At 42.7% G+C, this 72,089-nt stretch overlaps 1 non-coding gene and 2 pseudogenes across 1 annotated transcript; all 3 read right to left on the bottom strand.

Moving 5' to 3' along the window:
* Positions 1–25,874: 25,874 nt before the first annotated feature.
* On the bottom strand, positions 25,875–26,829 carry LOC122341149 (annotated as a pseudogene).
* Positions 26,830–42,916: 16,087 nt separating this feature from the next.
* LOC122341166 lies at positions 42,917–43,080 on the bottom strand. Its single transcript, XR_006250436.1, has one exon. It is a non-coding gene; the product is annotated as a U1 spliceosomal RNA (small nuclear RNA).
* A 133-nt stretch (positions 43,081–43,213) lies between these two features.
* On the bottom strand, positions 43,214–43,386 carry LOC122341167 (annotated as a pseudogene).
* Between the last annotated feature and the right edge of the window lie 28,703 nt (positions 43,387–72,089).

Raw genomic sequence — 72,089 nt, 5'->3', positions numbered from 1 at the left:
ACCCGACCAATTTTGCCTGGATGTCTGGGGTTAGGTTTCGAATGCTTAAAAATTCAACCAGGGTGGCGGGGATCGAGTGAAAAAGTCGTCTGAGAAGTCGCACCTAACTCTGCCAATATCGGCTGGATGAAGCGCCTGGATGTCTGGACTTAGGTTTTGAACGCTTAAAAATTTGTTCCATGGTTACCATGGTCGAGTGGGAAAGTGTCTGAGAAGTCGCACTTAACCCGGCCAATATCGCCTGGATGAAACGCTTGGATGTCTGGACTTAGGCTTTGATTGCTTAAAAATTTTTTTCAGGTTTACCATGGTCGAATGGGAAACCGTCCAAGAAATCAAACTTAACTCTGCGAAGTTCTGCTCGATGAAGTGCCAGGATGTTAGGGGATAGGTTTTGAATGCTGAAAAATTCAACCAGGGTGGCGGGGATCGAGTGAAAAAGTTGTCCAAGAAGTAGCACCTAACTCTGCCAATATCGGCTGGATGAAGCGCCTGGATGTCTGCGGTTAGGTTTTGAATGCCTAAAAATTTGTTCCAGGGTGGCGGGGGTCGAGTGAAAAAGTCGTCCGAGAAGTCGCTCCTTACTCTGCCAATATCGGCTAGATGAAGCGTCTGGATGTCAGAGAAGTCGCACTTAACCCAGCCAATATCTCCTGGATGAAGCCGCCTGGATGTTTGGGCTTAAGTTTTGAATGCTTAAAAATTTGTTCCAGGTTTACCATGGTCGAGTGGGAAACCGTCCAAGTTCAGCTGGATGAAGCGCCTACATGTTTGGGGATAGGTTTTGAATGCTTAAAATTTTATCCAGGGTGACCATGTTTGAGTGGGAAATCGCCCAAGAAGTCGAGGTTAACCCAGCCAAGTTCGGCTAGACGAAGCACCTAGATGTTTGGGCTTAGGTACTGAATCAAATCAAGCCCAGTAATGTGTTACTGTTATGGGGTTAGTCTGTGAGCCTGGATGTTTGGACTGTTTTGTTTTTAAGGTTTAAAAATTTCCTCCACGGTGGTGTGGGTCGAGTGGGAAAGAGTCCAGGAAATAACACCTATCACGGCCAAGATCGGCTAGATGAAGCGCCTGGATGTTTGCACTTAGGTTTTGAAAGCTTACAAATTTCTTCCAGGGTTACCATGGTCGAGAGGGAAAGTCTCAGAGAAGTCGCACTTAACCCGGGCAAGATCGGTTGGATGAAGCTCCTGGATGTTTGGAGTTAGGTATTGAACATGTAAAGATTTCCTCCAGGGTGGTGGAGGTAGAGTGGAAAAGTGTCCGAGAAGTCGCACTTAACCCGGCCAATATCGCCTGGATGAAGCGCCTGGATGTCTGGGGTTAGGTTTTGAATGTTTAAAAATTTGTCCGAAAAGTCGCACCTAACTTGGCCAATATCGGCTGGATGAAAATAATCTTTCTTCCAGGGTTACCATGGTCGAGTGGGAAAGCCGACTTCTCTAAGAAATCGCACTTAAAACGGCCAACATCGGCTGGATGAAGCTCTTGGATGTTTTGATTTAGGTTTTGAACATTTAAAAATTTCCTCCAGGGTGGTGGGGGTCGAGTGGGAAAGAGTCCAGGAAGTAGCACCTAACACGGCCAACATCGGCTAGATGAAGCGCCTGGATGTCTGGGGTTAGGTTTTGAATGCTTAAAAATTTCCTCCAGGGTGGTGGGGATCGAGTGGGAAAGCCTCCGATAAGTCGCACTTAACCTGGCCAAGATTGGTTGGACGAAACTCATGGATGTTTGGAGTTAGGTATTGAACGTGTAAAGATTTCCTCCAGGGTGGTGGGGGTCGAGTGGAAAAGCGTCCGAGAAGTTGCACTTAACCCGGCCAATATCGACTGGATGAAGCGCCTGGATTTCTGGATTTAGGTTTTGAATGCTTAAAAATTTCCTCCAGGGTGGCGGGGATCGAGTGAAAAACTCTTCAGAGAAGTCGCACCTAATTCGGCCAATGTCGGCTGGATGAAGCACCTGGATTTCTGGATTTAGGTTTTGAATGCTTAAAAATTTTCTCCAGGGTTACCATGGTCGAGTGGAAAAGCGTCCGAGAAATCACACTTAACCCGGCCAATATCGCCTGGATGAAGCTCCTGGATGTGTGGGGTTAGGTTTTGAATGCTTAAAAATTTCATCCAGGGTGGTGGGGATCGAGTGAAAAAGTCGTCCGAGAAGTCGCACCTAACTTGGCCAATATCGACTAGATTAAGCGCCTGGATTTCTGGACTTAGGTTTTGAATGCTTAAAAATTTCCTCCAGGGTTACCATGGTCGAGTGCGAAAGCGTCCAAGAAGTCAAACTTAACCCGGCCAACATCGGCTGGATGAACCGCCTGGATGTCTGGACTTAGGTTTTAAACGCTTAAAAATTTATTACAGGGTTACCGTGGTCGAGTGGGAAAGCCTCCGAGAAGTAACACCTATTACGTCCAATATCGGCTGGATGAAGCGCCTGAATGTCTGTACTTAGGTTTTGAATGCTTAAAAATTTGATCCACTGTGGGGAGATCGAGTGAAAAAGTCGTCCGAGAAGTAGCACCTATCACGGCTAAGATCAGCTAGATGAAATGCCTGGATGTCTGGACTTAGGTTTAAAACGCTTAAAAACTTCATCCAGGGTTACCATGGTCGAGTTGTAAAGCGTCCAAGAAAGTCTCACTTAACCCGGCCAATATCACCTGGATGAAGCGCCTGGATGTGCAGACTTAAAAATTTCCTCCAGAGTTACCATGGTCGTGTGGGAAAGTGTCCGAGAAGTCGCAACTAACTCGGCCAATATCGCCTGGATGAAGCGCCTGGATGTCTGGACTGTGGTTTTGAATGCTTAAAAATTTGTTCTAGTTTTACCATGGTCGAGTAAGAAACCGTCCAAGTAGTCGCGCTTAACCCAGGCCAATATCGGCTGGATGAAGCGCCTGGATGTCTGAACTTTGGTTTTGAATGCTTAAAAATTTCCTCCAGGGTGGTGGGGGTTGAGTGGGAAAGAATCAAGGAAGTAGCACCTATCACGGCCAAGATCGGCTAGAAGAAGCCCCTGGATGTCTGGACTTAGGTTTTGAACGCTTAAAAATTTCTTATAAGTGTTACCATGGTTGAGTGGAAAAGCGTCCGAGAAGTCGCACTTAACCCGGCCAATATCGCCTGGATGAAAGGTCTGGATGTCTGGGGTTAGGTCTTGAATGCTTAAAAATTTAATCCAGTGTTTGGGGATTGAATGAAAAAGTCGTCTGAGAAGTCGCACCTAACTCGGCCAATATCGGCAGGACGAAGCGCTTGGATGTCTGGACTTAGGTTTTAAACGTTTAAAAATTTCCTCCAGGGTGTTGGGGGTTTATTGTGAAAGAGTCCAGGAAGTAGCACCTATCACGGCCAAGATCGGCTAGATGAAGCGCCTGGATGTCTGGACTTAGGTTTTGAACGCTTAAAAATTTGTTCCAGGTTTACCATGGTCGAGTGGGAAACCATCCAAGAAGTCGAACTTAACCCGGCCAAGTTCGGCTGGATGAAGCGCCTGGATGTTTGGGGATAGGCTTTGAATGCTTAAAAATTTCATCCAGGGTGGCGGGGGTGGAGTGAAAAAGTCGTCCAAGAAGTCCCACCTAACTCGGCCAATATCGGCTGGATGAAGCGTCTGGAGGTATGGACTTAGGTTTAAAACGCTTAAAAAAATTCTTCCAGGATTACCAAATTGTCCAAGAAATCGCACCTAACTCGGCCAATAGCCCCTGGATGAAGCGCCTGAATGAAGCGTCTGGATGTCTGGACTGTGGTTTTTTATGCTTAAAAAGTTGTTCCAGTTTTGAGTGGGAAACCGTCCAAGTAGTCGCACTTAACCCGGCCAATATCGGCTGGATGAAGTGCCTGGATGTCTGAACTTTGGTTTTAAATGCTTAAAAATTTGTTCCAGGTTTACCATGGTCAAGTGGGAAAAAGTCCATGTTGTCGCACCTAACTCGGACAATATCGGCTGGATGAAGCGCTTGGATGTCTGGGGTTAGGTTTTAAATGCTTATAAAATTCTTCCAGGGTTACCATGGACGAGTGGGAAAGTGTCCGAGAAGATGCACTTAACCTGGACAATAGCAACTGGATGAACCGCCTGGAGGTATGGACTTAGATTTTAAACGCTTAAAAATTTCATCCAGGGTGGCGGGGGTGGAGTGAAAAAGTCGTCCGAGAAGTCCCACCTAACTCGTCCAATATCGGCTGGATGAAGCGTCTGGAGGTATGGACTTAGATTTTAAACGCTTAAAAATTTCCTCCAGGGTTACCATGATAGAGTGGGAAAGTGTCCAAGAAGTCGCACCTAACTCGGCCAATATCAGCTGGAGGAAGCGTCTGGAAGTCTGGATTTAGGTTTTAAACGCTTAAAAATTTGATCCAGTGTGGGGGGATCGAGCGAAAAAGTCGTCCAAGAAGTCGCACCTAACTCGGCCAATATCGGCTGGATGAAGCGCCAGGATTTCTGGACTTAGGTTTAAAACGCTTAAAAAAATTCTTCCAGGATTACCAAATTGTCCAAGAAATCGCACCTAAGTCGGCCAATAGCCCCTGGATGAAGCGCCTGAATGAAGCGTCTGGATGTCTGGACTGTGGTTTTTTATGCTTAAAAAGTTGTTCCAATTTTACCATGGTTGAGTGGGAAACCGTCCAAGTAGTCGCACTTTACCCGGCCAATATCGGCTGGATGAAGTGCCTGGATGTCTGAACTTTGGTTTTAAATGCTTCAAAATTTGTTCCAGGTTTACCATGGTCAAGTGGGAAAAAGTCCAAGTAGTCGCACCTAACTCGGCCAATATCGGCTGGATTAAGCGTTTGGATGTTTGGGGTTAGGTTTTGAATGCTTAAAAATTTCCTCCAGGGTGGCGGGGATCGAGTGAAAACGTTGTACGAGAAGTCGCACATAACTCGGCCAATATTGACTGGATAAATCGCCTGTATGTCTGGACTTAGGTTTTAAACGCTTAAAAATTTCCTCCAGGGTTACCATGGTCGAGTGGGAAAGTGTCCAAGAAGTCGAACTTAACCCTGGCAAGTTTAGCTGGATGAAGCGCCTGGATGTGAGGACTTAAAAATTTCCTCCAGGGTTACCACTGTCGAGTGGGAAAGTGTCCGAGAAGTCGCACTTAACCCAGCCAATTTCGCCTGGATGAAGCGCCTGGATGTGAGGACTTAAAAAGTTCCTCCAGGGTTACCATGGTCGCGTGGGAAAGTGTCCGAGAAGTCGCACTTAACCCAGCCAATATCGTCTGGATGTGAAGACTTAAAAATTTCCTCCAGGGTTACCATGGTCGAGTGGGAAAGCATCCGAGAAGTCGCACTTAACCCAGCTAAGATCATGCCCATAAAAGTGTTCTAGTAATGGGGTTAGTCTTTGAGCCTGGATGTCTGGACTTAGGTTTTCAACGTTTAAAAATTTCCTCCAGGGTGGTGGGGGTCAAGTGGGAAAGAGTCCAGGAAGTAGCACCTATCACGGCCAAGATCGGCAAGATGAAGCGCCTGGATGTCTGGACTTAGGTTTTGAACGCTTACAAATTTCCTCCAGGTTTATCATGATCGAGTGGGAAAGTGTCCAAGAAGTCGCACCTAACTCGGGCAATATCGGCTGGATGAAGCATCTGGAAGTCTGGACTTAGGTTTTGAACGCTTAAAAATTTCCTCCAGGGTTACAATGGTCGAGTGGGAAAGCGTCCGAGAAATCGCACCTATCCCGGCTATGTTCAGCGGGATGAAGCGCCTGAATGTTAGGACTAAGGTTTTGAACGTTTAAAAATTTCCTCCAGGGTGGCATGGTCGAGTTGTAAAGCGTCCAAGAAGTAGCACCTATCAAGGCCAATATCGCCTGGATGAAGTGCCTGGATGAAGCGCCTGGATGAAGCGCCTGGATGTCTGGACTGTGGTTTTTGAATGCTTAAAAATTTTTTCCAGGTTTACCATGGTCGAGAGAGAAAAAGTCCAAGTTGTCGCACCTAACTCGGACAATATCAGCTGGATGAAGCGCTTGGATGTCTGGGGTTAGGTTTTAAATGCTTATAAAATTCTTCCAGGGTTACCATGGTCGAGTGGGAAAGTGTCCGAGAAGATGCACTTAACCTGGCCAATAGCGCCTGGATGAACTGCCTGGATGTGTGGCGATAAGTTTTGAATGCTTAAAAATTTCATCCAAGATGGCGGGGATGTTGTGGATTCCCCGGATTAAAGAAGACTCCGAGCATTAGGTTTTGATAGCAAAAATTCAGACTTTTATTGATCAATACCAGCCGAGTCTGTCTAAGGTCCACACAGAACCACTCTATAGACAGCACTCCCGCTCACCACTATTCAGGGGTTTTTATATGGTCATCACACTACCACGTCACAGTAATAAATGGTGGCCTCCTGAATAACCCTTGTTAAATGAGGATCACAGGTGTAAGACAACAGATGTAAAATGCCAAAAACAGATGGGTTCTAAATAGTGGGGTTCTTAGCTTATGTCTGACTGCAGTTATAATGGTAACTGAATTATATAAGATTTACTTTATATTTTGATTAACAAAAACTTCTTCATATTTCCCCCTTTGAGACGTTTACGTCTCATTTTACTCTTGAGTGACATTTCATGATTCAGTCTGTTCTGTTAACGCTATCTAGTAACCAAAAAAATAGTCCCTATGTTACATTACAACAAGTCTAAGTCATGCCATTTCACTCAAGAAGGTGTTAGGGCCAAACCTCTTCCCTCGGTCTCTTTGGCTAGAAGGAAGTAAAAGACCATAACACCTTGATTTTACTTTATGGTCAATGTACAGGGGTTGTATACTTGGTTTTATTATGTCTATGGTTATCCTAATTATGGAACACATCTAGGTTGATAAGAATAGATCAACCAAAGCATGAGTAAACATAAACAAATATGAATAGGTAAGTAAGAAGGGTACCTCCTAAATGCTGATCAGAAACATCATAAAACAACATCATAAACCAAAAATATAAAACATGCATAATAGTTTTTTGTCATTCCCTTATTCCTCATCTGAGCTATTGGAAGTTTCTTCTGCTAGATGCAAGTTCAGGGTTGTTTTGTAAAGTAGGTCTAGGTAATGCTCATTTTGATTTGAGTATATTTTTCCTCTAGGTCTCAATACTCCCATTTGATTGACTGTGGACTTGATAATTAAGGATTTTAATAGAGGGAACACACAACAAAGTAGTACCCCTCCCATAGTACTTGCCATTGCGAGTTGTAGTCCTATTTTTGCTAACCGTTCTCCCCATGATCCTAAATTCAAATTAAACCAGTCCCACATTTTCTCATCTTTTCCAGCATTCTTTTTCATTTCTATCTGTAGTTCTTTGAGCTTGGTCATGGCTGTTGTAAATGTCCCTTCTGGTGAGGTGTTGTTAGGTATGTAAGTACAACATTGATTACCAAATAATACACATACTCCCCCTTTGTCAGCTAACATCCAGTTAAGAGCTAGTCTATTTTGCCATGTCATTTTACTTGTTGCATCTAACTGTTCCCCTAAAGAGATTAATGCCTCGTTTGTGTAATTAATGAACCTTTGTTGATTGTAATATATATAATTTATCCATTCTGTATTTTTGTTCTGTGTAATCCAGATGAATATGGATTCAAGACCTGATTTAACTTCATTCCTAGCTTTAAATTGCTCGGGTAAACCTCTTGGTTGGCCTACAGCATCTATATATACTCTAGGATCTGGTTTATAACTTCTCTTAGCTCTGGAGTTAGCTGCGTTATTTTTCCCGGAAAGGGATTCAGGATTCCATTCTGTAATATGGATTTCTTGTATCAACCGTACTCTAGTACATTTTCCTGTCCATCCTAGGGGTAATGAAGGTAAAAGTTTCCTATTTCCACAAATCCAGAAAAAGTCTGCTAGTGCTGCAGTTTGATCCTTGTGTCTGTCTGCTTCGGGAAATGATACAGTTTGATTTTCACATGTTTTAGCTGGATATATTTTCCTTCCTCTCCTGATTCCTGATGCCCGGAAGGTTGGAAGTTCCATAGGATCATCAGCCTCTCGATAGATTTTGGCATCAATGTTCCATGTGACGCTGCACCTCCCTTTGAATTGTCCCACACTTATACTTCCTGTCGGTTTGGCAAAGCACTCATATTCTTTACTATAGTCTATGGTGTACCAGGTTGGAATTTCTATTTGGTCCTTTTGAATTCTCATGTTCTCTGTTAGATCCAGACTTCTACATTTGGCTCTCAGTCTTGGTATGTGTTTGAAAAGAAGTTTGTGGTTGGCATTACTTAGGGAGCTTAAACATTCAGCGGGGCAGAAGGGTCGGAAGTCTCTTCCCAAATGGCAATAATCTCTTTTGAATTTTGCACAATGTTCGTAGTTGTATGGATTTGGAACGGCTATTACTTGGCTTCCAGGTGTTTTGGTACATACTAGGCAGTCTTTCTTATTTAATTCTGCTGTTGTGAAGGTGGCCCATTCATACCACTGATTGCTTTGTGCAAGTTCCCACAGAACATCTAGCTTGGTGTCATCCTCGTACATATTGTCCTTGTCCTCGCTGTTCCTGCGTCGCTTTCCATGTTGTCCTGCTTCAACTGAGTCGCTGCTGGTTTTGGTGGAGGGCTGAAAAGTTGATGGTAGGGAAGTGAGGTTGTGCGGCAGCGAGTTGCTCTGTGCTTGACTTGTGGGGGCTGGAGTTGTGATGTTGTCTGTGGCTTGAACTTGTGACAGACATGTGCTGATCAGGCATGTGGTCAACAATATTATCGCCATTGTCTTGCTGAGCTCTCTCTGTTGCATGTTCTTTATTATTCTGTATCGTGGCTGGTCTTTCTTTGGGAACTCTTGTGCAGTGATTCAGATGGTACCAAGTGCTGCTTCCCTCTACTTGAACAGCAGTTGGTGTTGCTGCTGTGACGTTATACGGCCCTTCCCTTCTTGGCTCGTTCCATTTCCTTCTGAATACTCTCAGATAGACCTGATCTCCTGGGGTGATGGGACAGCTGGTTTCCGTCTGCTCCGACAGCTCCTTTCTTTTTTCCTGCGCACAAATAGCTTTATGGATAGCCGTTAGTTCTTTCATATACGATTTTAACTCCATTTGTAGTTGTTCTAGTGGGGGTCCTTTGTATGGACCTCTGTTACATGGTGCAGGTGTCATGCGTCCAGTAAGCATTTGGTGAGGTGTTAGATGTGTGTTTCGGTTAGTTTGCATGCGGTAACTCATCAGTGCAAGAGGCAAAGCATCAACCCAATTTAATTTAGTGCTTGCACATATTTTGTTAATTTTGGATTTGAGAAGACCATTTACTTTTTCAACTTGTCCCTGGTACTGAGGATGGTAAACACAGCCTAGTCTTTTAATTTTCCTAATGATTTTCATGATTTTCCTTATGACTTCCCCCTTTGCACCATGGTCAAAACCATGTGCATCTAGGATGAGAATATTTAGAACTGATGTGGGTGCAATAATTTTTGTACCAAAGGAAATCAAACGTCCTAGGTATTCTACTTCTGGTAAGCAATATTGCAGTTTGGTTTTGGATACTTTGTGACCTCCTTGAGCTAATTTTGTCAGTACTTTGATGGAATCTCTATGACATTGATCTAGAGATGTTGAGCAGATGATCACATCATCCATGTACTGTAAACAGGTGCTCTCTAGCATAAGGTCTTCTAGATCGGTCTTGAGAACCTGATTAAATATGTGTGGTTACAATTTATATCCCAGTGGGAGTCTCGCATAGGTGTATTGTTTACCTGCATACGTAAATGCAAACAGATACCTACTTTCCTCGGCTACAGGAATACTGAAAAAGGCAGAGCAAAGGTCAATTACTGTAAAGTACTTGGCTCTAGGGGGGATGTTTGTTAGCAATGTATGAGGGTTGGGAACATCTGTTGGCCAATCTTCTGTTATAGCATTGATTGCTCTCAGATCATGTACAAGACGCCATTTGACTTTGTTTGCTTTGAGTATAGGATAGATGGGTGTGTTGCAGTAACTGTTTGTTTCTACTAACACTTTTGCTTTAACAAGTCCCTCAACTGTGGTTTTTATGCCTAATTCAGCCTCTTGACTCAATGGGTATTGTATTTTCCGAGGAAGGCGTGCATTTGGTTTTAGCCTCACTTGTACTGGACTGGCTGACCTTACTAACCCTACGTCTGTCTCATGCTGGGACCATAGCTCTCAGCGGCACCTGGTTTATTGCTCCCTGCAAAAGTTCAGCCGTAGTGCTTTCTGAGTCTGGTGTTGCCATTACTTGCTCGGATTGCTTTTGTCTGATAATCACCTCCTGTGGAATGCCTAATATTGAAGTCCCACATAGAATTTTTATGTAGTTTTGGTCAGTGGAATGAAAAATTAACGGATTTATTGTCGGTTCCCATTTACTTTGCGTAGCTTGTTTCATCATCTGTCCTAAATGCTTGGTTTCCCATTTTTTCCCTACATATAAAGGTATATGCGGTACTGAATCATTCACATCAAACCATTTGTTTATGAATTCGTTTTCTGTTATTTTTAAGGCTGCTCCTTGTTCACCTATTATTATGTATTGTGAGATCATTTCGATTTGTTGTTCTTTTGTTTCTTCCTGCCATTTTTCTTCTAAAATTTTGTTTCTTGTTGGGTCATATTTCATTATGCAATGAAATCCTGTCTTGGGTATTCGTAACTCGGGGGTCTGTGCTTCAATGAATTTACCCCATTCGTTAATGATCTGCTTTACATCCTCTTCTATCTGCCCTATCCAATATACATTTGCTTCAGCTTCGGAAATCATCATTTGAGCTCCCTGCATATCTACATACACTCCGTCAGTGGAGCACCAAATTTGCAATCCTAACTTACACAATGCATCCCTTCCTAATAGGTTAATAGGCGTTTGATCTGATATCAGAATAGGCATGGTTACACTTTTGTCTTTTGTTCGTAGGCAAATTGGAGCTGTCATAGGGATTAACTGTACTTGTCCCGAGAATCCTACTGTCTTTACAAATTTTCCAGACATGGGGAGGTGTGAGGCATAATTTGATTTTACACATGTATAGACTGCTCCTGTGTCTATCATCATTGGAATTGTTTTGCCTTCTACTTCTATTTGCAATATGGGTTCTTGATTTGCATTGGTTGTTAAAACTGGTAGTAGACTCTCCCCTATAAGATTCTCTGGGCACCCCTAATAATTTGGATTTCTCCATGGGCCTGCAACATTTTGATAGCGTGTCTGGTTCCCTGCCCACCTTCTAAACTCGGGGTCTGCTGTCCATGGGTTGGGACAATCTCTTCTTATATGTCCTGGCTGTCCACATTTCCAGCACAGTCCTGGAGGAAGATTAACAGCTCTGTTTCCTCCTTTTGGAGGTTGCAGTTGTTTTCTTTTCCACTCAGGGGGTCCTGGCTGGGCATAGACATTAACAATGGGTGTAGGTGTCGGGGTTGTATTTGGAGGGGTCAATGTGGGCACAGCTGGGTGTGAAGCTTTAATGGGAGCCATTAAACTCATTTGGTTGGACTCCTCAGTTTTCACCACTGCTTGAGTCTTTTTCTTGTTTTTAGCTGTTAGTTCCTCAAGTTGCAACTGGGTCAGCTTTCGTGGAATCTCTTTCTCTTGCTCTTTGAGCCTCAGTTAATTTTCCCATATTGTTCGACCGCATGAGTCACATGATCACAAAACTCTTTGTGTGATTTGGAGGTCAAACCGACTACATCCTCCAGCTTGCTTTTTACAGTTAGTGGCATGGCCTCTATTACAGAGTTTCTGAACAATGTAGACATAAGAGGGTCACCTTCTGGATTCCCTTCAGTTTCTTGTCTCCATCTTTTCAACTGTCTCTGTACATAGGTGATGGGATTTTCAGTTTCCCCCAACTGGTCTCCCCTCAATGCTTTCGGGTCGACCCTAGTGGGGTACTCAGCTCGTAGTGCCTGCCACATGTCGGGACGGTGTGCATCAAACTCAATGCCGTCCATGTTATGAGTGTCCCCTGCTCCCTCGAGGCCCGCTGCCTGTAAGATTTCTTCCATCTTTATTCCTCCTATAGTTTTTGCTAGGAGTGCTTTGACATCCCCCACGGCCAAAAGTTTGCCTGCTGTCTCTTCCTCAAACACCCTAATCCATTTTCCAGCTCCCTCGTGCATGTCAGGTAACCGGGTGATCAGACACTCTACATCTTGTGTTGCCCATGGAATATATTGAGCTCTTGTACCCTTAATTAAAATTGGAAGCTGTTTGTTCTGTGATCTTAATCGTCCTTTATGGAGTGTTTCCCTGTTCTCATCAGATGCAAACTCTCTTAACCTCATTTCTGTATCTTTGAATTTTTGTGTTATTTCTTCTTCTAGCCCGCTTCCCTCATTGAGATCCTCATTTTCCCTTTCTGACTGAGCTTTTTGTTCATATGGTATTTTCATTTTGTCTAAGGCTGTCTGTATTTCTCCGTAACAGTCTAAATAATCGCTTTCTTGTGGCTTTTTAATTTGTTTGGTTTTGGGTCTTACATCAGGTCCTGTCGGCTTCTCTTGTTCTAAATCAATTTCCCCTTCCATCCCAAGCTCGCCTAACACTTGAACTTTTCCCTTGAGTAATGGAAATTGTCCTTCAGCGTTTCCATACGGAGGGGGATCTACTAACCTCTTTTCTTTTTCCTTTATTTCTTGGTTTGCGTCTTTCAGAATTTTTCTAGCCTGTTTTAGAGTTTTTAGTAAATCTTCGCCTTCTTTTTTAAATAATTTTAAAACTTCTTGCTCTTTTTGTCTTTTTTCTCTCTTTTTCCGGTTCCGGAATATGCCTTTAGTTTTGTAATTTTTTTACCAATGTTTCCATTTCCTCACACAATGTCACCTCAAATGTTCCCTCTTCAGGCCATTTAGTACTCAAATTTTTTGTTCTCTTTTGCCACTTTCTGCAGAGCTTATGTATCAGTTCCTTAAGCAGAGGATGCTTTGCTCCCAATGTTTCTGCGGGAGTTGTCATAACTTCGCTATAAGTCAACCTGTATAACCTGTAAGAATAGTTTTTCCCTTCAATAGCTCTTAGAGTAAGAACTCTTAAGTATTTTTACAATAAACGTCTACTGTACCTGTAAACCAAACAACAATATTCACCACTTTTATCAGCAATAGATCGTATGTATCTTCAATAAGTTCACAACTTACTATACCAGATATGTTTTATCACCGTACTATATAGTCACCAGAATCTATTCAAGCGATATTTAACTTTAGTCAATAACTTTAATTATGCGGTATACATTTATCCATTCATGAACCCACACTCCCTTTATTTACAGGGCTCATACATTCATCCCAACTGTGTCCCTTTATTCTATAGGGCTCATTTATTTTAACACTTACCAGCTATGTCCCTTTATGTACAGGGCTCATTCGTTTAATCACTTATCATAAGTCCCTTTATATATAGGGCTCATTTATATCATCCAAACAAGACAAAACTACGAAAGGTTCATACATTCATGCTTCAGTCACACCGTACACATTCAGTTGAGCTCACACAACTAGTACCTACTTTACATAGAACAATTTCTGAACACTAAAACACAAAACAAATATTTCATAGATACTCCTCCTCACTCCAGTGAAATTATCTAACAACCATGTACTCTGCCTCACTTGTTACACTTCTGCTACCCAAGCGAAGACAATCTTTTTCCCAACTTTATACCTCACATGTGGTCCTTCAGACAGTCATTCAACTAACACTCATTCTAGCCCACACGTAGACCTCAATTCTTTTCTTCCACTCCCTATCTAGATTTTTCAACATGTAACCTTCAGCAATCTATCCTTCAAATTAATAATAAACACATAAGACAAACAGAGCTAGCCCAAAATAACAAACCCCTGTGGGAATTTTCCACCTCAATTAATGTCTGGTATTGGCATGATCCAGCTTTAAACAGTTTTAACCTTCTTTTCGGCTCGTTATACCTTACTTTATTGTCACTTTATGTAATCACGGGTCCTTTATCCTTTTTGAATTTTTCTATTGTCGTTTTTGTATTACTTTCTGCGTTTTACTTGAGTTTGAAATGTAATTAATTTGTCCAATACCCACAAAAATTGGGAATTTTAATTGCCAAGGAGGAATTTACACTGAATTCAGGAATTTGACACCTCTCTTGGACTCACCCACAGCAGCGCTTTAATCCACCTGCAGGATTTTTCCTTTTATCTACAAACTAACATATATTCTATCTGCATTCACTGTTCTCCTCAAGTCCAAACCAACAGAAAATACAGATTACTGCATGCATTTAGTGTTTTTGAAATCAAAACCCAATTTTCTTTCAATTATAAGAATCTTTTCTTCACTTGGTTCGATTATTTTTAGAAGAACATAAGGTGTCTCACCACGAGTAGGTTCTGGCGAGCAACACAACCTAACTATGAAGCAAAAACTGCTTACCTTTGGCCAAGTTGTTGTGTTGTCCGTCCAAAACTCGCTCGCAGTTGTCCACCCTGTTGTCCTTTCCTATCCTGTTCGTGACGCCAATTGTTGTGGATTCCCCGGATTAAAGAAGACTCCGAGCATTAGGTTTTGATAGCAAAAATTCAGACTTTTATTGATCAATACCAGCCGAGTCTGTCTAAGGTCCACACAGAACCACTCTATAGACAGCACTCCCGCTCACCACTATTCAGGGGTTTTTATATGGTCATCACACTACCACGTCACAGTAATAAATGGTGGCCTCCTGAATAACCCTTGTTAAATGAGGATCACAGGTGTAAGACAACAGATGGAAAAAGCCAAAAACAGATGGGTTCTAAATAGTGGGGTTCTTAGCTTATGTCTGACTGCAGTTATAATGGTAACTGAATTATATAAGATTTACTTTATATTTTGATTAACAAAAACTTCTTCAGGGATAGAGGAAAAACGTCGTCTGGGAAGTTGCACTTAACCCAGCCAATATCGCCTGGATGAAGCGCCTAAATGTGAGGACTTAAAAATTTCCTCCAGAGTTACCATGGTCGCGTGGGAAAGTGTCCGAGAAGTCGCACTTAACCCAGCCAATATCGCCTGGATGAAGCGCCTAAATGTGAGAACTTAAAAATTTCTTCCAGGGTTACCATGGTCGAGTGGGAAAGCATCCGAGAAGTCGCACTTAACCCAGCTAAGATCATGCCCATAAAAGTGTTTTAGTAATGGGGTTAGTCTTTGAGCCTGGATGTCTGGACTTAGGTTTAAAATGCTTAAAAAATTCTCCCAGGGTTACCATGGTCGAGTTGTAAAGCGTCCAAGAAAGTCTCACTTAACCCGGCCAATATCGCATGGATGAAGCGCCTGGATGTCTGGACTGTGGTTTTTGAATGCTTAAAAATTTGTTCTAGGTTTACCATGGTCGAGAGAGAAAAAGTCCAAGTTGTCACACCTAACTCGGCCAATATCGGCTGGATGAAGCGCTTGGATGTCTTTGGGTTAGGTTTTAAATGCTTATAAATTTCTTTCAGGGTTACCATGGTCGAGTGGGAAAGTGTCCGAGAAGTTGCACTTAACCTGGCCAATAGCGCCTGGATGTGTGGCGATAAGATTTGAATGCTTAAAAATTTCATCCAAGATGGCGGGGATAGAGGGAAAACGTCGTCCGAGAAGTCCCTCCTAACTCGGCCAATATCGACTGGACGAATCACCTGGATGTCTGGACTGTGGTTTTTGAATGCTTAAAAATTTGTTCTAGGTTTACCATGGTCGAGAGAGAAAAAGTCCAAGTTGTCGCACCTAACTCAGCCAATATCGGCTGGATGAAGCGATTGGATGTCTTTGGGTTAGGTTTTAAATGCTTATAAATTTCTTTCAGGGTTACCATGGTCGAGTGGGAAAGTGTCCGAGAAGTTGCACTTAACCTGGCCAATAGCGCCTGGATGAAGCGCCTGGATGAAGCGCCTGGATGTGTGGCAATAAGTTTTGAATGCTTAAAAATTTCATCCAAGATGGCGGGGATAGAGGGAAAACGTCGTCCGAGAAGTCCCACCTAACTCGGCCAATATCGACTGTACGAATCGCCTGGATGTCTGGACTTAGGTTTTAAACGCTTAAATATTTCCTCCAGGGTTACCATGGTCGAGTGGGAAAGTGTCCGAGAAGACGCACTTAACCAGGCCAATATCGCCTGGATGTGTGGACTTAAAAATTTCTTCCAGGGTTACCATGGTCAAGTGGGAAAGCGTCTGAGAAGTCGCACTTAACCCTGCCAATATCGCCTGGATGAAGCACCTGGATGTTTGGACTTAGGTTTTGAATGCTTAAAAATTTCCTTCAGATTTACCATGGTTGAGTGGGAAACCGCCCAACAAGTCGAGTTTAACCCGGCCAAGTTCGGCTGGATGAAACGCCTGGATGTTTGGGCTTAGGTACTGAATCAAATCAAGCCCGGTAATGTGTTACTGTTATGGGATAAGTCTGTGAGCCTGGATGTCTGGACTTAGGTTTTAAACGCTTAAATATTTCCTCCAGGGTTACCATGGTCGAGTGGGAAAGTGTCCGAGAAGACGCACTTAACCCGGCCAATATCGCCTGGATGAAGCGCCTGGATATGTGGACTGTGGTTTTGAATGTTTAAAAATTTCCTCCAGGGTTACCATGGTCGAGTGGGAAAGTGTCCAAGTAGTCGCACTTAACCCGGCCAATATTGGCTGGATGAAGCGCCTGGATGTCTGGACTTTGGTTTTGAATGCTTAAAAATTTCCTCCAGGGTTACCATGGTTGAGTGGGAAAGCGTCCGAAAAGATGCATTTAACCCAGGCCAATATCGCCTGGATGAAGCGCCAGGATGTCAGGGGTTAGGTTTTGAATGCTTAAAAATTTGATCCAGTGTGGGGTGATCGAGTGAAAAAGTCGTCCGAGAAGTCACACCTTACTCGGCCAATATCGGCTGGATGAAGCGCCTGGATGTCTGAACTTAGGTTTTAAACGCTTAAAAATTTCCTCCAGGGTTACCATGGTCGAGTGGGAAAGTGTCAGAGAAGTCGCACTTAACCTGGCCAATATCGTCTGGAGGAAGCGCCTGAATGTTTGGACTTAGGTTTTGAATGCTTAAAGGTTTGTTACAGGTTTACCATAGTCGAGTGGGAAACCGTCCAAGAAGTCGAACTTAACTTGGGCAAGTTCAGCTGGATGAAGAGCCTGGATGTTTGGGGATAGGTTTTGAATGCTTCAAAATTTCATCCAGGGTGGTGCGGGTCGAGTGAAAAAGTTGTTCAAGAAGTTGCACCTAACTCTGCCAATATCGGCTGGAAGAAGCGCCTGGATATCTGGACTTATGTTTTAAATGCTTAAAAATTTCCTCCAGGGTTACCATGGTCGAGTGGGAAAGCGTCCGAGAAATCGCACCTATCCCGGCTATGTTCGCCTGGATGAAGCGCCTGAATGTTAGGACTAAGGTTTTGAACGTTTAAAAATTTCCTCCAGGGTGGCAGGGGTCGAGTGGGAAAGAGTCCAAGAAGTAGCACCTATCACGGCCAAGCTCGGCTAGATGAAGCGCCTGGATGTTTGGACGTAGATTATGAATGCTTAAAAATTTCCTTAAGGATGGCGGGGATTGAGTGGCAAAGCGCCCGAGAAGTCGAACTTAACCCTGCTAAGATCGGCAGGATGAAGCACCTGGATGTTTGGACTTAGGTTTTGAACGCTTAAAATTTTTTTCAAGTGTTACAATGGTCGAATGGGAAAGCGTTCTAGAAGTCGAACTTAACCCGGCCAAGATCGGCTGGATCTCTGGACTTATGTTTTGATCGAAATTTCCTGCATGGTGGCGGGGGTCGAGTGGGAAAGCATCCAAGAAGTAGCATCTATTACGTCCAAGATTGGCTGGATGAAGCGCCTGGATGTCTGGACGTAGGTTTTGAACGATTAAAAATTTCTTACAGGGTTACCGTGGTTGAGTGGTAAAGTGCCTGAGAAGTCGAATCTATCCCGGGCTTGATCGGCTGGATGAAGCGCCTGATTGTAAAGCATTCATCCAGGGTCTTTTTTGAATAAAATCATGTCCAAAAAAGTGTTATTGTGATGGGGTTAGTCTGTGACACCAGGCCCTGTGTAAAACTGTCACCCCGGGCCTTTATAGAATAAAATCATGCCCCATAAAGTGTTACTGTGTAGCGTTAGTTTAAAGCGTCCGGGAAGTCGCACTTAATTCGGCCAAGATCGGCTGGATGAAGCACCTGGATGTTTAGACTTAGGTTTTGAACGCAAATTTTTTCCTCCAGGGTAGCGGGGGTTGAGTGGCAAAACGTCAGAGAAGTCGCATTTAACCCGGCCGAGATGGGCTGAAATATGCGCCTGGTTGATTTTCGTTTCGAAAATTGCACCAAGTCCCCAATCGGGGAAAGGTCCGACTTCCATACCCTGAGGCTCCGAGTCGGGCCGGCCAAGAGGTCTCCTCCCGGTCACGATTCAAATTTTCACGTGACCCCGGTGGTAAGTTCGAATTCGGGGAAAGGTCCGACTTCCATACCCTCCGAGGCTCCGAGTCGGGCCGGCCAAGAGGCCTCTTCCAGGGGCACAAATCAAATTTTACCGCGACCCCGGAAGTTGTCGTTTACCCAGGAGCAACTTTTACGTCAACCTAAATATTTTTTCTTTTTGTCTAAAAACTTTGAAATTTGTGCCCTGCGCATAGCTGCTTTAACAGGGCAAGTCTGTGAGCATGGGCCTCATGGAAAACATTCATCCAGGGTCTTTTTTGAATAAAATCACGCTCAAATAAGTATTATCGTAATGGGATTAGTATGTGAGCCAATGCCAATGCAACCTCCAGCGGCAGCAGACCCTGACCTTCCTGCAGAGACCAAAGATCCGTTACATCCAGAGCTGAATGCAGATTCACAACAGATTCACCTTCAACTCACCACTTTCAGCTTCTCAGGTGTCCCGCTTTTGCAAACGTACTTGAAAGCAACCTCTTAACAGATAAACCGCAGGAAATCACGCCTTCACTGATATTGCCAACTCTAAAAGCTGTTTGAATGAGGCAAGGAAGGAAACGTCTTACTGGCAGTCTGTCGGACCTGCGTATCCCAGCATGCACCGAGCCGAATCCACCTCGGCCCAGCAATGGGCCCTTGACATACGCTTCTGAAACGCACAAGAACATGTATAAACAGAACATTTTCTATTAATAACTGAGTCATGACATGTTGGAGGTGGACGGCCCTTCATTCTCCCGGCCGCTGCTCTGCCGCTTCCACAGAAACAGCCAGATCAGAAGGCAGAGGCTCAATGTATCCTGGTAGCTCTTGGCTCAGGGGCTGCTCTGGGTCACGATCACCAGAGCCTCGTCTCCCATCCTCCTGAGCAGCCGTCTGAGAGATACCAGCGCTCCTGGATCTGGAGCGGCCCGAGGCTGAAATATTACACACTTACAATACTTCATACTGTTTTATTAACAGTAATTAATCAAAATTTCACAATACAAGACACAACTGCAGAAATAAGCTTAGTTATAGAACAAATAACAGTTTAAAACTCTTCTCCAAGAAAATCCGCTGATCTCCGTCTGAAATAAAAGTCTTCTTATCGGGAATCCGCTGATGAGCTTCAGAAAGCAACAAGGTCTGATCAGAAAATACTCAAATGTCTCCTCGTCTCACAACCAACAGATAGCGATGGGTTCGAGTGTTTATATATTCAGGCAGAACTCATAACACACGTCGCTATAGCAACTAAGACGGGAATCACACCGGTGCTTACGTCAGTTCCGCATCGCTCGTTCATCTCAGCACGAGTTGAATATTTTATTTATTTAATATTGAATAATTTAATTTTTATAATAGATTTAATTTTAATTATTTAACTATTTTAAAAACAGCTTTTAATGACAAAGGAGTTTAATTTGCAAGATTTCATACAACAGTTCAATAAACAACGCTGATATTAAATGACTTACATTGTATGACTGCAACACTTTTTCATCATTTTGCTCTGCTTCGTCAAAGAAAATTGTTTTAAATGAATTTTGTTTATGCATGAATGTGCGTTTTTAAATGAACGAGTCAATGATTCAGTTAGACACTCATTAAGAACAGACTCCTGAATGAATCAGTCTTTTGAACGAATCATTTGAACGTATGATTCGCTGTTTTAGTTTCAATTGTAAAATACTATTTCAGATTTCAGTTATTTTAATACTTCTTATTCATCTATATATATATATATATAGGCCATCATATGGCCATCGTATTAACTACACTGCAAAAAAAACTGCTGTTCTTATTTCGATTTGTTGTCATTTTTCCAGCCAAAATATAAAAAAATTCTTAAATTAGAGGGATTTTCAAGCAAAATCTTTCACTTAATTTTGACTCACTTTTTCTTAAAATGAAGCAATAATTTTGATTTCTAGATATTTTTTTTCCGGAAACATGACAAAAATGTATGTAAGAAAAGCATATGTTGCAGTTCGGCAACAAAAACAAAATGAAAAGAAAGGGAAGGGAAGGACTAAAAAGGAAGTCTAGCTATTCTTGTCTGGTGACCATCTGTTAAAATGAGCATAAATTGTATTATTATTTGGTAAGCTATTGTCACTTTTAATTAGGGGTGTAAGCTATTTTGTCTGTCATTACAAATGTCCCTATAGTGAAGTTTGCTGATATGATCAAACCAGTGTGCATTAAAAAATAAATAAAAGAAAACCTAGATGCGCCCGTCGACAGATCACCAGATCCTGATGCACACACACACACGCACACACTAAGTCATTTACACTATCTGACACAGCTGCGTTTAAAATTGAACTGGAGGTTAAGTGCTGGGCGTCCGGTCAGAGGAGAACTGACCCCAACTGAGTCTGGTTTCTCCCAAGGTTTTTTTTTTCTCCATTCTGTATGCATGGGGTTTTGTTTCCTTGCCGCTGTCGCCTCTGGCTTGCTTGGTTGGGGACACTTAACTTCTAGTGACTATCGTTGAATTGACTACAGAGACCGTCTCTGCATTTAATAAGAAATTGGTCACTCTCGTCATTATACATCCCTGTCATTATACTGTACAGTGCTTTGATGCAACCTGTGTTGTTAAAAGCGCTATATAAATAAAAATGATTGATTGATTGATAAACTGAGCTGCATTAAAACACAATGGAGCTCAGCAAGAGTTTTCTGCTTGTAATTATGGAAATTGCTTGATTTATTGACTTGTCTCTAAGGATCCTCGCTCTTACAATACTAAACACAATGAAAATGAATTGACTTTGAAAGACACAGACCTTGTTTATGTCTGTGTTGTGGTTTGTGGTGGTGACCCCAGAGACCTTTTGTATGCTGCCATCTAGTGGTCGTTTTATGTTGTTGACATTTTTGCGGTTAATATTCATTTTAGTAGAGTTTCATAATGCATTGTTGGAAATTAGGACAAACTAATATAGAGCTAATACATTTATTTATTTATTTAAAAGTATTTGCCCTAAAACAACATATATTGACGTTTGTATTTCATATTAAAATCAGTCTACAGTAAAATGTACTACAGATTCACTCAGAAACTCTATTTAATGTAAGGACTTGTGGATGTAGCTTCGAAATAATTCTATTAAAATACATCGGGTATTTATTTTATTATCCTATAGGCTTTCTAAATTTCTAAATCATTAACATTCCATTTTAAAATTACCAATATCATAAATTCATTAACATGAACCTATAACACGCATATATTCTTTATTCTCACATTTACTGAACTTCTAGAACATAGAAGGATACTCAATTTTATTTTATCGGTGTTTCCGTGTGAACTGAATTAGAGCCAAATCACATTTATTAGTGTTTTGAATATCCGTTTATGAAACTCGAAGACGCAACATACATTTTTATTTAATTTTTCCCTTATTCAAAACTTTGTGGTGCTTCTTACATGGCTGAATAAATTCAAATGTAATATAGGTTGTGATTAAAAAACATCTGCAGTATAAAGGAAACACAAATTAGGGCTTAGCGTCTTTCCATTAACATCAAAGAGTAAACGCGCAAGTGTTTTGGGGTCAGTATTTAAGAAAAATAATTAGAAAAAGGTATTGCAGCATAAAAGCAAACTTCAAGGCAGGGCAGCTGGGCAGAGGGCAGCTGTCCACAGCCCCACAAAGCTGCCTGGAATAATTGAAGCGGTGGGCAGAGCTGTCGGGACTCAGACTGTGGTTGTAAACCGCTCTTTGGATAACATCTTGGGGAAGCTCGAGGCTTTGCATCGAAAAATGGATCAATTCGGGGACCAGAAGGGACAATAGAGTAGTTGGCGTAAATTACTTACGACTACTCGCACCAAGCCTAAACAAATTCCATTCCTATCTGGTTTCGACTCCCTCTACCATGCACTGGCATCGGCCAAGGCCACTGCTGGAAAAACAACTCCCCCGGTAGATCACGGCAGTGAAGACGCTCTCGCACTCCTCACCCCCACCTTTCCGCCTGCCTGGCAGACGGGTCTGGATCAAGCACTGCATTGACGGCTGCCAGAGAAGGATGACTGCTCGCCAGTGGAGGATCCCAATAACCCAGAGACTTTACCTTGTCTTACATGTTGTCAAAGTGTCTAAACTATGTGCTTCTATTGCTGAGATGTTTTTTTTCCCGTTACCACACTGTGGTCCCTTAGGAGCACAGTCTGGGTTTGGCTTTTTTTTCTCGCCTCACCTCTCCTCATGTAAATGCTGTACTTCCTTATTTCTGTCATCCCATCATGTGTACCCCCATCTTGTATCTGTATGTGGATGGGATGATGGCCCAAAGCATTTCACTACATGTCGTACTACGTATGTCTGTGAATGTGACGAATACATTTTGAATTTGATTTGATTTGACTAAAGGTAAGTCCTATAGAATACAGGTAAGGTTTGTTGAATGAAGGTAAGTGATTTAGAAAAGAGGTAAGTCCTGTAGAATACATGTAAGGCTTGTTGACTAAAGGTAAGTGTTTTAGAGTACAAGTAAGGTTAGTTGACTAAAAGTAAGTCCTGTAGAATACAGTTAAAGTTTGTTGAATAAAGGTAAGTGTTTTAGAGTACAGGTACAGTTTGTTTACTAAAGATAACTCCTGCAGAATAAAGGTAAGTCTTGTAGAGTACAGGTAAGGTTTCTTGACTAAAAGTAAATGTTTTAGCTTAAAGATTAGGTCTGTTGACTAAAGGTAAGTCCTGCAGAATACAGGTAGGGTTTGTTAAATGAGGGTAAGTGTTTTGGAATGCAGGTACAGTTTGTTGAGTAAAGGTAAGTTTTTTTAGAGTACAAGTAAGGTTAGTTGAATAAAGGTAAGTCCTGCAGAATACAGGTAAGGTTTGTTGAGTAAAGGTAAGTCCAGTAGAATACAGGTAAGGTTTGTTGAATGAATGTAAGTGACTTAGAAAACAGGTAAGTCCTGTAGAATACAGGTAAGGTTTGTTGATTAAAGGTAAGTCCAGTAGAATACAGGTAAGGTTTGTTGAATGAATGTAAGTGATTTAGAAAACAGGTAAATCCTGTAGAATACAGGTAAGGTTTGTTGACTAAAAGCAAGTCTTGCAGAATAAAGGTAAGGTTTGTTGAATAAAGGTAAGTCCTGCAGAATACAGGTACGGTTTGTTGAATAAAAGTAGGTGTTTTGGAGTGCAGGAAGGGTTTATTGACTAAAGGTAATTGTTTTAGAGTCCAGGTAGAGTTGTTGAGAGGTAGTCCTGTAGAATACAGGTAAGGTTTGTTAAACACAGGTAAGCGTTTTAGAGTACAGATTAGGTCTGTTGAGTAAAGGTAAGTGTTGTACAGTACAGGTAAGTCCTGTAGAGTACAGGTAAGGTTTGTTAAATACAGGCAAGTGTTTTAGAGTAGAGGTACGGTTTGTTGACTAAAGGCAAGTCTTGCAGAATACAGGTAAGTTTTGTTGAATAAAGGTAAGTGTTGTAGAGTACAGTTAATGTTTGTTGAGTACAGGTTAGTGTTGAAGAGTGCAGGTAAGTTCTGTAGAGTACAGGTAAAGTCCTGCACCACTTATTGCAGTAAACAGTAACGTGGCAAAAAAAATATTTTTTAATGTGTCTAAAAGCAGTCTAAAGAGATATATAAAGACAGAAGTAAATGCATGTAAACACAAATGTAAATGTATCTTTATATTTTTATTATTAAATTTAGTATGTATTCATTATTATAATGCAAATCGTAATGTTAAAGCATACAATGATGTTCTAGGGAATTGTGGATACAGATTTATGGACAGGACTCTAACATGACAATGCCTCTGTGTATAAAGCAAGTTTAAATAAGAAATGATTGATTGAGTCAGTGTGGAAGAACTTGACTGTTCTTCATAAAGCCTAATCCCAGCTGAACACTTCTGGTGTCAGTTTAAATAACACAGCTGTAACGTAGTAACAAACACAACACGACTGGTGTCTGATTCAGAAGCAAGTCCACAAGAGCACAAGAACAATGTCAGAGCTGTAGCCCAAGACTGATGATACACAGGGCAATTGAGAATAGGTAACAGATCTTTATCTGGATCGTTTAGATCAGTCTGTGAGCCTCATTGATTCAGGACAGGTCCAGCTCCAGTCTACAGCCATGATCCCCGGCCATATCAGTGTCATTTTCCAGCAATAAAACCAACAACTGAAAATAAACAATGCAAAAATATTTTGGAATAAAGAGTGATTTTTTTTCACAATACACAAGTCTTCAGTGTTGTAAGGGTCCCCCTTTTCCTGCAGAACGGAGTCCAGAGGCCCTGGTCGAAGGTCAATGCGTGTTCGGTCTTTTCTGTGCATCTCGTTAAAAATCACTACTATTTATTAATCTTTTGGTTTTTTCAATTATAGTACTGACCTTATACATAATTTTATCTGACTCCAATCTTTCGTGATTTTATACATATTTATTAAAATGTAACTGCTGATCCCTCTAGTTGTGATTAAATTTGGATCATTAATTAACTATAATATTTCCTAGTTTCGACTTATCGTTCGTTAGGAGTCTAGGTCGCTTAGAGACCTTGTTTGGCCAGAACAGACTCACGACACATCTGGGCTAGTCCAGGTCTTAGTCAGAGACAATATTATAAGTTAACCGAGATTAACATTTATTTTGCCAGGCAAGAATAGATTCCAAATTGGTATAATTGATAAACATTTGCAAAACTGATCAGCAGTACAAAAATAACACAAAACAAAATAAAACAAACTTAAAAGGTCATTATACCTGGTCTTTAAAAAGTACATAGTGTGGGGTATGCGAACACACACCACACTAGGGGCCGATCTGGCTACAGAAGCGCGCCTTGTTGTGTTTTGTCACTTTCCTTATATACTCAAAGACCAGACAAAGAGATCCCAAATGTAATTGTAAAAACCTTTTGGTGTGCTCCAGGGTCACACCTGGCTGGAACACTTTCAGAGACCCAAAAGGAGTCTTTTTGAAGTCCTTTTGTTCCTTTGGATATCCCTTCTCAGATTAATCTTATTGCATTTACAGTGTTGTTTGCATATTTTAAGGTTTCCTCAGATTGATTGATTTCCTTGATTTGAGACATTTACACAATAACAATGTCAGTTTCACACTTGAGTTTATTCTGCTTGAACTTTCATGGTATTCACAAGTTGGTCCAAGTATCTGTAAACAAAAACGTTTTTTTTAAAAACCACATTTATATTATTTTACTTTTTAACTCTAATCTAAAATTGAAACAATGAGGTCAATGCAATTGCAGTCTCATAGTTATGTTGGGCATATCCTACATTCACTCTTTGGTCTGCTATGTTTTAAAATCCAAATCACGTTCTCTCGTGTTCATAAGAGTGTGTAACACCCTTCCACACAGTGATCAGAAAGTATGGGTAAAACTCACAAAACTTTCTCAGGGATTTGACGTAGAGGGCAATTTAATAAATGTTCCTAAAGCAGTCAGTAGTAGTGTTAAAACAGTCAGGTGCTGTAGATGGGGTGACTTTGTGACTGATCTCCTGAAGCAGTTCTTTCACAGCCTTCTCCAGATCCACCTGTTCATTGGCCTTGTCCTCCAGCAGCTTCCGATCTTCATCATAGTTCTTCTCAAGATCTGAAAAACACAGACATATTGCTCTTTTAAGCGAGAACATTTAAAAAGTTAATGTTTTGTGATGGTTCTCTTCTAATGCTTTAATTAGAGATGCGTTACTGACATACTTTTTAGCAGCTGGAGTTTGTCGCTGGCCTGTAGCAGCAGAGTTTTGGCTTCCTGTTGGAGTTTCTCTGCTCTTTTGTTGGCCTCTGCCACTCCTTCTGCTTTCTGTGTGATCGCCTCCTCGACACTACTGTACTTGTCCTTCAGCTCTGAATCCAGATCCTGCATAAACAGTCATGTATAGTATAGGTTACAAACCCACAAGACTTCTTAGCAGAGATGACGTATCATATCCAGGTGATTCATGCACCTTTTTGAGCTGCTCAGCAAGTGCCTTGATGCTGTCCGCCTCTTTCTCTGTGCTGTTGGCGCTGGTGGAGGTGTTGAGTGCCTTTTCTTTCAGCAAAGCTACTTCGCTTTCCAACTTCAGCAGCCTTCGAGTGGTGTTACTCAGTTTTAGCTCCAAGTCCAACGCATTTTAAACAAAAGAGTCACAAATTGCTTCAAAGATCAATTCCAAATTACTAATGACTAAAGAATGGCTAAAACGGACCCCTTTGGAACAAATGGCTAGAAATGTAGACTTACGGAGACCAGCAGGTTTTGCATTCCCTTGATGTCAGCGCTGGCCTGTTTCAGAGCCTCGGTCACTGAACTCTGGGCGCGCTCAGCCTGCTGCAAGGCCTCCTTCACCATCTCAGCGGTGTCTTTCACATCTGTCGCCTCCTTTCTGTGAAAACCAGACAATATACAAACATTTACATTCATTTCCAGCTATTATTGTCATTTGACTGCACAGATACTACATTTTACTTTACTGACACTCTATTCTCCTGTTTGATACTCTTAAGTGCTTTGACACAATCTGTATTGTTAAAAGCGCTATATAAATACAGGTAACAATGAACCGCTCAGTAGGTGGCAATGCTACCACATTCCACAGATATGGTACATTTTAGTGAAGTGCTTCTCAACCAGAATCCCGCTCAAAACTGCTCATTCCAAAAAAAATTTATTTTTTCTTCACGTCAGATTTTTCTACTAAATGTTTTTGCTTTCGACAATTATTTGTACGACAAAGAAGTCTTGTACTACGCCTTAATTAAAAATGCTATAAACACATAATTTCTATTTTCCTCTGATACTTTTTGTTCCAGTCAATTTTCACATTTTAATGATTTAGAAAACATTATTTCATGCCTATTTTTGTTTATAAATACCTGAAGGCAAATACATATCTATAAATAGATGTACTTCCGACAGCCGCAGATTCTCTTTCTCTCTCTTTCTGTCCTTCTTTTATTCCTTTCTTTACTCTTTCTTTCTTCAGGGAAACTGACGGAATTAAACTGACCGTACTTAAAGAGCGAGATATATGTTGCCATATAATATTCTCCATAAACTCTTGCACCATGACTTCCTCACAACACTGACACATGCATCAAAAACAGAATTGTGATAAACTCCAAAACAATTGCCTGATATTAACACAAAAATATCAGAATTCAGAGGAATTTAGTAATTTCTTCAGCTCTGGAATGGGATTCCTGCTGTAAAGGGTTTTAACAAGTGGGTTTAATGAGGGTTTAGCAAGTCAGGGATAAGGTTACCTTTCTGACCTTCTTTGTGAGGCCAGCACATTTATTAATTGAAGTGTTTTAAAAGAAACCTTAACACTTCAGGAGTTACACAGTTTACTGCTCAATGAGCAAATAATGTCAGATCATTTCAAACCTGCTGTTTTTTTCTATTTGTATTTCATACACACTCAGAAATAAAGGCTATGAAACAAAAGCTGTCACTGGGCGATACATTTTTAAAAAAATACACTTTTGTACCTATTAGGTTGTCACACGTGTGGACTCTTTTGTTGTTGTTTTGTCTTCTCCCATGTGTTCAGTGTCACCTCCTTTCTATTAATTGTCTAATTGTCTTCAGCTGTGTCTTGTTAATTTAGTCAATTCCTGTGTGTATTTAAGTTCCAGTTTGCTTCTGTTTAATCGTCAGTTCTCGTCTTTAATGTGTGTGGTCTTTTTGTCCTGCCTGCTTGCAACTATATTGCTATTTTGTTCGTTTTTAGAAGATTAAAACTGTTTTAGTTCATTTTACTCATTGAGTGCTCCTTCTCGCAAACCACACCGTGACATAGGTTCAAATATGTACCTTTAAGAACTAATATGTACCTTTCAAGCTACCAAAATGGACCCTTTAGGTACAAACATGTCCCTTTTAAAAATCTACCGCCCCAGTGACAGCTTTTGTACTTTTATTTCTAAGAGTGTATTTGCACTAAAAGGTATAATATACAGTATTATCATAATTCACTGTGTTCCTGTCATAATCCTTAGAAATAGCAGAATGTACCGCTTAAAGTGTAACATAACAAACAATACACACATTAACCCTCTGTCCACTAAAAGACACTGCAATCATCTGCAAACGTACAGGCTTTATTCAAATATATTTACACTAAATGTATAATTGAAGTTACATTTCATTATATGACAAAATTAATTTATAAAACCACAAGCAAGGTTTTAGACAGCACAGACTCCTACTAAAAATCTATTACATCTAAACATGAATAAATATGAATTATATGTACAATTTAGTGTCTAGTGCCTCGGTCTGTTCCTCTTATTTACACAATGTCCCATTTCTCCCTTTTCTCTACTCTCATTCTGAAAAACGCGCTTTAGCTAAAAAACCCCAATCTCTATCTGATCTCAGGCTCTGGTTTCTGCTGGTGCTGTGTGTTCAGCTCCTCCAAGATCCACACAGAGCCCCTCACGGACTGAAGGTGACCAGGAAGCAGTTCTCCGCACTTCCTGTGTCACTCCTGCTCTCCCTATACAAACAGTCGAAAGCATTGATCTAGACTGATCCCAACGACACAATCCAGCCGTGACTCTGCTGTGATTCAGAAAGTGTGTGTCACTGGCCTTACACCTGTTCAGTTTAACCAGGGGTGGCTCTCAATGTCCTCTAAACTGGGCCGGTCTGATGCTGATGCACTGAGACACCAGCGAATCAGCTGACGGCACTCTGTTACACACAACACAGTCTTCAGCAACACAAAAGCACACGCTTCACCTGGATCTGGACGTGACGTCTGTCTCTTGCCTGTAGACAGCTCTCTAGGGAAGCGCAGTCTGCTTCTGGAGGTGACCTTCCATGCTCCTCTGAAGGGGAAACAGCCGCACAGGATGCTGTAGAGCGTCACCCCGACCGACCAAACCGTAGCCGGTCCTGCGTGATAGCGGTGCTGCCGAAACCACTCAGAAGGGGCGTATTCAAAAGTGCCTGAGAGACACAACAAGACCACAAACGTCCGATCAAAATCTTCCCTTTGCTGTTCACAAACACATCACTGCAGTGAGATCAAAGCAACCTGCAAAGTGTCGGTAGGCTGAGTCTTGCAGCAGATCTCCACAGCCAAAGTCCAGCAACTTGATGTTGTGTGACTCAGTGGAGATCGTCTCGGGTTACTTGACTGTAACCCTGTTCCCTGAAAAAGCGAGAACGAGATGCTGCGCTGAATGCGCTAATGAGAACGTCTTTTGTTCGACCGGTTGTTGAAGCACGTGTGTCAAACACGCCAAAGTTTGGCTTATATAACCTCTGTCAGGTGACGTCACCTGATCATGAACACCTGGAGGTTATAAATAGATGTGACGCGGAAACATCCTCAGGTCAAATTTTTGTCTGAAAGGACGTCCAGTCACGCCCACAGTGCGGCATTGAGGCGCAGCATCTCGTTCCCGCTTTTTCAGGGAACAGGGTTACAGTCAAGTAACCCGAGACGTTCCCTATCAAAAGCTACTCGATGCTGCGCTGAATGCGCTAATGGGAACGAGAATACCAACGCCGCCGCACTAGGAGTGTCTGGACCCCCAGCGTTGTGTAGTGTGTGCGCGCAACACTGAAGAGGTCTCAGACATTACTCTGGGATGTCGACTCAAGGACATGCGAACCCGGAGTAGCATGGACATCCAAACTATAAAATCTAACAAATGTGTGCGGAGAGGACCAACCTGCCGCATCACAGACTTGCTGCAAGGGCGCGCCTCTTGCTAAAGCCATCGACGATGCAACCCCTCTGGTTGAATGAGCTCTAACTCCTAGAGGCGAAGTTTGACCACGCGCCTCATAGGCTAGGGCAATAGCATCTCTCACCCAGTGTGACATAGTCTGTCTAGTGGCAGCCGCCCCCCGGTTGCGGCCACCATAGCATACGAAAAGCTGCTCTGACTTACGCCACTGGCTAGTGCGGTGGACGTAGATCTGGAGAGCACGTACTGGACACAGTAAGGGAAGTTTCTCCTGCTCCGGTGTCATGAATGGCGGAGGGCAGAAGGCTTCAAGGATGACCGGATTTACAGTCGAGAATGGAACTTTCGGAAGATAACTAGGGTGAGGATGCAAAATAGCTTTTACCAGCCCAGGGGCAAAATCTAGGCAGGATGGCGAGACTGACAGAGCCTGCAAATCCCCAATTCTCTTCAGAGAAGTAATAGCTGTTAGAAAAACCATTTTTAGGGTCAGAAACCTGACAGGCGCTGACTCTAGTGGTTCGAAAGGGGTGTCCACCAAGCCCTCAAGCACTATAGCTAGATCCCATGAAGGAACAGTCGCCCTAGTGGGCGGCCTCAACCTCTTAGCTCCTCGAATGAAGCGAACAACTAGAGGGTGTTTCCCTACGGAAGCCCCTTCAATCAGAGCATGGCAAGCCGAAATGGCGGCCACGTAAGTTCTGAGAGTATTAGGACGTGTGCCTGAGGACATTTTCTCTTGCAGAAACTCTAGCACTGAAACAATCTGGCAGTGAACTGGGAAGATGCGCCATTTCATGGCATATGTTCTTCTAGTGGAGGGAGCCCTAGCGCTAAGAATAGTCTCTATTACATTGGCTGAAAGGCCAGCATCACTTGGGGCACCTCTCAGGGGCCAGACGTGAAGATTCCAGAGCTCGGGACGGGGATGAAATATTGTCCCCTGTGCCTGAGAGAGAAGGTCCCTCCTCACCGGAATCGCCCACGGCGAGCCGTCGAGGAGAGATATTAGATCTGAGAACCATATTCTGGTTGGCCAACGGGGCGCTATGAGTAAGAGGCGAGACCCCTGTTGACGGACCTTGGCTAGGACTCCGGGGAGCAGAGCAATCGGAGGAAATGCGTAAAGACGCATTCTGGGCCACACATGGGCCATCGCGTCCAGACCCAGGGGAGCTGGATGAGTCAGAGAGAAGTAGAGGGGACATTGTGCTGTCTCCTGTGAAGCAAAGAGGTCCACCTCTGCTTCGTAAGACCTTTCCCAGATTTGACTGACTACTTCGGGGTGGAGTTTCCATTCCCCATGTGTCACAGCTTGTCTGGACAGCAAGTCTGCTCCCCTGTTCATGTGACCGGGAATATAAATCGCCCTGAGGACAGGAACTTGTCCTGCGCCCAAAGCAGAACCTGCTGCGCTAGCTCGTTCAAGCGGCGCGACCGCAGTCCGTCCTGGCGATTTATGTAAGAGACTACTGCCGTGTTGTCCACCCGCACTAAGACATGGTAGCCTCTCAACTGCTGGAGGAAGTATTTCAGGGCCAGAAATACAGCCTTCATTTCGAGGCAATTGATGTGCCATTCGAGAAGATGACCTCTCCAGATCCCTTGGGCTGGGCGGCCATCTAAGACCGCTCCCCAACCCGTGAGGGATGCGTCTGTCGTTAGCATCTTGCGACGACAACACGGACCTAGAGTGGGACCCAAGGTCAGAAACCGGGTCTGAACCACATAGATAGGTGCGAAGCCCTCGACGCGTAACCCTTATTTGCCTCTGGGGATTGGCCCTTGGATGAAATCCCCTGGCTCTGAGCCACAACTGAAACGATCTCATGTGCAGGAGGCCCAAAGGTATCACTGTGGAAGCAGCTGCCATGAGACCTAGAACTCTCTGAAAGTGATGAAGAGTGACTTTCTGGCCTAGCTTGATGCTCTTTAGGGTGTTCAGAATAGATTCGAGGCGTGCAGGAGACAGCTGTGCCTGCATCGTGGTCGAATCCCATACGACCCCCAAATATGTTGTCCTCTGAACAGGGGAGAGAACGCTTTTCTTGGCGTTGAGTCTCAACCCCAGCGATCCGAGATGAGCTAGGACGACATCCCGATGTCGAAGCGCAAGCTCTTGAGACTGAGCCAGAATCAGCCAGTCGTCTATGTAATTTAGAATGCGGATGCCCTAGAGTCGTAAAGGAGCCAGAGCTGCATCCATGCATTTTGTGTATGTGCGGGGTGACAATGCTAGGCCGAAAGGAAGAACCCGATACTGGTAAGCTTCGCCCCCGAAAGCGAACCTCAGGAACTTCCTGTGTTGTGGCAATATTTCTATGTGAGAATATGTCCTTTAGATCGATTGTCACAAACCAATCGCCGGTTGGATTTGAGAAACAATCATTTTTATTGTTAACATCTTGAACTTGTATGTTCTGAGGTGATGGTTCAATCCTCGAAGATCTAAAATTGGACGCAGCCCCCCATCTTTCTTGGGAACGAGAAAATACCGGCTGTAATAGCCTGACTGTCTGTCTGGTAGAGGAACACGTTCTATGGCCCCTTTGTCCAGCAGAGTTTGCAACTCCTGTATCAACAAATGCGCTCGTTCCGGTTTCACGGAAGTGAAAATCACGCCGTTGAAACGCGGAGGACGATATGCGAACTGAATCCTGTATCCTCTTTCTATGGTCTTTTGGACCCATGGGGAGATATTTGGCAGAAGCTTCCACGCTGCCAGCTTCTCTGAAAGGGGCACTAATTTTTACACTTCGTTTGGTTGGGGGGTTGTTAGATGTTCGGCGTCCTGAAACGTGGCAGGAGGCGACCGAACATCCAACGTTTCGTTGGAAACCGTTGCTCCCAGAAACACCAGTGGCGGCGGAGATTGAACAATGGCTTCCTGAGGGTGCCGGGAAGGAGGAATTTTTCGCGCCCCTCCCCGGGGGGAGGCACCCCCACGGTGCTGAGTGCACCAGCATCAGGGCTTCTTTTTTTGCGGTGATTATGCTCCGCAGGTCCGGTCTCCTTGAGGCGGACTGTGAAGCGCGGCGAGCCGCACCCCAGTCTCTACGAGGGGGTGCTCGGCTCGCCACACTGTCCTTCTGTGCGTCACGCCTCAAAGGAACCGGACCCGGTCCCGACTCTTGAGCACGGCGGGGAAGAAACCTCACAAACGCTTCCTCATAGCGTTTCGCCTCCCGAAACCTAGTGGCGACGGCATTAACTGAGTCGCCAAATAGGCCGGAAGGCGAGACAGGGGCATCAAGGAGGATGCTGCGGTCTTTGTTCTTGATGCCCGTGAGGTTGAGCCACAGATGTCTCTCCGTGGACACCATAGCAGCCATAAAACGGCCGATGGCACGGGCCGTCTGCTTGGTCGCACGGAGAGACAGATCTGTGGCTCGGCGCAGCTCTAAAAACGCCTCTTCATCGATGGACCCGCCTGTGCTCAAGTCCTTCAGCAGGTCAGCCTGGTACGTCTGCAGGACCGCCATGGTGTGCAGGGAAGCACCAGCCTGACCCGCTGCCTGAAAAGCTTTCCCCACCAGCGAAGATGTCATACGGCACGGCTTGGTGGGGAGGGTCGTTTTTTTTAGGGACGATGAAGTTCCAGGGGAGAGGTAGCCCGCAAGCGTCTCTTCCACCTGGGGCATCATCGAGTAGCCCCGTGCCTTAGCATCCACGATAGTCGAATAAATCGACGTCGATGGCACGAAGACACGGGACGAATAAGGCTTACTCCACGAGCGCACCAACTCCTCGTGGAGATCGCGTCAATAGAGGGGAGAGACCGTCGCTGAGGCCCTCCCCAGCCACCCGACAGAAATCTGTCGTCTAGTTTCAAGCGCTTGGGGTTCTCTCGCTCCTGGGGCCAGTCTAGATGTAATCTTTCGACTGCATGAGTTACCACCTCGAGTAGCTCCTCATACGATTTATTGTCGCGGGAGGAGCGCTCTGTGGTGGCACTTTCTGCTTCCCAGAAGCAAGAGATGAAGTCTCCTCGGTCCGTTCAGAAGAAGCGCCGGGCGCGATAGAAACGGACGCGAGGGCTTCGCGATCCGGCGAGAAAGGGGCTGGTCCATCTCACGCGCGCTCAGCCGATCGGCACGCGATCCACTCGATCTTCCTTTAAAAAGCGCAGGCGAGCGCGAAGCACCTTGATGGAAAACAGATCACAGTGCTGCGCACTCGCCCCTCGAGCCCGAGGATCGCGTGCTTTCCCCAAGCACTCGAAACAAAAGTTATGACGATCGTCCTCGGAGAGCTGCCTCTGGCACGGAGGCAAGCATCTCCCTTCCTGATGCGTCATATTATTTTTTTCTTTTCTTTTATATATATTTTATATATACTTTTTATTTAGTTATTTATTTATTTATTTATTTTTCTTCTTCTTCCTCACACACACTCACACACAATGCGGTCCTTGAAGACAAAAGACCTGAGGATGTTTCCGCGTCACATCTATTTATAACCTCCAGGTGTTCATGATCAGGTGACGTCACCTGACCGAGGTTATATAAGCCAAACTTTGGCGTGTTTGACACACGTGCTTCAACAACCGGTCGAACAAAAGACGTTCTCATTAGCGCATTCAGCGCAGCATCGAGAGTAGCTTTTGATAGGGAACAGCAGGTTCTCCGGTTTGACGTCCCGGTGCAGGAGTCCGCGGCTCTCGCAGTGTTTCAGCGCCGTGATCAGCTGCAGCAGGACTTTCTTTGGGCAGGCAGGAGCCGAATTGACCAGGGTCATCAACGCCACCTCCAGCGGCAGCAGACCCTGACCTTCCTGCAGAGACCAAAGATCCGTTACATCCAGAGCTGAATGCAGATTCACAACAGATTCACCTTCAACTCACCACTTTCAGCTTCTCAGGCGTCCCGCTTTTGCAAACGTACTTGATGGCAACCTGTGAACAGATAAACCGCAGGAAATCACGCATTCACTGATATCGCCAGATCTAAAAGCTGTTTGAATGAGGCAAGGAAGGAAACGTCTTACTGGCAGTCTGTCGGACCTGCGTATCCCAGCATGCACCGAGCCGAATCCACCTCGGCCCAGCAATGGGCCCTTGGCATACGCTTCTGAAATGCACAAGAACATGTATAAACAGAACATTTTCTATTAATAACTGAGTCATGACATCTTTGATAATCCTGACCTCTGCGGGAGCGTTTGGCTGGTCTTGTGTTGGAGGTGGACGGCCCTTCATCCTCCCGGCCGCCGCTCTGCCGCTTCCTCTTCCTGTGAGGCTGATCTGTGGACACAGAAACAGCCAGGTCAGAAGGCAGAGGCTCAATGTATCCTGGTAGCTCTTGGCTCAGGGGCTGCTCTGGGTCACAATCACCAGAGCCTCGTCTCCCATCCTCCTGAGCAGCCGTCTGAGAGATACCAGCGCTCCTGGATCTGGAGCGGCCCGAGGCTGAAATATTACACACTTACAATACTTCATACTGTTTTATTAACAGTCAATAATCAAAACATATTTAGCACAGTTTATCTGTCACGTGGAACAAGACACGCATCACTTAACTTCAATATAACAGGTTGAACAAGCTGTCAAACAATGCACATACCAATAATAAATATCCTAAAATAATCAATTAAAAAACATACCTCGTCTTTCGTCCGAGTGAGCCATTGACGACCTCCTCCAAACTCCTCAAAATAGGGAGAAAAAAAGAAAATTAAATGAAATACAATAACAATACAAGACACAACTGCAGAAATAAGCTTAGTTATAAAACAAATAACAGTTTAAAACTCTTCTCCAAGAAAATCCGCTGATCTCCGTCTGAAATAAAAGTCTTCTTCTTAATTTTAATTATTTAACTATTTTAAAAACAGCTTTTAATGACAATTAAATGAGTTTAATTTGCAAGATTTCATACAACAGTTCAATAAACGACGCTGATATTAAATGACTTACATTGTATGACTGCAACACTTTTTCATGATTTTGCTCTGCTTCGTCAAAGAAAATAGTTTTAAATGAGTTTTGTTTATGCATGAATGTGCGTTTTTAAACGAACGAGTCAATGATTCAGTTAGACACTCATTAAGAACAGACTCCCGAATGAATCAGTCTTTTGAACGAATCATTTGAACGTATGATTCGCTGTTTTAGTTTCAATTGTAAAATACTATTTCAGATTTCAGTTATTTTAATACTTCTTATTCATCTATATATATATATATATATATATATATATATATATATATATAGGCCATCATAAAATATGCTACTGTATGAACTACACTGCAAAAAAACTGCTGTTCTTATTTCGATTTGTTTGCATTTTTCCAGCCAAAATATAAAAAAATTCTTAAATTAGAGGGATTTTCAAGCAAAATCTCTCACTTAATTTTGACTCACTTTTTCTTAAAATGAAGCAATAATTTTGATTTCTAGATATTTTTTTCCGGAAACATGACAAAAATGTATGTAAGAAAAGCATGTGTTGCAGTTCGGCAACAAAAACAAAATGAAAAGAAAGGGAAGGACTAAAAAGGAAGTCTAGCTATTCTTGTCTGGTGACCATCTGTTAAAAATGAGCATAAATTGTATTATTATTTGGTAAGCTATTGTCACTTTTAATATGGGGTGTAAGCTATTTTGTCTGTCATTACAAATGTCCCTATAGTGAAGTTTGCTGATATGATCAAACCAGTGTGCATTAAAAAATAAATAAAATAAACTGAGCTGCATTAAAACACAATGGAGCTCAGCAAGAGTTTTCTGCTTGTAATTATGGAAATTGCTTGATTTATTGACTTGTCTCTAAGGATCCTCGCTCTTACAATACTAAACACAATGAAAATGAATTGACTTTGAAAGACACAGACCTTGTTTATGTCTGTGTTGTGGTTTGTGATGGTGACCCCAGAGACCTTTTGTACGCTGCCATCTAGTGGTCGTTTTATGTTGTTGACATTTTTGCGGTTAATATTCATTTTAGTAGAGTTTCATAATGTATTGTTGGAAATTAGGACAAACTAATATAGAGCTAATACATTTATTTATTTAAAAGTATTTGCCCTAAAACAACATATATTGACGTTTGTATTTCATATTAAAATCAGTCTACAGTAAAATGTACTACAGATTCACTCAGAAACTCTATTTGTTGTAAGGACTTGTGGATGTAGCTTCGAAATAATTCTATTAAAATACATCGGGTATTTATTTTATTATCCTATAGGCTTTCTAAATTTCTAAATCATTAACATTCCATTTTAAAATGACCAATATCATAAATTCATTAACATGAACCTATAACACGCATATATTCTTTATTCTCACATTTACTGAACTTCTAGAACATAGAAGGATACTCAATTTTATTTTATTGGTGTTTCCGTGTGAACTGAATTAGTGTAATGATTTGGTCTGTTGACTAAAGGTAAGTCCTGCAGAATACAGGTACAGTTTGTTGAGTAAAGGTAAGTTTTTTTAGAGTACAAGTAAGGTTAGTTGAATGAAGATAAGTCCTCTAGAATACAGGTCACGTATGTTGACTAAAGGTAAGAGATTTAGAGTACAGGTACAGTTTGTTAAATAAAGGTAAGTCCTGTAGAATACATATGGACTTAGGAAGTCTGGACGTAGGCTTTGAATGTTTAAAAATTTCCTCCAGGGTGGCGAGGGTCGAGTGGGAAAGCGTCCGAGAAATCACACTTAACTTAATTTTACCGCGACCCCAGAGGTGGTCGTTTACCCAGAAGCAACTTTTACGTCAACTTTAATTATTTTTTTTGTCTAAAAACTTTTTAGAAAAAATTTGTGCCTTGCGCGTCGCTGCTTTAACGGGGCGAGTCTGTGAGCACGGGCCTCGTGGAAAATGTTCATCCACTGTCTTTTTTGAATAAAATCATGCCCTATAAAGCATTACTGTGTTGGGTTAGTCTGTGAACGTAGACCTTGTAGAAAACTGTCATCCAGGGCCTTTATTGAATAAAATCATGGCCATAAAAGTGTTATTGTAATGGGGTTAGTCTGTGACACCAGGCCTTATAGAAAACTGTCATCCAGGGCCTTTTTTGAATAAAATCATGCCCAAATAAGTGTTATTGTAATGGGGTTAGTCTGTGACTCCAAGCCCTGTGGAAAACTGTCACCCGGGGCCTTTATAGATTAAAATCATGCCCAATAAAACGCTATTGTGTTGGGTTAGTCTGTGAATCCAGGCCTTATAGAAAACTGTCTTCCAGGGTCTTTTTTAATAAAATCATGCCTGATAAAGCGTTAGTGTGTCGGGTTAGTCTGTGAGCTCAGGCCTTATAGAAAACTGTTATCCAGGGTCTTTTTTGAATAAAATCATGCCCAATAAAGTGTTATTGTGATGAGGTTAGTCTGTGACCCCAGGCCCTGTGGAAAACTGTCACCCAGGGCCTTTATAGAATAAAATCATGCCCAATAAAGCGTTATTGTAATGGGGTTAGTCTGTGAACCCAGGCCTTATAGAAAACTGTCATCCAGGGTCTGTTTTGTATAAACTAATGCCCAATAAAGCGTTACTGTGTTGGGTTAGTCTGTGAAGGCAGACCGTGTAGAAAACTGTCATCCAGGGTCTTTATTAAAAAAAATCATGCCCATAAAAGTGTTATTGTAAAGGGGTTAGTCTGTGAGCGCAGGCCTTATAGAAAACTGTCATCCAGGGCCTTTATTAAATAAAATCATGCCCATAAAAGTGTGACTGTGTTGGGCTAGTCTGTGAACACAGGCCTTATAGAAAACTGTCATCCAGGGTCTTTTTTGAATAAAATCATGCCCATAAAAGTGTTATTGTAATGGGGTTAGTCTGTGAACCCAGGCCTTATAGAAAACTGTCATCCTGGGCCTTTATAAAATAAAATCACGCCCAAAAAAGTGTTATTGTAATGGGGTTAGTCTGTGACTCCAGGCCCTGTGTAAAACTGTCACCCAGGGCTTTTATAGAATAAAATCATGCCGAGTAAAGTGTTATTGTGATGGGCTTAGTCTGTGAGTCCATGTCCTTTGTAAAACGTTCATCCAGGGTCTTTTTTGAATAAATTCACGCCCAAATAAGTGTTATTGTGATGGGGTTAGTCTGTGAGCCATTGCCCTGTGTAAAATTGAAATCCAGACACGGGGGGTTCATAAATGTGTGTGTCCGAGAAGTCGCATGTAACCCGGACTTCATGGGCTGTAACGATAATACAATATCGCCTGGATGTGTGGACTTAAAAATTTGCTCCAAGGTAACCATGGTCAAGTGGGAAAGTGTCTGAGAAGTCGCACCTAACTCGGCCAATAACGGCTGGACGAAGCGCCTGGATGTCTGGACTTAGGTTTTGAATGCTTAAAAACTTCCTCCAGGCTTACCATGGTCGAGTGGGAAAGCAGCCGAAAAATCGCACTTAACCCGGCCAATATCGCCTGGGTGAAGCACCTGGATGTATGGGGTTACGTTTTGAATGCTTAAAAATTTCATCCAGGGTTACCATGGTCGAGTGAAAAAGTCGTCCGAGAAGTCGCACATAACTTGGCTAATATCGGCTGGATGAAGCGCCTGGATGTCTGGACTTAGGTTTTGAATGCTTAAAAATTTCATCCAGGGTGGCGGGGATCGAGTGAAAAAGTAGTCCGAGAAGTCCCACCTAACTTGGCTAATATTGGCTGGATGAATCGCCTGGATGTCTGGACTTAGATTTTAAACGCTTAAAAATTTCCTCCAGGGTTACCATGGTCGAGTGGGAAAGCGTCCAAGAAAGTCGCACTTAACCCGGCCAATATCACCTGGATGAAGCGCTTGGATAGGTGGACTTAGGTTTTAAACGCTTAAAAATTTCCTCCAGGGTTACCATGGTCGAGTGGGAAAGCCTCCGAGAAGTCGCACTTAACCCTGCCAAGATCACGCCCATAAAAGTGTTATAGTAATGGGGTGAGTCTGTGGGCCCAGGACTTTACATAATAATATCATGCCCAGTGATTTGTCACTGTTATGGGGTTAGTCTGTGAGCCTGGATGTCTGGGTTTAGGTTTTAAATGCTTACAAATGTCTTCCGGGGTTACCATGGTCGAGTGGGAAAGCCTTCGAGAAGTTGCACTCAACCTGGCCAAGATCGGTTGGATGAAGCTCCTGGATGTTTGGAGTTAGGTATTGAACGTTTAAAGATTTCCTCCAGGGTGGTGGGGGTCGAGTGGGAAAGAGTCCAGGAAGTAGCATCTATCACGGCCAAGATCGGCTGGATGAAGCGCCTGGATGTCTGGACTTAGGTTTTAAACGCTTAAAAAAATTTGCCAGGATTACCATGGTGGAATGGTAAAGTGTCCAAGACAGTCGCACTTCACCCGGCCAATATCGCCTGGATGAAGCGCCTGGATGTCTGGACTTAGGTTTTAAACGCTTAAAAATTTCATCCAGGGTGGTGGGTATCGAGTGAAAAAGTCGTCCGAGAAGTCACACCTAACTTGGCCAATATCGGCTGGATGAAGCGCCTGGATTTCTGGACATAGGTTTTGAATGCTTTAAAATTTCGTCCAGGGTTACCATGGTCAAGTGGGAAAGTGTCCGAGAAGACCCAAAGCCTGGATGAAGCGCCTGGATGTCTGGGGTTAGGTTTTGAATGCTTAAAAATTTCATCCAGGGTGGTGGGGATCGAGTGAAAAAGTCGTCTGAGAAGTCGCACCTAACTTGGCCAATATCGCCTGGATGTGTGGACTTAAAAATTTCCTCCAGCGTTACCATGAGCGAGTGGAAAAGCGTCCGAGAAGTCGCATTTAACCCAACCAATATCTCCTGGATGAAGCGCCTGGATGATTGGTCTTAGGTTTTGAGCGCTTAAAAGTTTACTTCAGGGTTGCAGGGGATCGAGTGAAAAAGTCGTCTGAGAAGTCGCACCTAACTTGGCCAATATCGCCTGGATGTGTGGACTTAAAAATTTCCTCCAGGGTTACCATGGTCGAGTGGGACAGCGTCAGAGAAGTCGAACTTAACCCAGCCAATATCATCTGGATGAAGCGCCTGGATGTGTGGACTTAAAAATTTCTTCCAGGGTTACCTTGGTAGAGTGGGAAATTTTCGGAGAAGTCGCACTTATCGCAATATCATCTGGATGAAGCGCCTGGATGTTTGGGCTCAGGTTTTGAGCGTTTAAAAGTTTCTTCTAGGGTTACCATGGTCGAATGGGAAAGTGTCTGAGAAGTCGTACTTAACCCGGCCAATATCGGCTGGATGAAGCGCCTGGATGTCTGGACTTAGATTTTAAATGCTTAAAAATTAGTTTCAGGTTTACCATGGTCGAGTGGTAAACCATCCAAGTAGTCGCACCTAACTCGGCCAATATCGGCTGGACGAAGCGCCTGGATGTCTGGACTTAGGTTTTGAATGCTTAAAAATTTCATCCAGGGTGGCGGGGATCGAGTGAAAAAGTCGTCCGAGAAGTCGCACCTAACTTGGCCAATATCACCTGGATGAATCACTTGGATATGTGCACTTAGGTTTTGAATGCTTAAAACTTCGTTCCAGGTTTACCATGGTCGAGTGGGAAACCTTCCAAGTTCGGCTGGATGAAGCGCCTGGATGTCTGCGGTTAGGTTTTGAATGCTTAAAAGTTTCATCCAGGGTGGCGAGGGTCGAGTGAAAAAGTCGTTTGAGAAGTCGTACCTAACTCTGCCAACATCGGCTGGATGAAGCGCCTGGATGTCTGGACTTAGGTTTTAAACGTTTAAAAATTTTTATCCATGGTTACCATGGTCGAGTGGGAAAGCGTCCGAGAAGTCAAACTTACTCCGGCCAACATCGGCTGGATGAAGCGCCTGGATTTCTGGATTTAGGTTTTTAACGCTTAAAAATTTCCTCCAGTGTGATGGGGGTCGAGTGGGAAAGAGTCCAAAAAGTTGCACCTATCACGGCCAAGATCAGCTAGATGAAGCGCCTGGATGTCTGGACTTAGGTTTTAAAAGCTTAAAAATTTCCTCCAGGGTTAACCATGGTCAAGTGGGAAAGTGTCTGAGAAGTCGCACTTAACCCGGCCAATATCACCTGGATGAATCACTTGGATATGTGCACTTAGGTTTTGAATGCTTAAAACTTCGTTCCAGGTTTACCATGGTCGAGTGGGAAACCTTCCAAGTTCGGCTGGATGAAGCGCCTGGATGTCTGCGGTTAGGTTTTGAATGCTTAAAAGTTTCATCCAGGGTGGCGAGGGTCGAGTGAAAAAGTCGTTCGAGAAGTCGTACCTAACTCTGCCAATATCGGCTGGATGAAGCACCTGGATGTCTGGACTTAGGTTTTGAACGCTTACAAACTTCTTCCAGGGTTACCATGGTCGAGTGGGAAAGCCGACTTCTCGGAGAAGTCGCACTTAACCCGACCAACATCGGCTAGATGAAGCTCCTGGATGTTTTGATTTAGGTTTTGAACGTTTAAAAATTTCCTCCAGGGTGGTGGGGGTCGAGTGGGAAAGAGTCCAGGAAGTAACACCTATCGTGTCCAAGATCGGCTAGATGAAGCGCCTGGATGTCTGGACTTAGGTTTTAAACACTTAAAAATTTCCTCCAGGGTTACCATGGTTGAGTGGAAAAGCGTCCGAGAAAAGCAGTTCAGATTCTCTGGCTTAAAATGTAAGGTCTGGCTGGACAAGCTTTCTGGAAACGCCCATGCGGGACATATCCAGGAGCTTTCCTTCGACCTCCTTGAATAAAAAAGGTTACTAAACTGGCTATGAGAGGCACAAAGAGAGAAGATGGCTTCAGACTCTAAACCTAAAAGAAGTCAGAGAATCAAACAACAAACACTACAAAAGAAAAACAAGGAGAGAAAGATCATCTGCTTTGATCCACCAGTTTGTTTCAGGGGAGAGCGCAAACACAGTCCTCCACTACCATAAATTATGCAGTCAAGATTCCAACATTTGGGGAATTCGCAGGGGTCAGCGCAACCAGAGTGCAATGGTTGAGCCTCGCCCTTGGTGAACCACCTACTTGATCATGGTGTCTCGCCTGCCAGGTAAGTATGAAAGACTAGGCGGCCAGTCTGAGGATCCATTTCCCTCTCTGCCATCCTCTTCAATGGTAACCTCAAACGCCCCAAGGGATGGCACCCAGAAAAACAAGGAGAGAAAGATCATCTGCTTTGTTTTGCAACTTCAATAAGCACACCGTTCCTGGAAACACTGCAATACCAGGCCGATGCGTGGAGTGGGCGGAGCAAGCCCCGGCTCCAGCTCCGTGATCCAAAAATCAATTTAATATGCAGTCCCCGGGTAGGGAACGTATCAGATATTAAACTGATAAGAACAGTTTTCTTTTTTTAACAGTTTTATTGTCACCATTTGCTTTTTTCCATACACATTTTTTCAATCACACTTTTAAAACAAGCCAATAATCAATAAAATAATTACACTTGGTTTTAAAAAACAATATTTGTTAAAACCAAGCAAGTAATACCAGTGTGTTTGCTTGTTTTCCTTTTAAAACTCTATTTGTGTGTTAAAGAGTGTACAGAAAAAAATATATGACCAACAAGTACCATGAATGGTATAAATAAATAAAAATTCCATTTCATAAAACAAGAAGTCTTTACAAGTCATCTATTGTGCAAGACCGGGTGTGAGTCCTTATCAACTCAGGCTTCACCTTACTCTCCAGAATGAGGTTGTGGGATGTAACTTTAACGGCTCAGCGGAGATCCCCTCTCCTCTCCTCTCGTCGCCCAGTACCACTGCAGCATTGATGTTACCTTTAGCTCGCATGCATGGAGGGATACCGTAACTCGCTTCCCCACCAGCAGGTTTCTGGTGGCCCAGATGGCATCCTTGATGACATTGAGGGTGAGCCAGAGCGAGGTAAATTCTTGTGTGGTCAGATCCTTCAAGCCTCGGCCCACACCAAGGATGGTGAGCTGGTACCCTAACTGGGCCCCACCCGCTGGTAGGCACGGGAAATACAGAGGGCCAGTCTTGGCCCACAGGTCCTGCGCAGCGCCGCACTCCCAGAGCAGGTGTCGGACGGTCTCCGGGGAATTGCATCCGGACCGAGGGCAGTGACGGTTTTTGGCCATGCCTGTGGAGTGCATGACTGCCCTGACCGGGAGGATCTCGTGAGCCACCATCCATGACAAATCTTTGTGCCTATTCTGGAGAGCAGGGTGAGCAGTGTTCCTCCAAACTTCTTTTGCCTCACTTAAAGTGAGACCTGGAACTGGACTCACCGGTTCCTGATCCTGCACAAGAGAGACGAGATGCTTGTGGTTAGTTAAAATGGTGACATCTTGTGTTTCTAAAATATATTTCTTTAAAAACTTTTTGATAAAACAATATTCCTTGGGAAGGTTAAAAGACACAGGGGCTTTTAAATCGATGGGTAAAATCTTTATCGTTCTCAAGTAGGACCCCATCCAAAAACGCGTCATTGCAGCCGTCTTGCTTTCTTTGGATGGGTTCATGGCGTAGCTGATGTGCAGTGCAGTGATGTGGCTGCCTAAGAACAGGTGGGGGTCTGGGAGACCTTTTCCTCCATTTGCCGGCCTTTTCTTTACCACCTCTCGCTTTAGGCGCTCCCTAGCATGTCAGTCCAGTTTCCCCGTCCTCCACCCTCTTTATCAAATTTAACACCTCAAACTTTTAAATCGTCATCTTTAAAAGCCAAATCAAGTCCACCTGTGTCCACATTGTCCCACGGTCCGAAGTGCTGGGCTTCGGACTTGTTTCTGTTGAGCTTGGCGCGCGAGGCCCAACCGTACCAGTCAGTTAAGTCCAATGCTCTTCGTACTGATAAATAGTCCGTGGCTAAAAGAGTTATGTCGTCCATGTATAAAACACAGGTCGCAGTCAGTCCATTTATGACAGACAGATGCCCATTTACGAGAATTTTGCTGACTAGACCCTTATACAGCAGCCCCACCCAAGCTATAAATCTTTCTGGAAACCCCATTTTTTGCAATACCTGAAAGAGGTACTGGTGCGAGACTCTGTCAAAAGCTTTTTCAAAGTCTAAATTTAGAACTACTAGCCGCATGTTTATGTCTCTCGCATAACAGATGGCATCTCTAATCAGCACTAGGCTTGTCTGTTATCTTTCTTCAGGGCACGGCACAAGCTTGATCTGGGTGAATCATGTCCTCTAAAACAGTTGACATGCGTGTTGCTAAAATTTTGCTAAAAGGTTTGCAATCTACGTTTAAAAGAGTAATTGGTCTCCAATTTCCTAAGTCAGTCTTGTCTCCTTTTTTGTACAGTAAGGACACTATCCCTATTCTAAAACTGTCTGGAAGTCTGTCGAGAGTCTCAAAGTCATTAAAAACTGCCAATAAATCGTGTGCTAAAACATCTCAAAATTTCAGATAAAACTCTAGGGGAAGTCCATCTGCTCCTTGGGACTTCACCATTTCCCACCACTGTGCTTGTGTATCGTAAAAGTCTTGGAGGGTCTGCCATTGGCTGAACTGTTCCCTGTATTCGCTAACTAATTCCTCATCCTCTAAAAGGGAACAGTTCAACAGCCCTCCCCCTACCGTCACACCCGCGGGCAGTGAGAGGGTGCAAGACAGCATCATGTGATCAGAAAAGAAAAGGGGGGTTAATGTAGCATCAGACGGCGGGTAGTCCCTTGTAAACACATAGTCAATTCGAGAGGCTCTGGTACCATCACCACTGAACCAGGTGAAGCCCTCCTCTCTTTGATGCAAGATTTTAAAACAGTCAACTAAGCTAAAATCTCTGACTAGATTTTGTAGTAAAACGGATGTTTTGTCAACTTTAAAATCCTCCCCAACCCTCTTTCTGTCTGATTTAGCTAAAACACAGTTAAAATCCCCTGCTACGACCAGGGGGGCCCTACCTACTATGTGGGGCTGCAGGTCTTCTAAAAGGTCATACCTATCATTTTTCCCTGTAAAACCATACACATTTAAAACATTAAAATCCTTACCTAAAAAAGTCAGATTTGCTAAAAACACCCGCCCGTCCCTCACCACAGTGCAGCCCTTCACCAAAATGTTGGGGTTGTTTATTAAGATAGCAACACCGTCATTTTTGTTAAAATTGGATCCACTCCAAATGGAAGGCCCCGGGGTCCAGAGCTTTGATAAAAAGGGCAGACCATATTCTTGAAGTAAAAACTGATTTAAAACATTTAAAAAAATCGAACACACTCTGTGCTCTTGTTTTGCTCTTCACACTTCTCACATTGAGGGTAGAGATTGTGAGAGCCATGAGCAGTATGGTTAAAAAAAAGGTCATTTTAAAACTGCGGACCACAAAAGACTACAAAAATATGTTTAAAATCATGTTATCTCTTGTAGCAGTTGCTTTTCCTTTTCTCCAGAGCAACTGGGATCAGGAATGCAAATGCTTGATGCCTCAGAGGCCACAGAGAGAGCCTCTTGTGGTTCTTTTGGCGACGATGATCTCAGCTTAACGTGCAGAAAGGAAGCCTCATTTGGGGAACCTAGGGGCCACATACGCTCCAGATCTTCCGAGCTGGAACTATGTGGCTGGTGTGCAGCCCTAGCTTTTTTCTCCTCTGTTTTAACCAAGGGAGGTCCCGCAGGTCTTTTTTGCACCTGAGCATTTTGGAGTGAACACTCTGTTTCACTCCCACTATATTCCTCCAACCCATCCGAGACTGTCTCCAATGAGGAAACAGTCTCCGTCTTCTCCGTCTTCTCCGTCTTCTCCGTCTTCTCCGTCTCCTCCGTCTCCTCCGTCTCCGTCTCCGTCTCCGTCTCCTCCGTCTCCTCCGTCTCCTCCGTCTCCTCCTCCTCCTTTTCCATATATAAAACTTCCTCTCCATGTCTAGCACTAGTGGTTGACTCTGCCGCTGTAGCTGCCCCACCTCCTTCCTTCTGTCCAATCCCTGAGGCCCTCTGGGAGTATGAAATTCCCGCCAAAACCTTCGCTCAGTGGGGCAGCCATTTTGAGCTTGTTGGCAAAGCTTTTAGGGCAATCTCTGTAGAGATGTTTGAAGTCTCCACAAAGGTTGCACCGTCTGACATTGGTGTATTCTTCAAAACTGTGTTCAATTTCTTTGCACTTCCCACAAACTATTTCTTGGCATGCTTCAGCGAAGTGTCCTATTCTACCACATTTCCGACATTCAGAAAGTCCTGCTGCAGCTGATCGGCGCTCTGAAACACTGCGAGAGCCACGGAGTCCTGCACCGGGACATCAAACCGGAGAATCTGCTGATCTCCACAGACTCGCATTACATCAAGCTACTGGCTGTGGAGATCTGCTGCAAGACTCGGCCTACCGACACTTTGCAGGTTGCTTTGATCTCACTGCAGTGATCTGTGTTTGTGAACAGCAAAGGGAAGATTTTGATCGGACGTTTGTGGTCTTGTCATGTCTCTCAGGCACTCTTGAATACGCCCCTCCTGAGTGGTTTCGGCGGCAGCGCTATCACGCCGGACCGGCTACGGTTTGGTCTGTCGGGGTGACGCTCTACAGCATCCTGTGCGGCTGTTTCCCCTTTAGAGGAGCACGCAGGGTCACCTCCAAAAGCAGGCTGACCTTCCCTAGAGAGCTGTCTAAAGGCAAGAAAAGGACATCACGTCCAGATCCAGGTGAAGCGTGTGCTTTTGTGTTGCTGAAGACTGTGTTCTGTGTAACAGAGTGCCGTCAGCTGATTCGCTGGTGTCTCAGTGCATCGGCATCAGACCGGCCCGGTTTAGACGACATTGAGAGCCACCCCTGGTTACAATGAACAGGTGTAAGGCCAGTGACACACACTTTTCGATCGTGTCGTTAGGATCAGTCTAGATCAATGCTTTTGACTGTTGGTATAGGGAGAGCAGGAGTGACACAGGAAGTGCAGGGAACAGCTTCCCGGTCACCTCCAGAAATCGTCTGCTTCAGTCTGTGAGGGGCTCTGTGTGGATCCTGGAGGAGCTGAACACACAGCACCAGCAGAAACCAGAGCCAGAGATCAGATAAACTAGAAAAATAGGAGTTTTAACAATTAGAGCAGACAGTGTGTCAATAAGAATAACAGGAACAGACTGAGGCACTCGACGAATTGTAAATAGAATTAATACTGTTTATGTAATAGACTAAACTTTTCAGCTGGTTTGTAAAAAGGTTGTGCTGTGTCATCGGCTTGTGGTTTTATAAATTCATTGAATAGATTGTACATAATTATTACTTACATTCATTATGAATATCATTGAAACATTTGTTACATTTAACATGCATATATTTGTATAAAGCCCGTACATTTACAGAGGCAGGGTGTCATTCAGTGATACGATGCGTTTGGAGAGAGACTGACAGTATGTGTGTGTGTGTGTGTGTGTGTGTGTGTGTGTGTGTGTGTGTGTGTGTTTTATTACCCTTTAAGTGATACATTCTGCTATTTTTAAGGCTTAGGATACAAAATATTGTATATTATACGTTTTAGTTTAAATTAATATGCGGTACAAATGAATAAACAGCAGTTTTGAAATGATCTGACATTGTTTGTTCATTCAGCAGTTAAACTGTGTAACTCCTAAAGGCAGTATATCCCAGTCTTTATGTATATTCAGTTTCATTATGTCAGCTTCACTGATAAAAGAAAGAGTTAAGAAAGGAATGAATGAAGGACAGAAAGAGAGTCAAGCAGTCAAGTCTGCTTTATTGTCAATTATACCACACATACAGTTCTTACATACAGAGAATTGAAATTGCGTTTCTCTCAGACCCTAGGTGCACAGTAAAGTAAAATATGAAATATGAAAATATCAAAAAGTTACAGATAAAACTACATATAAGAAACAGCTATACAATCACGCACAAGCTATACAGATATTGACAGTAGAGATAAATCAATAAAGGCACTTGGCAGATTTGAGTGAAACCAGTGCAAATAGAAAGTAGTGCAAACAGCTTGTCAGTGTAAATGTGCTCAGAGAGCAGGCCAGCGTTTAACTGGGCTCCTGGAATGAGAGGGATGAGGGTCAGTGGTGAGTGGAGTCAAGGAGAGGAGGGTGGGACGGGAGAGAGTTCAGCTTCCTGACAGCCTGATGTATGAAGCTGTCCTTCAGTCTACTGGTCCTAGCCTGTAGACTCCGCAGTCTCTCCTCCCTGATGGCAGCTGTGTGTCGGGTGGGTAGGGTCACCTGCAACGTTAAGAGCTTTGTGTTGTAAATGTCCTGGAGGGAAGGGAGAGAGACACCAACGATCTTCTCAGCTGCTCTCACTATGCGCTGGAGTGTCTATCGGCAGGACGCGTTGCAGGCGCCGTACCACACAGTGATGCAGCTGGTCAGGATGCTCTCAATGGTGCCTCTGTAGAAGGTGCACATGATGGGGCCGGGGCTCTGGCTCTTCTCAGTTTGCGGAGGTGCTGCTGTGCTTTCCTGGCCAGTGCTGTGGAGTAGTTTGTCCAGGAGAGGTCCTCTGTGATGTGAACACCCAGGAAGTTGGTGCTGTTCTCCACTCTCTCCACAACCGCGGAGTAGCATGCTGGGTGTTCACTCTCCTGAAGTCAACAACAGTCTCCTTCGTCTTCTCCACGTTCAGCCAGGCGGCTCACCTCGCTCCTGTAGTTTGTCTCATCTCTGTTGAGATCCACCACAGTCGTGTCATCCGCAAACTTAATGAAGAGATTGGAGCTGTGTGACGGAGTGCAGTCGTGGGTCAGCAGGGTGAAGAGGAGGGAGCTCGGCACTCATCCTTGAGGAGACCCAGTGTTAAGTGTGATGGTGCTGAATGTGTTACTGCCGACCCATGCTGCCTGAGGTCTCCCGGTCAGGAAGTCCAGCAGCCAGTTGCACAACGAAGTGTTAAGCCCCAGCCGAACCAGTTTGTCGAATCTGAATCTGCAGCTGCTGGAAGGGAAGCACAGACAAGAAGGTTCAATGATACTGACCTTGAGACAATGTCTGACTGAATTGTTCTGATGACACACACTCAGACCTTTATTATTAGGCTCCACTCACATTCATGTCAACTGTTGCTCTGTTACAGGACCTGTGTTACGAGGTTTGACCAGCAGGTGTCAGTCTGTCCTTCACGGCCGTCCTCTGCTGCTGTGTCCAAGAAAGACCCTGAATCCAGAGCAGAATCACTGCTGTCAGGTACTGAGTTATGTGTGCATAGCTAAGAACATGTGCACAAATGTGTGTGTGTGTGTGTGTGTGTGTGTGTGTGTGTGTGTGTGTGATCTCATTGTGTCAAAGAACTTAACTGAAACGCATGTGAAATGATTAAAGCTGCAGTGCGTAACTTTTTTTGGTTAAAAATGCCCCAGAATCAATATTTGAGCAAGTACATAACCAGCTGGTGTTCAAAACGTTCACCTTACTTTAGCCCAAACGGTTAGCTTGTAATAATTTGGGCTGTCCCCGAATAAGGATTTTTCTGGTTGACCAGTAATCAGTAATTTTAAGCATTAGTCGACTAATCGCACAATTATTAATAAACCATTCAAATGATCATTATTATGAGCCTTTAATTGCCCTCATAAAACCTTTAATTGCCCATAACCGTTCAAGCGCACAAGTTATGATTATGAAAGTGTCTAAACAGTAAGGAGACTACATTACCGTTGTAATATTTTGATAAAGTAATGTTTTCTTTGAAGTAGGTGACACAGACTTGTCATCTCTTCAGTAGTGATCCGCCTGTATACATGTTTCATATGGATTACACGATCTGAGAATGCATGTAAATAAATGTAGCTTTTACAGACACTCTTATTTTACTCTTATTTGTTTGACCAAAAAAATGAGCAGTATCTTAAACACAAGTGAGCCTCTATCTGTCTCCACATTTCTCTGGGTTAACATTAGATTGAGTGGCCATGTAAAGTTGCTAATACTTACATATTTTTGTTTCAAAGCAGCTTGGCATTATAATAAACAGGCAAAAATTCCATGAAAAACTCCATGAAAGCTCCTCTATAGAACACAATATTAAGAGAGAGAAAGGAGGGGAGATCATGCTGGAAAGAAAATCCTAGTCTTTTTTTTCATCCTTCAGTAACTTCTCTCACACACTCCTAATGTGTGTCTGTGGTGTGTGTTGTGCAGATTCTTCTCGAGAAGACGTCTCTTCATGACGCTGTGCTGCACTGTCTGAGTCGATCTGACCGAGATCTGTCCAGATCTGAATTTATTCTGGTGAGACTGTCATCACATTGAACATACACAAGCTTTCTCACTCATGTCTTTACCGTTTCCCTCACATTCTTCACTTCCTGCTAATCCAGAGAGATTCGACGTGCATTGTTGCATTCTGGGTTCAGAGGGGTTTGACTCGGAAACACAGCGCTGGGATGTAGACGTCAAAGAGAGCTGGAGGAAGGGATACGATTTCTTTGACAGTGGTGTGTGGAGTGTGCATCACAGACTGTTTGAAGAGTCACAGTTGTATCGCTTGTTGTGTTTCTATCCAATCGTTTGAATGATGTAACAAACTATGGTCTTTTCTAGCACTTTAGATATGGTTGCTTACCTGCGCTTAAGAAGAGTAAAGAAAACCGTCTGACACAGAGGTATAATCAGCACACTCGTGCGAAAAAGAGAACAGCACCGTCTCATGAAGACAAAACTAAAGGTATTTCGTATTGCTTGGTGGGAAAATACTCTCTTCCAGAGGAAAGTCTTATTGAGTACAGTGGCTAACTATCAGAGATTATATTGTAACCATGCAGCTGTCAGTATCAACATCAGATGTGCACTATAGATCCAATTTATTCTCTACCATAGAAGAGGAAGAACTGTTAAATCTTCTAAACCAACAACTTGTGTGTTAGACCCTATTTAATGTAAACTACTAAAAGAGGTGCTGTCAGATAGATCCTTTTCATAATATTATCAACTGTCATTAGGATATGTCCCAAAAACAACAACTAATTCATGGATTAATTACAGACCGATCACAAATCCTGCTTTTGTCAGAGATACTAGAAAAGGTAGTATCCTCACAACAATGTTCCTTCTTAGAGAAAAAGGGTATCTGTGAGGATTTGTAAGGTGCTGTGTGTCCGTTTTTGCCTAATGCCAAAAATAACATGTTTGTAGTCATAGCTGTTTCTCTGAGAAATAATGCTTGACTCTGAAATGTCTCTGGGATGCCTTTGTTTTGCAGTACCCTATTAAACCACTAGCTGTCAATCTTGCATACTGCACCTTTACGTAAATGCTGTACTTTTGAACCATTTAATAATATTTCAGGGTTTACACACACACACACACACACACACACACACACACACACACACACACACACACACAGACTATTTTAAGTAGTATAGCTATTTTCTATTTTCATAATAAGACAAAATGTTCTTGATGATCAAATCAGCATATTAGAATGATTTCTGAATGATTGTGTGAGTAATGATGCTGAAAATTCAGCTTCGCATCACAGAAGAGAAACATTTTAACATGTTTTTGTTGTATTACAAATTTATAAAAGGTTAAACACAGATTCCAATATAACGGTATAAGCTAAATGTGTATTGTGATTTACACGCTAAGAGCAGGAAGCCCAAGCCCTGAGAAAGTTATCTTTTGTCTTTCAGTTCTTGAACATTTGGTAGGTGTCCCAAGTCAAGTGTTCTCTCTAGCACCTATACCTTGGAGATTTCTTGGAGATTTGCTTGAAGATTTCTTCTTGCAGATGACTACAGCAACGGAATAAATACAAACTCCTGCTTTACCAAGAATCTCCTGGTCTCTTCTTAAAAAGAAGCTAAAAAAGTTTCCAACAGTTTTGGTGCTGGAGCTGCTCACCTGAATCCAGACTGAATCCAGCAAAGATCTGACTTCGTTCCAGACTGAATCTTTCAGTACAACCAAAGGTTGGTGAGTGTAACTCTATCCAAAGCACCATTACAGACCAGTACATGTACACCTCTGCGCCACCAGAGAAGAGTTAACAGACAGCTGTAGGTTTGGTTAACTAGGTTATCCTCTAAAAATTAATTTTAGGGAAGAATTGGTAATCCTCCGTTTCAGACAGGGAAGATTGGCATTACATGCTATTATTTGTTATCCTTTGGTTTAGGCAGGGGAGATTGGCATTACTTGCTAATAGTTTTTGTTATCCTCTGTTTTAGGAAAGGAAGGTTAGCATTACATGGTACTATTGGTTATCCTCTGTTTTAGGCAGGGAAGATTGGCATCACTTGCTAATAGTTTGTGTTATTCTCTGTTTTAGGCAGGAAGAATTCGTCATTCTCTGAACCAACAGGGAAGATTGGCATTACGTGCTAATATTTGTGTCGTCCTCTACATTGTTAGAGAAGGTTAACCATAGTTGATCTGTGTTAACAAGTGTACCCTCTGTTGATCAGAGACGTTTACTTACGTTGTTTTACTTGTGTAAGTAACAAAAAGAAATTCTTACAAAATGTTCAAAACGAATGCTAGATTGATTCCCACAACTGAAAAGGTGGTCTCTTAACTCCTTTGTGGTCAGATAGCAAATTTAGGCATGCAAATGGACCTTATAATTACTGAGGAAGTTAGACAAGAGCTAACTCAGAAATATAAGATCCGTCCAGACAAGACTTGGTCTGTAGAGGAGTAAAAAGGTTTTAGGAGCATGTTTACGTGAGAACAATTTGAAAGGCATTATCTGTTGCCACAGAGAATTTGGCTTAGCACTAGCTACACAACAATCTCAGCGCATCTCAGAACTAGAGGAACAGAACCAAGAGCTACGTGCTAGGATATCTGCTTTGACAAAGAAATTAAATCGCAACAAAGCTTCAGAAAAAACGGAGATGGAAGTTAGTCAGCCTGATAGCACTTATCCTGACTCGCAAGCTTTCCTTGAAACTGAGGTAGCCCTCACATCAGTAACTGAGGTGTCTGTAGATTCAGTGAAGGTGTGTGGTGCTAGGAGAAGATCTCAGGGAATTGAGGGAATTGAAAGTGTTCCTCCCAACTCTTCTGTTTTCCAGGTCCAAACAACTGCAAAAATGCTTGGACCTAAAGATATAGAGAAAACATCCCAGAGCTTACCCTCAGCACGTACACATTTTCCTGAATTTAGAAGAGCCTTAATTAGCAAAATGCGTCTCTACGACATGTCGTTGGCAGAAGTCACACAGCCAATGTCACAAATTCTAACCAAATCTGAATTCAATAGTTTTGAGTCAGCTGTTACTTCTGAGCTACAACATGCCAGTAAAGATGAGCTGAGAGAAGGAGTTCAGAAAGAAGGACAGAAAAAGCCTTGCCTTTTCTAGATCTAACTTGGTCTATCAAAACTCTCATAACTAACCTAAACACACTAGCTACATGGGAAAGAGACTCTGATGTTAAAGCCAGAGTAAGGATTGCAGCAGCGTCCTTTAAGGTCAACACAGAGAACCGGCAGAAAGGTAAATGTCCTAAGAGGAGGGCAATTGCCATTACTGTGGGAAATCTGGACACTGGATGAAAGAGTGCAGGAAAGGCAAAAAGACTTTAGGAGAAATGAACAGCTTTACCCAGCTCCTACTCAGTCTGCTAGCTACTCTGAAGCAGCCCCTGCCCACTTTACCCAACTGTTGGAGCAGTTTGCTCAGGTGTTAGCTGTTGAGAGAATGCTAGTTAAGTACACTCACAGCCTTCAAAGTTATGCTACAGCACACTCCAATCACACCCATCCTCTATGTTATGATGTTTGCTACGACTGATGTTTCATTGGAGGATGAAGATGTTTTTACAATAAAGGTTTACAAATCACTTACAGGGACAGACTAGGACACATAGACCAGTGAGGAGCCCAGGGAAGAACCGAACGCAACAGGCCTCGGGGGCCGACCCCTGCGGTGAAGATTATCCTCATAGGTTTTTCCCCGTCCACTAGTCCATCCTTACCTCACTGGTCCATAGGTGTCAAATGACTGAAGACTAGGTCAACAAAACCACTATACGATCACCAGAAGTCAAAAAATGTCAATATGCACGAATACTGCTGGTCTGCTGTTTCTTTGTTTTCTTGTGTTTCCGGTACATGTCATCTCATATGCAGCACCCTGATTTAAAGTTTCACCTCAGACATCCATGAACAAGCTTCATGAGGACAAAGAGTCATCCGAATGAGTCTACAGGGGAAATGGACTACAGGAAACAGACGTCACAGTTATTCAGACGCCATGGGCTTCAGGACTTCCACTCTTATGCTACATGATTGTGTGCTACATCATGTAGTTTTGTACAACATATTACCATCCATGTCGTATTTGTCAAGAGTTATGGTTCTGAAAAGAACTATTACAAATTTTAAATTTGCATTACATTTGTGTTCTGTGAGATTCCAATATAACGGTATAAGCTAAATGTGTATTGTGATTTACATGCTAAGAGCAGGAAGCCCAAGCCCTGAGAAAGTTATCTTTTGTCTTTCAGTTCTTGAACATTTGGTAGGTGTCCCAAGTCAAGTGTGCTCTCTAGCACCTATGCATTTGAAAGACACTTGGATGCTAAATAGATCAAGGATCGGAAAGTTCCTGTTCTGGGCTAAGTTCCTGTTCTGCATTTGCATACTTTTAGTTTTAATGGTCTCCACCTCTATGTACTGCTCCCCTTGAAACATATATATATATATATATATATATATATATATATATATATATATATATATATATATATATATATATATATATAGGTTTTAGTTAGATTTTTTAGATTTTTTTCTTGGAGATTTCTTGAAGATTTTCTTGGAGATTTGATTGACGATTTTCTTAAAGATTTCTTGAAGACTTCTTGCAGATGACTACAGCAACGAAATAAAAACAAACTCCTGCTTTACCAAGACTCTCCTGATCTCTTCTTAAAAAGAAGCTAAAAAAGTTCTCAACATATTCAAAAATATATTTAAGTAGTATAGAATAGAATAGAACAGTTTAAACTGTATTCATGATGAATCTTCCTTAAGAAACATAGAAAAATCAACCTGGTCGATCTCCATTAAACTGCATTCAGTCTAAGACACGGAATATTACACACTGCTTTTGATCAATGTCATTCATCTCAGTCTAAAAGACAGATATATAACTTATTAATCAAGTGGTGTAAAAGGCTGGAAGTGAGGTTATAAATATGCTATGATCTCTAAATAAATAATTAAATTGAGGAAAATTAAAAACAGCCCATTATTAATCATAAATGACTTGATGAGCGTTTGTGATATTCAGATGTGTCAGAAATGATCTTTCAGCTCCATCTGTTGTTTATATCAATCACTGTGTTACAACAACGAGGAGTGAAAGTATTGAAATTAAATGAAATTTTATAAATAGGTATAGAATCATATGTGTTTATGGCTTTTAAAATATCACCTTTCATCTTCACGTTAGGTCAGTTTTATCAATTAAAGAGTAAAACAGCAAATAAAACGTAAAATTGCGAATAAAAACTATAGATTAAGAAGCAGTAGAATGCGAAGAATAAATGACCAGTCATATGAAATCACTATTAACAAAATGAATGAGTACTACAGAGGTGCACAGGAGAGCACAAAGTGACTTGTAGATGTATTTCCAGACGTTTAATGAGGCTCGGAGGTGACATGAGTGCAATTAAATATAATTCTTGTTGAGATGAATGTTTTAAATCTAAAATTCTGAATACGGAAATATGAAATGAAATCATACAAATATACAAATGAAACTAAAACTGCCAGCAGGTGGCGGCAAATCACTGATTTTTATCACTGAATCGTTCATTCAGTTGATTCGTTTAAACGGATGATTCATTCAGGAGTCTTTATGAATGGACAACTGAATCATTGATTCGGATTCATTTAAAAGCGCACATTAATATAAAAACGAAACTTAAAAACTATTTAAAATGACGAAAAAATGATGTTACAACTATTATAAATGTTATATTATAATAAACGAATAAGTGCTGAGACGCAGCTGGCGGCGCTGCGTTCACGTTTTAGTTGCTATGGCGACGCCAGTTGACTTCTGACCGAAAATATAAACATTCAAACCCATCGCTATCTGAGACATTTAAGGAGTATTTTCTGACAGATCTTGTGCTTTCTGAAGCTCATCGGAGGATTCCTGACAAGAAGACTTTTATTTCAGGCGGAGATTTTCTTTGACGAGAGTTTTAACTTAAGTTATTTGCTTAAAAACACTAACGTTAACTTAATCTTATTTCTGCAGGCACTTTTGTTCTCGTATCATTTGGAGTTTGTCGTTTTGTTTACTTTGTTTATTATTTTTAATTTTGTGTTTATTTTTTTAAAAGAGTATTTAATTTTATTTAATTTTTTTCCCCTGTTTTTTGTTTGGAGGAGGTTGTCAATGGCTCACATGAGTGAAAGACGAGGTATGTGTTTTAATTCATAATTATTATGGCTATTTATTATGGTATGTATGGTATTTACATGATAAAGCGTGTGCAAGTTAACCTATTATTTTGCCCAGCTAAGTGATCATGTGAATATTTTTCCCATGTCCCAGGTTCAAAATGGTTGTCTTAAGTATGAGTTTTATTCTGTTGTGATTATAAGGGTTTGAGCTACTTATTTATCAACAGAAAGTTGAAGAAAGTAACACATTTGACGTGAACACTGATGTTGATGACTGTATGAAGTATTGTAAGTGTGTAATATTTCAGCCACGGGCCGCTCCAGATCCAGGAGTGCTGCTTTCACTCAGACGGCCGCTCAGGAGGATGGGAGACGAGGCTCTGGTGATCGTGATCCGGATCCGCTGCCAAACCCAGAGCAGCCCCTGAGCCAAGAGCTACCAGGACACGTCGCACCTCTGCCTTCTGACTTGACACTTGTTTCTGTGTCCACAGGTCAGCCTCACAGGAAGAGGAAGCGGCAGAGCGGCGGCCAGGAGGATGAACAGACTTCCACCTCCAGCAGAAGACCAGCCAAACGCTCCGCAGAGGTCAGAAATATGCCCAAATATTAAAAGAACATCTTCTTCGGGTGCATTAAACTAACACTCTTTCACAGGTTTATGTTCTCTCTTGAAGACGTTTCTTGTGTGTTTCAGAAGCGTATGCCAAGGGCCCATTGCTGGGGCGAGGTGGATTCGGCTCGGTGCATGCTGGGATCGCGAGGTCCGACAGACTGCCAGTAAGACATTTCCTTCCCTGCTTCATTCAAACAGCTTTTAGAAATGGCGATATCAGCGAATGCGTGATTTACTGCGAGTTTATTTGTTCACAGGTTGCCATCAAGTACGCTTGTAAAAGCAGGTCGCCTGAGAAGCTGCAAGTTGTGAGTTGAGGGTGAATCCGTTGTTCTGTCTCATCTGCATTCAGCTCTGGATGTAACGGATCTTTGGTCTCTGCAGGAAGGTCAGGGTCTGCTGCCGCTGGAGGTGGCGTTGATGACCCTGGTCAATTCGGCTCCTGCCTGCCCAAACGTCCTGCAGCTGTTGGAGTGGTTCGACCATCGCAGAGCGCTACACCATGATCCTGGAGCGTCCCGTTCCCTGCCAAGATCTCCAGAGTTTCTGCGAGGAGAACGGATGTCTGGAGGAGAGTCTGGCTAAGAAAGTCCTGCTGCAGCTGATCGGCGCTCTGAAACACTGCGAGAGCCGCGGAGTCCTGCACCGGGACGTCAAACCGGAGAATCTGCTGATCTCCACAGACTCGCATGACATCAAGCTGCTGGACTTCGCTGTGGAGATCTGCTGCAAGACTCGGCCTACCGACACTTTGCAGGTTGCTTTGATCTCACTGCAGTGATCTGTGTTTGTGAACAGCAAAGGGAAGATTTTGATCGGACGTTTGTGGTCTTGTTGTGTCTCTCAGGCACTCTTGAATACGCCCCTCCTGAGTGGTTTCGGCGGCAGCGCTATCACGCCGGACCGGCTACGGTTTGGTCTGTCGGGTGACGCTCTACAGCATCCTGTGCGGCTGTTTCCCCTTCAGAGGAGCACGCCGGGTCACCTCCAAAAGCAGGCTGACCTTCCTAGAGAGCTGTCTACAGGCAAGAGACAGACATCACGTCCAGATCCAGGTGAAGCGTGTGCTTTTGTGTTGCTGAAGACTGTGTTCTGTGTAACAGAGTGCCGTCAGCTGATTCGCTGGTGTCTCAGTGCATCGGCATCAGACCGGCCCGGTTTAGACGACATTGAGAGCCACCCTGGTTACAATGAACAGGTGTAAGGCCAGTGACACACACTTTTCGATCGTGTCGTTAGGATCAGTCTAGATCAATGCTTTTGACTGTTGGTATAGGGAGAGCAGGAGTGACACAGGAAGTGCAGGGAACAGCTTCCTGGTCACCTCCAGAAATCGTCTGCTTCAGTCTGTGAGGGGCTCTGTGTGGATCCTGGAGGAGCTGAACACACAGCACCAGCAGAAACCAGAGCCAGAGATCGGATAAACTAGAAAAATAGGAGTTTTAACAATTAGAGCAGACAGTGTGTGAATAAGAATAACAGGAACAGACTGAGGCACTCGACTAATTGTAAATAGAATTAATACTGTTTATGTAATAGACTAAACTTTTCAGCTGGTTTGTAAAAAGGTTGTGCTGTGTCATCGGCTTGTGGTTTTATAAATTCATTGAATAGATTGTACATAATTATTACTTACATTCATTATGAATATCATTGAAACATTTGTTACATTTAACATGCATATATTTGTATAAAGCCCGTACATTTACAGAGGCAGGGTGTCATTCAGTGATACGATGTGTTTGGAGAGAGACTGACAGTATGTGTGTGTGTGTGTGTGTGTGTGTTTTTACCCTTTAAGTGATACATTCTGCTATTTTTAAGGCTTAGGATACAAAATATTGTATATTATACGTTTTAGTTTAAATTAATATGCGGTACAAATGAATAAACAGCAGTTTTGAAATGATCTGACATTGTTTGTTCATTCAGCAGTTAAACTGTGTAACTCCTAAAGGCAGTATATCCCAGTCTTTATGTATATTCAGTTTCATTATGTCAGCTTCACTGATAAAAGAAAGAGTTAAGAAAGGAATGAATGAAGGACAGAAAGAGAGTCAAGCAGTCAAGTCTGCTTTATTGTCAATTATACCACACATACAGTTCTTACATACAGAGAATTGAAATTGCGTTTCTCTCAGACCCTAGGTGCACAGTAAAGTAAAATATGAAATATGAAAATATCAAAAAGTTACAGATAAAACTACATATAAGAAACAGCTATACAATCACGCACAAGCTATACAGATATTGACAGTAGAGATAAATCAATAAAGGCACTTGGCAGATTTGAGTGAAACCAGTGCAAATAGAAAGTAGTGCAAACAGCTTGTCAGTGTAAATGTGCTCAGAGAGCAGGCCAGCGTTTAACTGGGCTCCTGGAATGAGAGGATGAGGGTCAGTGGTGAGTGGAGTCAAGGAGAGGAGGGTGGGACGGGAGAGAGTTCAGCTTCCTGACAGCCTGATGTATGAAGCTGTCCTTCAGTCTACTGGTCCTAGCCTGTAGACTCCGCAGTCTCCTCCCTGATGGCAGCTGTGTGTCGGGTGGGTAGGGTCACCTGCAACGTTAAGAGCTTTGTGTTGTAAATGTCCTGGAGGGAAGGGAGAGAGACACCAACGATCTTCTCAGCTGCTCTCACTATGCGCTGGAGTGTCTATCGGCAGGACGCGTTGCAGGCGCCGTACCACACAGTGATGCAGCTGGTCAGGATGCTCTCAATGGTGCCTCTGTAGAAGGTGCACATGATGGGGGCGGGGGCTCTGGCTCTTCTCAGTTTGCGGAGGTGCTGCTGTGCTTTCCTGGCCAGTGCTGTGGAGTAGTTTGTCCAGGAGAGGTCCTCTGTGATGTGAACACCCAGGAAGTTGGTGCTGTTCTCCACTCTCTCCACAACCGCAGAGTAGCATGCTGGGTGTTCACTCTCCTGAAGTCAACAACAGTCTCCTTCGTCTTCTCCACGTTCAGCCAGGCGGCTCACCTCGCTCCTGTAGTTTGTCTCATCTCTGTTGAGATCCACCACAGTCGTGTCATCCGCAAACTTAATGAAGAGATTGGAGCTGTGTGACGGAGTGCAGTCGTGGGTCAGCAGGGTGAAGAGGAGGGAGCTCGGCACTCATCCTTGAGGAGACCCAGTGTTAAGTGTGATGGTGCTGAATGTGTTACTGCCGACCCATGCTGCCTGAGGTCTCCGGGTCAGGAAGTCCAGCAGCCAGTTGCACAACGAAGTGTTAAGCCCCAGCCGAACCAGTTTGTCGAATCTGAATCTGCAGCTGCTGGAAGGGAAGCACAGACAAGAAGGTTCAATGATACTGACCTTGAGACAATGTCTGACTGAATTGTTCTGATGACACACACTCAGACCTTTATTATTAGGCTCCACTCACATTCATGTCAACTGTTGCTCTGTTACAGGACCTGTGTTACGAGGTTTGACCAGCAGGTGTCAGTCTGTCCTTCACGGCCGTCCTCTGCTGCTGTGTCCAAGAAAGACCCTGAATCCAGAGCAGAATCACTGCTGTCAGGTACTGAGTTATGTGTGCATAGCTAAGAACATGTGCACAAATGTGTGTGTGTGTGTGTGTGTGTGTGTGTGTGTGTGTGATCTCATTGTGTCAAAGAACTTAACTGAAACGCATGTGAAATGATTAAAGCTGCAGTGCGTAACTTTTTTTTGGTTAAAAATGCCCCAGAATCAATATTTGAGCAAGTACATAACCAGCTGGTGTTCAAAACGTTCACCTTACTTTAGCCCAAACGGTTAGCTTGTAATAATTTGGGCTGTCCCGAATAAGGATTTTTCTGGTTGACCAGTAATCAGTAATTTTAAGCATTAGTCGACTAATCGCACAATTATTAATAAACCATTCAAATGATCATTATTATGAGCCTTTAATTGCCCTCATAAAACCTTTAATTGCCCATAACCGTTCAAGCGCACAAGTTATGATTATGAAAGTGTCTAAACAGTAAGGAGACTACATTACCGTTGTAATATTTTGATAAAGTAATGTTTTCTTTGAAGTAGGTGACACAGACTTGTCATCTCTTCAGTAGTGATCCGCCTGTATACATGTTTCATATGGATTACACGATCTGAGAATGCATGTAAATAAATGTAGCTTTTACAGACACTCTTATTTTACTCTTATTTGTTTGACCAAAAAAATGAGCAGTATCTTAAACACAAGTGAGCCTCTATCTGTCTCCACATTTCTCTGGGTTAACATTAGATTGAGTGGCCATGTAAAGTTGCTAATACTTACATATTTTTGTTTCAAAGCAGCTTGGCATTATAATAAACAGGCAAAAATTCCATGAAAAACTCCATGAAAGCTCCTCTATAGAACACAATATTAAGAGAGAGAAAGGAGGGGAGATCATGCTGGAAAGAAAATCCTAGTCTTTTTTTCATCCTTCAGTAACTTCTCTCACACACTCCTAATGTGTGTCTGTGGTGTGTGTTGTGCAGATTCTTCTCGAGAAGACGTCTCTTCATGACGCTGTGCTGCACTGTCTGAGTCGATCTGACCGAGATCTGTCCAGATCTGAATTTATTCTGGTGAGACTGTCATCACATTGAACATACACAAGCTTTCTCACTCATGTCTTTACCGTTTCCCTCACATTCTTCACTTCCTGCTAATCCAGAGAGATTCGACGTGCATTGTTGCATTCTGGGTTCAGAGGGGTTTGACTCGGAACACAGCGCTGGGATGTAGACGTCAAAGAGAGCTGGAGGAAGGGATACGATTTCTTTGACAGTGGTGTGTGGAGTGTGCATCACAGACTGTTTGAAGAGTCACAGTTGTATCGCTTGTTGTGTTTCTATCCAATCGTTTGAATGATGTAACAAACTATGGTCTTTTCTAGCACTTTAGATATGGTTGCTTACCTGCGCTTAAAGAAGAGTAAAGAAAACCGTCTGACACAGAGGTATAATCAGCACACTCGTGCCCGAAAGAGAGCAGCACCGTCTCATGAAGACAAAACTAAAGGTATTTCGTATTGCTTGGTGGGAAAATACTCTCTTCCAGAGGAAAGTCTTATTGAGTACAGTGGCTAACTATCAGAGATTATATTGTAACCATGCAGCTGTCAGTATCAACATCAGATGTGCACTATAGATCCAATTTATTCTCTACCATAGAAGAGGAAGAACTGTTAAATCTTCTAAACCAACAACTTGTGTGTTAGACCCTATTTAATGTAAACTACTAAAAGAGGTGCTGTCAGATAGATCCTTTTCATAATATTATCAACTGTCATTAGGATATGTCCCAAAAACAACAACTAATTAATGGATTAATTACAGACCGATCACAAATCCTGCTTTTGTCAGAGATACTAGAAAAGGTAGTATCCTCACAACAATGTTCCTTCTTAGAGAAAAAGGGTATCTGTGAGGATTTGTAAGGTGCTGTGTGTCCGTTTTTGCCTAATGCCAAAAATAACATGTTTGTAGTCATAGCTGTTTCTCTGAGAAATAATGCTTGACTCTGAAATGTCTCTGGGATGCCTTTGTTTTTGCAGTACCCTATTAAACCACTAGCTGTCAATCTTGCATACTGCACCTTTACGTAAATGCTGTACTTTTGAACCATTTAATAATATTTCAGGGTTTACACACACACACACACACACACACTAGACTATTTTAAGTAGTATAGCTATTTTCTATTTTCATAATAAGACAAAATGTTCTTGATGATCAAATCAGCATATTAGAATGATTTCTGAATGATTGTGTGAGTAATGATGCTGAAAATTCAGCTTTGCATCACAGAAGAGAAACATTTTAACATGTTTTTGTTGTATTACAAATTTATAAAAGGTTAAACACAGATTCCAATATAACGGTATAAGCTAAATGTGTATTGTGATTTACACGCTAAGAGCAGGAAGCCCAAGCCCTGAGAAAGTTATCTTTTGTCTTTCAGTTCTTGAACATTTGGTAGGTGTCCCAAGTCAAGTGTTCTCTCTAGCACCTATACCTTGGAGATTTCTTGGAGATTTGCTTGAAGATTTCTTCTTGCAGATGACTACAGCAACGGAATAAATACAAACTCCTGCTTTACCAAGAATCTCCTGGTCTCTTCTTAAAAAGAAGCTAAAAAAAGTTTCCAACAGTTTTGGTGCTGGAGCTGCTCACCTGAATCCAGACTGAATCCAGCAAAGATCTGACTTCGTTCCAGACTGAATCTTTCAGTACAACCAAAGGTTGGTGAGTGTAACTCTATCCAAAGCACCATTACAGACCAGTACATGTACACCTCTGCGCCACCAGAGAAGAGTTAACAGACAGCTGTAGGGTTTGGTTAACTAGGTTATCCTCTAAAAATTAATTTTAGGGAAGAATTGGTAATCCTCCGTTTCAGACAGGGAAGATTGGCATTACATGCTAATATTTGTTATCCTTTGTTTTTGTTATCCTCTGTTTTAGGCAGGAAGGTTAGCATTACATGCTACTATTGCTATCCTCTGTTTTAGGCAGGAAGTTTGTAATAGTTATTCTCTGTTTTAGGCAGGGAAGAATTCGTCATTCTCTGAACCAACAGGGAAGATTGGCATTACGTGCTAATATTTGTGTCGTCCTCTACATTGTTAGAGAAGGTTAACCATAGTTGATCTGTGTTAACAAGTGTACCCTCTGTTGATCAGAGACGTTTACTTACGTTGTTTTACTTGTGTAAGTAACAAAAAGAAATTCTTACAAAATGTTCAAAACGAATGCTAGATTGATTCCCACAACTGAAAAAGGTGGTCTCGCAACTCCTTTGTGGTCAGATAGCAAATTTAGGCATGCAAATGGACCTTATAATTACTGAGGAAGTTAGACAAGAGCTAACTCAGAAATATAAGATCCGTCCAGACAAGACTTGGGTCTGTAGAGGAGTGTAAAAAGGTTTTAGGAGCATGTTTACGTGAGAACAATTTGAAAGGCATTATCTGTTGCCACAGAGAATTTGGCTTAGCACTAGCTACACAACAATCTCAGCGCATCTCAGAACTAGAGGAACAGAACCAAGAGCTACGTGCTAGGATATCTGCTTTGACAAAGAAATTAAATCGCAACAAAGCTTCAGAAAAAACGGAGATGGAAGTTAGTCAGCCTGATAGCACTTATCCTGACTCGCAAGCTTTCCTTGAAACTGAGGTAGCCCTCACATCAGTAACTGAGGTGTCTGTAGATTCAGTGAAGGTGTGTGGTGCTAGGAGAAGATCTCAGGGAATTGAGGGAATTGAAAGTGTTCCTCCCAACTCTTCTGTTTTCCAGGTCCAAACAACTGCAAAAATGCTTGGACCTAAAGATATAGAGAAAACATCCCAGAGCTTACCCTCAGCACGTACACATTTTCCTGAATTTAGAAGAGCCTTAATTAGCAAAATGTCTCTCTACGACATGTCGTTGGCAGAAGTCACACAGCCAATGTCACAAATTCTAACCAAATCTGAATTCAATAGTTTTGAGTCAGCTGTTACTTCTGAGCTACAACATGCCAGTAAAGATGAGCTGAGAGAAGGAGTTCAGAAAGAAGGACAGAAAAAGCCTTGCCTTTTCTAGATCTAACTTGGTCTATCAAAACTCTCATAACTAACCTAAACACACTAGCTACATGGGAAAGAGACTCTGATGTTAAAGCCAGAGTAAGGATTGCAGCAGCGTCCTTTAAGGTCAACACAGAGAACCGGCAGAAAGGTAAATGTCCTAAGAGGGAGGGCAATTGCCATTACTGTGGGAAATCTGGACACTGGATGAAAGAGTGCAGGAAAGGCAAAAGACTTTAGGAGAAATGAACAGCTTTACCCAGCTCCTACTCAGTCTGCTAGCTACTCTGAAGCAGCCCCTGCCCACTTTACCCAACTGTTGGAGCAGTTTGCTCAGGTGTTAGCTGTTGAGAGAATGCTAGTTAAGTACACTCACAGCCTTCAAAGTTATGCTACAGCACACTCCAATCACACCCATCCTCTATGTTATGATGTTTGCTACGACTGATGTTTCATTGGAGGATGAAGATGTTTTTACAATAAAGGTTTACAAATCACTTACAGGGACAGACTAGGACACATAGACCAGTGAGGAGCCCAGGGAAGAACCGAACGCAAACAGGCCTCGGGGCCGACCCTGCAGTGAAGATTATCCTCATAGGTTTTTCCCGTCCACTAGTCCATCCTTACCTCACTGGTCCATAGGTGTCAAATGACTGAAGACTAGGTCAACAAAACCACTATACGATCCCCAGAAGTCAAAAAATGTCAATATGCACGAATACTGCTGGTCTGCTGTTTCTTTGTTTTCTTGTGTTTCCGGTACATGTCATCTCATATGCAGCACCCTGATTTAAAGTTTCACCTCAGACATCCATGAACAAGCTTCATGAGGACAAAGAGTCATCCGAATGAGTCTACAGGGGAAATGGACTACAGGAAACAGACGTCACAGTTATTCAGACGCCATGGGCTTCAGGACTTCCACTCTTATGCTACATGATTGTGTGCTACATCATGTAGTTTTGTACAAACATATTACCATCCATGTCGTATTTGTCAAGAGTTATGGTTCTGAAAAGAACTATTACAAATTTTAAATTTGCATTAAATTTGTGTTCTGTGAGATTCCAATATAACGGTATAAGCTAAATGTGTATTGTGATTTACATGCTAAGAGCAGGAAGCCCAAGCCCTGAGAAAGTTATCTTTTGTCTTTCAGTTCTTGAACATTTGGTAGGTGTCCCAAGTCAAGTGTGCTCTCTAGCACCTATGCATTTGAAAGACACTTGGATGCTAAATAGATCAAGGATCGGGAAAGTTCCTGTTCTGGGCTAAGTTCCTGTTCTGCATTTGCATACTTTTAGTTTTAATGGTCTCCACCTCTATGTACTGCTCCCCTTGAAACATATATATATATATATATATATATATATATATATATATATATATATATATATATATATATATATATATATATATATATAACCACCTTGCTAGGTTTTAGTTAGATTTTTTTTTCTTGGAGATTTCTTGAAGATTTTCTTGGAGATTTGATTGACGATTTTCTTAAAGATTTCTTGAAGACTTCTTGCAGATGACTACAGCAACGAAATAAAAACAAACTCCTGCTTTACCAAGACTCTCCTGATCTCTTCTTAAAAGAAGCTAAAAAAGTTCTCAACATATTCAAAAATATATTTAAGTAGTATAGAATAGAATAGAACAGTTTAAACTGTATTCATGATGAATCTTCCTTAAGAAACATAGAAAAATCAACCTGGTCGATCTCCATTAAACTGCATTCAGTCTAAGACACGGAATATTACACACTGCTTTTGATCAATGTCATTCATCTCAGTCTAAAAGACAGATATATAACTTATTAATCAAGTGGTGTAAAAGGCTGGAAGTGAGGTTATAAATATGCTATGATCTCTAAATAAATAATTAAATTGAGGAAAATTAAAAACAGCCCATTATTAATCATAAATGACTTGATGAGCGTTTGTGATATTCAGATGTGTCAGAAATGATCTTTCAGCTCCATCTGTTGTTTATATCAATCACTGTGTTACAACAACGAGGTGAAAGTATTGAAATTAAATGAAATTTTATAAATAGGTATAGAATCATATGTGTTTATGGCTTTTAAAATATCACCTTTCATCTTCACGTTAGGTCAGTTTTATCAATTAAAGAGTAAAACAGCAAATAAAACGTAAAATTGCGAATAAAAACTATAGATTAAGAAGCAGTAGAATGCGAAGAATAAATGACCAGTCATATGAAATCACTATTAACAAAATGAATGAGTACTACAGAGGTGCACAGGAGAGCACAAAGTGACTTGTAGATGTATTTCCAGACGTTTAATGAGGCTCGGAGGTGACATGAGTGCAATTAAATATAATTCTTGTTGAGATGAATGTTTTAAATCTAAAATTCTGAATACGGAAATATGAAATGAAATCATACAAATATACAAATGAAACTAAAACTGCCAGCAGGTGGCGGCAAATCACTGATTTTTATCACTGAATCGTTCATTCAGTTGATTCGTTTAAACGGATGATTCATTCAGGAGTCTTTATGAATGGACAACTGAATCATTGATTCGGATTCATTTAAAAGCGCACATTAATATAAAAACGAAACTTAAAAACTATTTAAAATGACGAAAAATGATGTTACAACTATTATAAATGTTATATTATAATAAACGAATAAGTGCTGAGACGCGCTGGCGGCGCTGCGTTCACGTTTTAGTTGCTATGGCGACGCCAGTTGACTTCTGACCGAAAATATAAACATTCAAACCCATCGCTATCTGAGACATTTAAGGAGTATTTTCTGACAGATCTTGTGCTTTCTGAAGCTCATCGGAGGATTCCTGACAAGAAGACTTTTATTTCAGGCGGAGATTTTCTTTGTGAGAGTTTTAACTTAAGTTATTTGCTTAAAAACACTAACGTTAACTTAATCTTATTTCTGCAGGCACTTTTGTTCTCGTATCATTTGGAGTTTGTCGTTTTGTTTACTTTGTTTATTATTTTTAATTTTGTGTTTATTTTTTTAAAAGAGTATTTAATTTTATTTAATTTTTTTCCCCTGTTTTTTGTTTGGAGGAGGTTGTCAATGGCTCACATGAGTGAAAGACGAGGTATGTGTTTTAATTCATAATTATTATGGCTATTTATTATGGTATGTATGGTATTTACATGATAAAGCGTGTGCAAGTTAACCTATTATTTTGCCCAGCTAAGTGATCATGTGAATATTTTTCCCATGTCCCAGGTTCAAAATGGTTGTCTTAAGTATGAGTTTTATTCTGTTGTGATTATAAGGGTTTGAGCTACTTATTTATCAACAGAAAGTTGAAGAAAGTAACACATTTGACGTGAACACTGATGTTGATGACTGTATGAAGTATTGTAAGTGTGTAATATTTCAGCCACGGGCCGCTCCAGATCCAGGAGTGCTGCTTTCACTCAGACGGCCGCTCAGGAGGATGGGAGACGAGGCTCTGGTGATCGTGATCCGGATCCGCTGCCAAACCCAGAGCAGCCCCTGAGCCAAGAGCTACCAGGACACGTCGCACCTCTGCCTTCTGACTTGACACTTGTTTCTGTGTCCACAGGTCAGCCTCACAGGAAGAGGAAGCGGCAGAGCGGCGGCCAGGAGGATGAACAGACTTCCACTTCCAGCAGAAGACCAGCCAAACGCTCCCGCAGAGGTCAGAAATATGCCCAAATATTAAAAGAACATCTTCTTCGGGTGCATTAAACTAACACTCTTTCACAGGTTTATGTTCTCTCTTGAAGACGTTTCTTGTGTGTTTCAGAAGCGTATGCCAAGGGCCCATTGCTGGGGCGAGGTGGATTCGGCTCGGTGCATGCTGGGATACGCAGGTCCGACAGACTGCCAGTAAGACATTTCCTTCCCTGCTTCATTCAAACAGCTTTTAGAAATGGCGATATCAGCGAATGCGTGATTTACTGCGAGTTTATTTGTTCACAGGTTGCCATCAAGTACGCTTGTAAAAGCAGGTCGCCTGAGAAGCTGCAAGTTGTGAGTTGAGGGTGAATCCGTTGTTCTGTCTCATCTGCATTCAGCTCTGGATGTAACGGATCTTTGGTCTCTGCAGGAAGGTCAGGGTCTGCTGCCGCTGGAGGTGGCGTTGATGACCCTGGTCAATTCGGCTCCTGCCTGCCCAAACGTCCTGCAGCTGTTGGAGTGGTTCGACCATCGCAGACGCTACACCATGATCCTGGAGCGTCCCGTTCCCTGCCAAGATCTCCAGAGTTTCTGCGAGGAGAACGGATGTCTGGAGGAGAGTCTGGCTAAGAAAGTCCTGCTGCAGCTGATCGGCGCTCTGAAACACTGCGAGAGCCGCGGAGTCCTGCACCGGGACGTCAAACCGGAGAATCTGCTGATCTCCACAGACTCGCATGACATCAAGCTGCTGGACTTCGGCTGTGGAGATCTGCTGCAAGACTCGGCCTACCGACACTTTGCAGGTTGCTTTGATCTCACTGCAGTGATCTGTGTTTGTGAACAGCAAAGGGAAGATTTTGATCGGACGTTTGTGGTCTTGTTGTGTCTCTCAGGCACTCTTGAATACGCCCCTCCTGAGTGGTTTCGGCGGCAGCGCTATCACGCCGGACCGGCTACGGTTTGGTCTGTCGGGGTGACGCTCTACAGCATCCTGTGCGGCTGTTTCCCCTTCAGAGGAGCACGCCGGGTCACCTCCAAAAGCAGGCTGACCTTCCCTAGAGAGCTGTCTACAGGCAAGAGACAGACATCACGTCCAGATCCAGGTGAAGCGTGTGCTTTTGTGTTGCTGAAGACTGTGTTCTGTGTAACAGAGTGCCGTCAGCTGATTCGCTGGTGTCTCAGTGCATCGGCATCAGACCGGCCTGGTTTAGACGACATTGAGAGCCACCCCTGGTTACAATGAACAGGTGTAAGGCCAGTGACACACACTTTTCGATCGTGTCGTTAGGATCAGTCTAGATCAATGCTTTTGACTGTTGGTATAGGGAGAGCAGGAGTGACACAGGAAGTGCAGGGAACAGCTTCCTGGTCACCTCCAGAAATCGTCTGCTTCAGTCTGTGAGGGCTCTGTGTGGATCCTGGAGGAGCTGAACACACAGCACCAGCAGAAACCAGAGCCAGAGATCAGATAAACTAGAAAAATAGGAGTTTTAACAATTAGAGCAGACAGTGTGTGAATAAGAATAACAGGAACAGACTGAGGCACTCGACGAATTGTAAATAGAATTAATACTGTTTATGTAATAGACTAAACTTTTCAGCTGGTTTGTAAAAGGTTGTGCTGTGTCATCGGCTTGTGGTTTTATAAATTCATTGAATAGATTGTACATAATTATTACTTACATTCATTATGAATATCATTGAAACATTTGTTACATTTAACATGCATATATTTGTATAAAGCCCGTACATTTACAGAGGCAGGGTGTCATTCAGTGATACGATGCGTTTGGAGAGACTGACTGACAGTATGTGTGTGTGTGTGTGTGTGTGTGTTGTATTACCCTTTAAGTGATACATTCTGCTATTTTTAAGGCTTAGGATACAAAATATTGTATATTATACGTTTTAGTTTAAATTAATATGCGGTACAAATGAATAAACAGCAGTTTTGAAATGATCTGACATTGTTTGTTCATTCAGCAGTTAAACTGTGTAACTCCTAAAGGCAGTATATCCCAGTCTTTATGTATATTCAGTTTCATTATGTCAGCTTCACTGATAAAAGAAAGAGTTAAGAAAGGAATGAATGAAGGACAGAAAGAGAGTCAAGCAGTCAAGTCTGCTTTATTGTCAATTATACCACACATACAGTTCTTACATATAGAGAATTGAAATTGCGTTTCTCTCAGACCCTAGGTGCACAGTAAAGTAAAATATGAAATATGAAAATATCAAAAAGTTACAGACAAAACTACATATAAGAAACAGCTATACAATCACGCACAAGCTATACAGATATTGACAGTAGAGATAAATCAATAAAGGCACTTGGCAGATTTGAGTGAAACCAGTGCAAATAGAAAGTAGTGCAAACAGCTTGTCAGTGTAAATGTGCTCAGAGAGCAGGCCAGCGTTTAACTGGGCTCCTGGAATGAGAGGGATGAGGGTCAGTGGTGAGTGGAGTCAAGGAGAGGAGGGTGGGACGGGAGAGAGTTCAGCTTCCTGACAGCCTGATGTATGAAGCTGTCCTTCAGTCTACTGGTCCTAGCCTGTAGACTCCGCAGTCTCCTCCCTGATGGCAGCTGTGTGTCGGGTGGGTAGGGTCACCTGCAACGTTAAGAGCTTTGTGTTGTAAATGTCCTGGAGGGAAGGGAGAGAGACACCAACGATCTTCTCAGCTGCTCTCACTATGCGCTGGAGTGTCTATCGGCAGGACGCGTTGCAGGCGCCGTACCACACAGTGATGCAGCTGGTCAGGATGCTCTCAATGGTGCCTCTGTAGAAGGTGCACATGATGGGGGCCGGGGCTCTGGCTCTTCTCAGTTTGCGGAGGTGCTGCTGTGCTTTCCTGGCCAGTGCTGTGGAGTAGTTTGTCCAGGAGAGGTCCTCTGTGATGTGAACACCCAGGAAGTTGGTGCTGTTCTCCACTCTCTCCACAACCGCAGAGTAGCATGCTGGG

The sequence above is a fragment of the Puntigrus tetrazona genome, unplaced genomic scaffold (assembly GCF_018831695.1).
Source record: "Puntigrus tetrazona isolate hp1 unplaced genomic scaffold, ASM1883169v1 S000001140, whole genome shotgun sequence".
Lineage (NCBI taxonomy): Eukaryota > Metazoa > Chordata > Actinopteri > Cypriniformes > Cyprinidae > Puntigrus > Puntigrus tetrazona.
Note: the sequence above shows the minus strand (reverse complement) of the source record. Positions and strands in the feature narration are given on the sequence as shown.